The sequence below is a fragment of the Vigna unguiculata genome, chromosome 5, assembly GCF_004118075.2.
Source record: "Vigna unguiculata cultivar IT97K-499-35 chromosome 5, ASM411807v1, whole genome shotgun sequence".
In the NCBI taxonomy this organism is placed as follows: domain Eukaryota; kingdom Viridiplantae; phylum Streptophyta; class Magnoliopsida; order Fabales; family Fabaceae; genus Vigna; species Vigna unguiculata.
This window is the reverse complement of record NC_040283.1, coordinates 42002032-42057195: the sequence shown is the minus strand read 5'-3', so window position 1 is coordinate 42057195 and position 55164 is coordinate 42002032. Positions and strand designations below refer to the sequence as shown.

The 55164-nt window shown below is 30.3% G+C and overlaps 5 protein-coding genes, 1 long non-coding RNA gene and 1 other non-coding gene across 7 annotated transcripts; 3 read left to right on the top strand and 4 right to left on the bottom strand.

Annotated features, from left to right (window-relative positions):
* Positions 1–4641: 4641 nt before the first annotated feature.
* On the bottom strand, positions 4642–11690 carry LOC114183036 (arogenate dehydratase/prephenate dehydratase 1, chloroplastic-like). The gene is made up of 11 exons (XM_028069870.1): positions 11228–11690; positions 10108–10175; positions 9929–10021; positions 9493–9693; positions 8889–8969; positions 8686–8781; positions 7622–7699; positions 7450–7539; positions 7292–7359; positions 6920–7001; positions 4642–5256 (listed from the first exon to the last, which is right to left on the bottom strand). The coding sequence occupies exons 1-11, from the start codon at positions 11508–11510 to the stop codon at positions 5197–5199; spliced, it is 1200 nt and encodes a 399-aa protein (XP_027925671.1). The 5' UTR covers positions 11511–11690; the 3' UTR covers positions 4642–5196.
* Positions 11691–26167: 14477 nt separating this feature from the next.
* Positions 26168–27744, top strand: LOC114184731. The gene is made up of 3 exons (XM_028072043.1): positions 26168–26593; positions 26705–26814; positions 26895–27744. The coding sequence occupies exons 1-3, from the start codon at positions 26168–26170 to the stop codon at positions 27742–27744; spliced, it is 1386 nt and encodes a 461-aa protein (XP_027927844.1).
* Positions 27745–27759: 15 nt separating this feature from the next.
* On the top strand, positions 27760–28938 carry LOC114184730. The gene has a single exon (XM_028072041.1). It carries the CDS (start codon positions 27760–27762, stop codon positions 28936–28938), a length of 1179 nt encoding a protein of 392 aa, XP_027927842.1.
* A 7346-nt stretch (positions 28939–36284) lies between these two features.
* On the top strand, positions 36285–39182 carry LOC114186345 (transcription factor MYB101-like). Its single transcript, XM_028074414.1, has 3 exons — positions 36285–36972; positions 37770–38580; positions 38657–39182. The coding sequence occupies exons 1-3, from the start codon at positions 36625–36627 to the stop codon at positions 38890–38892; spliced, it is 1395 nt and encodes a 464-aa protein (XP_027930215.1). The 5' UTR covers positions 36285–36624; the 3' UTR covers positions 38893–39182.
* Positions 39183–41758: 2576 nt separating this feature from the next.
* On the bottom strand, positions 41759–43612 carry LOC114183749. The gene is made up of 3 exons (XR_003604512.1): positions 43520–43612; positions 43352–43423; positions 41759–41963 (listed from the first exon to the last, which is right to left on the bottom strand). It is a non-coding gene; the product is annotated as an uncharacterized LOC114183749 (long non-coding RNA).
* Positions 43613–48681: 5069 nt separating this feature from the next.
* LOC114183437 (2-alkenal reductase (NADP(+)-dependent)-like) lies at positions 48682–53520 on the bottom strand. Its single transcript, XM_028070458.1, has 5 exons — positions 52951–53520; positions 52695–52861; positions 50471–50553; positions 49783–49909; positions 48682–49106 (listed from the first exon to the last, which is right to left on the bottom strand). The coding sequence occupies exons 1-5, from the start codon at positions 53366–53368 to the stop codon at positions 48852–48854; spliced, it is 1050 nt and encodes a 349-aa protein (XP_027926259.1). The 5' UTR covers positions 53369–53520; the 3' UTR covers positions 48682–48851.
* Positions 53518–53591, bottom strand: TRNAN-GUU. Its single transcript has one exon. It is a non-coding gene; the product is annotated as a tRNA-Asn (tRNA).
* Positions 53592–55164: the final 1573 nt, after the last annotated feature.

Sequence of the window (55164 nt, the reverse complement as noted above, 5' to 3'; positions counted from 1 at the left end):
TGCATCAGAATAATGGATGCGTAAAATTGGGAGTTACTGTGAGAGAGGTCACAGATTCAAAATTTTTTTTTTAATAGTTGAAAATTATAAAATTGGTTTAATAGATTTGGAAGAGATGACGAAATAAGATATAAGTTCAACTTCTTTACCTATAAAATTTGGATACAGAAAGATAATTTAAATCGAAAAAACATAAGAGATGATACACGAAATATATATATATATATATATATATATATATATATATATATATTATAGTTTCATATTTTTAAGTAACATTATTATCTAACATAAAAATAAATATATTATTAACTAACAAAAAAATAAATATAATATATTCATGTAATATCTAGAAAAGTGAGAAGCACCGATCATATAATATTTTTTTTTATAATTATAATAAAAATTTATATGATAAATTTACAAGTTGATGAATTTTTTAAAAAATTATTAAATTTGTATTATTAACAATGTATCGGAATCATGTTAAAGTTATAAAGACAAAAAAGTGTCTTTTAAATTGAATACTTTTTATATATATATATATATATATATATATATATATATATTACGAATATCATATGTATATTGGTGTCTAATACATATCGGATACAGAAAACGTTATTAATGAGACATGTTTGAGCTTCATACTAGTAATAAAATACATTTTCTAATAAAACAAACTAACAAAATACTAATATTTGTAATAAAAAAAATTGATAATGCATCAAGTTTTTTCTTCTGTCAGCAAAAAAGAACACGATGCTTCTTAATCTTTGGTTGACACCAAGGGTTCAAGTCATAAAGTGTGTTCATACGTATGTATAGGCTCCATAAAGATGTGGGAATATTTATAAAATATGGAGAGAATATTTTAAGGGAGAATCAATTTTACAACACGATTGATGGTTTTATTATTTTTAAAAACATGTTTATATATTTATATTATACTAGAAACTAAATTTTCATAAAATTAAAACTATTTTTACAAATTCTTTTCAGCAAATAAAGATCTGCTCCAAAATTAGTTTTGTTGATTGAATATTGGGAGAATCCATCTCGAGATAAGCCAGAGAAATAGACCATTTCTCTGAGAGGTGAATTGTCAATATAAAAGATCTCAGATTTGTTGACAATACTTTAAGTTTGAATCAAAAGTTTCACATAGAATATAATAGATAAAGTTAAAAATTATATAATAATAAAGATCCATAGCACCATTACCTTAAGATTTTGAGATAAAACTAATGTCAAATTACTTATATATGTAAGACCAATGTCATATATACATAAATCTATAATCTCTCAATGACCCTAACCCGTATAATAAAATATAAATTCAGCAGTGTATCAAAATCGATGATTCAGAGTGATTAACCGTATAACCACAACACAAAAAAGGAAAAATATACCTAAAATTATAATCTCGATGACTATAACATATCATATATGAAAAAAATATATATAACCCATCAAGATTACATCCAACATAAAAGCTGAAAACTTAATATCTTTCCAACACAAACTATAATTCCTAACAGGTATTCCCTATATTCGCCATTAAAGATGTCACTCTTGACATTTTCTGTGAAGCAAGCCACAGAATATTCTTCCTTTACCTACTCTTTTCCCCCTTATAAAATTATGTACTTTAGGACAAAATAATAGATAAATAAGAGGAGTGGTGTGAAGACAGTGATGAATGTTAAATGTTGATGCATCTAGACATGTCTATAGTGCATATACATTAGTATTTATTTTTTTTTTCATACGAGGTGCATGCGACCAATTTTTAGGTTTGTTTACAGAAAACAATGTGGGTGGAGGTTGGGGTAAATGTGATAAACCACTCAAGCAAATAAATGAACAACTATGTGTCTGCTTCTGACTCACCCTCCTCTGAGGTAAAAAATAACTATATGAGAATCATCACCATTTCTGGTTTGGTGAGTCTTAATCTTTACCCGTTTTTTTTCTCAAATGATTGTGAAACTCAAGTTAATGGAATGTGTATTAGGAAATTGGCTTTAAGCTAGTTTATAAAGAGAGATTTTTTAATTTAATTTTATCTTAAGTGCATGTGAGATTTTTAACACATTTTCTTAAAAAAATTTGAATATTTTAAACGTGTGATTAGATATTAGTATATGATAATGAATTATAAAGTCCAATAAGATTCTTATATTATATTAAAAAGCAAAGTTTAAACTTAATAATTAAATCTCGTATAATATTAATTTATAAGATTATAAATTGTAATTTGATTTTATCAAGGAAAAAGAATGGTAGAAAAGAAAGTTAGTGCTTGCTTACCCTTATGTTTTACGTATAGCTATACTAATGATGTACTTTTTGATTAAAATTAAAATTTGCAATTGTCATAAATTTGGGTATGCTAACGTGACACATTTAATAAATGAGAAATTATTTGGCAGGAATCAATTTGTCTATAGCATATATTTAAATTATTTACTTTTTAAAATAGTACTTAATTGCATGACATGTAAATAATGATTTGAATAATGTAGTTACTAAATAATTTTCGTAGTAAGCACTCAAATGAAGGAAGACATCAATTACGACACTCAGCCAACCATGTTTGAAATTGAAGTTAGATTTGACAAAGAGGTCAACACTAACACAATATTTGAGCTTTGAAACTTTTAATATCAAATAATTGCTTTCATTTTAGATACAGAAATTCTCTTATAAATTTTGTTGGGAATTATGCTAGTTTAATTCATTTGCAAAATAAAAAGACATCGAAAGGCTAATAAATTGAGAAAACATCTTAATATCCCCAAGTTAATAAAATACAATAAAAATTCGTGCATTGTACCATAAGATGTATCATATCAAAATAAGGTTGGTTAAAATATTCCATTGGTCCTCGTTTTTGTACAAAAATTTCAATTTGGTCCTTGTATTTTTATTAGTCTCAATTAAGTCCTCAACTTTGTAAATTAATATCAATTAGGTCATTTCCGTTAGTGTAGAACTAATACCGTTAAGTAAGTGCCACATGTCAGCTCCTCTTTTTTTTAATTTTTTTTTTAAAAATATTTATGCCACATGTCACGTTTGTAGTGTGCCACGTGTCAATCTAATATGATGACACGTGTCAAATTATTATATGAATCTTAATTTGGTTCTCATATTTTTTAATTTGATTTGATTCCAGTCCCAAATTTTTTTAAAAATTTTTAATTTCATGTGCTCCAAATTTAGACCAAATTAAAAATTATATAAAAGTAAATTTTGGTCTAAATTTGGAGTGCCTAAAATTGAAATTTTTTAAAAAAATTTGGGACTGAAATCAAATCAAATTAACAAATATGAGGACCAAATTGAGATTTATACAATAATTTGACACGTGTCACCATATTAGATTGACATGTGACACACTACAAACGTGACACGTGACATAAATATTTTTTTATAAAAAATTCAAAAATATTAAAAGAATTCAAAAAAAATGAGAAGTTGACACGTGGCACCTACTTAACAGTGTTAGTTCTACACTAACGAAAAGGACCTAATTTATACTAATTTACAAAATTGAGGACCTAATTGAGACTAATAAAAATACGAGGGCCAAATTGAGATTTTGGTACAAAATTGAGGACCAACGGAGTATTTTAACCAATAAAGTTTTTAACAATAAGGATTAGACTTTAGGTCCAATTTCAACCTAAATGTTGAATAAATTTATATTAATACTTACAAGTAATATTTCACCGTTAAATTATCAACAAATAATTCATTGATACAAAGTAAAGTTACTTTGTTAATATAATAAGAAAAAAATATTGTTTTTAAAAATATTTAGTTCTCATACCAATTTTGTTAGAATTTTTCTATAAATTTTTGTGTAAAAAATTATGAGAAAATGATTTAGGCTCTCATGTGTTATGATAAGTTACAACCTTTTGTAAATGATATTGTCAATTTTAAAATTGGGTGACTTTGTCATGATTTTTTTTCTTAAAAAATATTTTAATGGTTTCAGGAAAGATATCTATAAACTACCATTCATATACTTTTTTAAAGAATGTAAAAAAACATACTAAAACACTAATTAAACAATCTTAGAGACTTACTTCAATTTCAACTTGGATTCGGTTTCATACTTACTTTTATTCATACTGTTTCTTGCCGTTGGAAAGTTATTTAAAAGAGATCGATTGGTCATTGTTTTCGGTAAGAACATGTTCAAATAAAAGTTAACACGTAGATCTCCACTTTACAAGGACGTGACACAAAATTGAGCAAGTTGTTTTTTGATGTCAGATTTTGTTGTGGGAAAAGAATGGTGGGTTGATGTCAGAAAAAAAAAAAAGCAATGAAAAAAAAGTTAAACTTTTCCTAACAAATATTAAAATATACATTTTTTTAATGATAAGTGAAGTAAAATGTGTTTTCTTTTATTCAGTTTATGCGATGAAATGTCACGACATGGTAATATGTTATACTAATCTGGTGGTGCACATGAACACACAACAAAGTAACATTTTTTTTAGTACTTGTTCCACTTTTCCGTCACAGTCACAACCCCTTCTTCTGATCTTGGCAAAATTCTGGATTTAAAATAAAATTAATCGAACATAGCAAGTAAACGTGCCAAGTTGGTGGCATGGAAGATTTTACAACAAAAATTGAAGACATGACATTACTTGAGAACAGATGCTGAACCAATTATGTTCTCATTCGTTATGGTGACAACTGAGTTCATAGTGCCACAATGCATCAGCAGCATTTTTTTTTGTTGTTTCTTCTGTTGGGTTTGACCGAAAGCTACACATTTGGCTAGAGGCACTTTCAACAAGAATATTTTGAATATATGCAGAAAATATAACCTCAACACAAACTTGGTGGGTGGAAGATGTTAACTTGTGCAGAAATTCAAGAGATGAACCAAACATGATCTTATTACATTAGAGAGAAAACTACATATTTGGCCAAAACCTAATTTACCTCTTTATTCTTTATGAAGATCTCTTCATTGAGTAGATGAACTAATGGCACTGTCTAAGGTAAGGAGGATAAAAAATTGCTATCATAGATTACACTTTTTACCATCTGAGAGCTCTTATTTTACTGTGACAAGAAAGTATCTCTATCTCCAAATCCTCTTCCAAGTTTCAGGCTTGGATATGATTGAATTCAATGAAAACTCACCAATAGAAAAGCAGATAACTATAATGTGGTTGTGTCTATGGGATAGCAACCCAGTACCCGAAGAAATGTGGCAAATTCCTGTAGGGACAAAATGGTTTTGATATGTGGTTAGATACACATGATATGAAAAAGGGAAAAATTTTGACATTTCTCGTAGTGAAAAAAACATGGAAATGCAAGAATCAATTGCCTAAACACAAAAACTAAGAAGTTTTGGAAATTCTTTAAGACCCACATGGCAGATCAAAACATAGGCCAGAGCCCCAAAAGCAATATGGTTAAGGTGATCAAAGGGTTCAAATTGAGTTGTGAGATAAGATACTCAAGCATCCACAAGTCAAGGATCAAACTCAAGAAAGAATACCCTAAAAGCACATTAGAAGTCCAAACCAATGCTTGCACTCCTTGATAATCAATTAGGATTTCATAAGTTTTTTTCTTTTATAAAGGAAGTCTTTTGATAATCAATTGACATATTTAAACATTAATTCTTTTTATATTCAATTGAGATTATTAGGAATTAGAAAACACCAAAATCGGATAATGTTCTATTAAGGTTTTAAAAGATTAAAAAAAGAATCATCTAATATTTAAAATCATAAAATTTCAATAGATTATTTTTTTAAATAGATTTTTGTGAATTTTGTTTGACTTTTTATTTGTCTGTAAAATATACTCTCACAAAAAAATCTTCCCCAAATTTGAGATTTTTCTACTCTAATTCAAACTTTTCTCAATCTTCAGTGACTGTAGTAAAGTTTTCTTAGTTTTTCTACATTGTTTTCTGCAATGATTACCACCAGTGTTATTTTTTTTGTTATTGACATTATTATTACATATGATTGTTCAATAAATGAAAATATAGTTTTTTCCTTCTAATTTGACTTCTATGTGATGCCTTTCTCTGGCTTACTGGTTTTTGAACATTTTATTTTAACCATGATTGTTTTTGAATATGTTCTAGACGCATGGACAACAATTTGAAAATGCATAGATATGTATTGAAACACAGTTTTAAATTTCACAAAAACGATATGGATTACAAAATCTAAATTACATATTTCATATTTTATAAGACCTTCAATATCTAAATTACAAAATCTTAATCATAAAAGTCTTTCAAAAACCTTTAAAATCTATTATTTACAAGCAGTAAACTTTAAGCCTAACTCAACTTTACGGAATCAATTTGTAAGATAAGGTTTGTACCTATTGGTCTTATAATTGATATGGGACTTCTAACAATTATACTCTTACAAAAGTATTTTAAAATTTAAAGAATTTCTTTTTTTACTTTTATGTAAAATGTCTTCTGAAATCTGAATTGTTATACCCCTTAAAATACCGGACTCTGAACAGGCTTGTTGGACTCCTGCTACAAGACTATCAAGTATTCTTCCTTTAATTCTTTCAAAGGAAAAGTCTAAAAAGATAGTAAATCCCACACTAACTAGTGATGTCAATGAACTAATCCCAAATTATAAGATGAAATCAGAGTTTATCTCAATGATGGTTGTTATTGTGCTTATCAGGACACTCGTTATTGGACTGTCATCAGTGTCCAATCTTGCAAACCACAATTTTAGATGTGTATTTCTAGGAGCAAGGAAGTGTTTTAGAAATCAATATTAATTAGCAATATAGCCAAAGTAGTCCCAAATTCTAAGAAAGAGGAAATAAAAAAAAGAAAAGAATCAAAAGACATAATTCAAATCATAAAATAAGAAGTCAAAGAACATACCTGCAAATGTGCTAAAGCAGTTTGTGCTCGAGGCTCAGTCATAGATGCCTCAAAATCAATATAGAAAAGGTAATCGAAATACCTAAATAAAAAAAAAATATAAGTCACAGGTTATACTAATGTTTGCATCAGCATCTAAGAAAATACCGTAGTTCAGATATCTAAGATTCATTTTACCCTAAATTATTTAGCACATGAATAGAGGAGAAAAGTAATTGCACATATACAACAGAAAACAATTTAGGAGAAGAGAGAAAATTAGACAACGTTTCAACACTTCATAAAGAGAAACTAGGATGAACCAGATATTGCATGAAGCAATATGATGAAAAAGAATGGCCAATTGCAGTAATGTGAAAAGGCAAAACTCACTTGGCAGTTCCCGTGTTGGAGTCATCAACAACTCTTAGTGGTCGATTTCTTTGTGGGCGGCTTTCAATCTGTTTTCAAATATACACAATGTTAAGTGTCCTGTAATAATCATGCATGGAGATAGACTTGCAAGAAGAAAACTTTTTCACATAGATAACCTTGGATAAATTTATGTCCCTCAAGGCAAATACTGCCAAAGCTTTAAACAGTACTCCAGGACCTTCATTCAGCGTAAACACAATACTTGTCTGAAAATAATGAACAATTGGTCGTAGAGAATCTTATATCATGATTATAAGACAACAGTCATACATCAAAACGGGCTTTCACCTTGAAGGGCTTATCAGCTTTTGGGATTATTGGATCCCTTGCAAGCACAAGATACCGACTGATGATTTCATAATCGTCCTGTACAAGACAATCAAACCAACACAAGAATTTCTTATTTGCAGAAATATAGAGGAATAAAATATATAGGCTCTATTGCAGAAGTTTGTGCACTAATGAATGACAAAGAACATGTCTCATGCACTTCTTTTATGTAAATCAATAAACACAGCACTTTGTACTGACTAATTACTATAGCATATCCTTGTCATTGAATATTGGAAGGAATACGCTTAGCAAATGCTTTGCAAGTTGACTTAAGAATGTATTGATTTAGCTTAGCAGTAAAATTTGTTCAAGGGTGTAAAGAGCATATTTGAAAGGGGATTGGTTCCCAGATATTCTACAATGAATTTTAGCATCTCACCGTCCACATTATTCCTGGGATAGGAGCCAAGCAATTGAGAAAGAGAATAAAAAATGGTTCAAATAGTTAGATAGCCTCAAAAAGAAAGAACGTTCCGAATTCTACTGAACAAAGCTGACATCATGGAAATTTCACATATTTTTGTCTTGCATCTATTACTCTTAGAGATATAAAACACCGTTCTTGGGGTTCAAGCTAACAACAGCATAACCTTTTCGGGGAACTGTCCTTCAACACATTGAAATAATTAGAGAAAATAAAGTGTCTGGTTTATTTGGAGGAAACGTAGAGATGGAGACAATCTAAAAAGGCCATAGATCGAATTGCCCGTATAAGTTGAAGTACACATTGCTTAGTCAACAACTATATTTCCTCTAGAATATGCAATTCATCTCTTCTGGTTTCAGGGTCAGTGCTTTCTTATTTCACAAAGTTTCCCTAATACTTTGTGAGAAATTCAAAGCTTTTTACCAAAGCTAAACTTCTTATTTGCAAATCTCAGGTTCTTTCTTGCCTTCAAACCAGTATAACATTGGAGACACCAAGTTCCCAAATGAATACTTGAAAATCAAATCAAAGGTAAATCAGCCACAAGATAATTGTTGATTTCTAGCAAATGATGATTGGTTAGAGATTTTACTTGGATTCGTTCTGCAAGTACATTAAGTCCATAGATCTCTGCAGCTCGAATGCTTGCAATTGCACCAGCATCATGTAGGCCATTTGAAGCTATTATCTAATCTCACAGGCATATTAAGGAAAACAGAAAACAGAAAACAGAAAACAAAAATTATTCTCTACTTAGAGAAATCTAAAGTCACATAAGATATATAGATATATTACCTGAGCAGCACCAGCTGTATCGTCAACATTTTCTCTGGCAACCCCTAATTTAGTTAAGAAATCATCACTCAATTCAAGTGCCTGCAAGCAAAAATCTTCTTCACAGCTCTTACGTGACTAGTACAAATTGAATTATTCTACTACATTCAGTATATTATTTATAGAAAACTACTATTTGATTCAGTTATATTAACGGAAAGTGCTCAGGCTTCTATCTTAAACAAACAAAATCCAAATGCGGGTTGAAAACCAAATGATCTATAATCTACTGTCTACTTCCTCCAAATTAATCAATATCAAACAAACTACTCAATGCAGAATACTTCTTACATGACCCTTGTTTAACTAACAGGTAAAACAACTAATACACAGCTTTTGAGAGATCATTTCAACCAGTTTAAAACATTAAAATTCAGTATTACTTAGAAAATTAATTGATTAAATCCCAGTTTCATTCATGGGTGGACCAATGCTATATAAATCTTAAGCAATCTATATTTCTTAAGTTGCATAGGATTAGATGCAACAACAGTAGGTTTTCCATTATAGTGTAGCAAGTCTATACTACCACATCTGAAAAAGGGCCAGCAACATGCAACCTCACCTGAGAATGACTTAGAACCCGTTTTAGGTACTCTGTTCTGACACCAGGCAGAGCTAGAAGGGAGAGATTAGTACTCATCTGCACCTCACCAACAATGTGAAGCCTATGGCGCAGAAGTAAATCATAGTTCCGATGAAGGCTCCCCCCAGATGTATTTTCTATTGGAAGAATAACCTTGTCAGCCAACCATAACTCAACAGCCTGTCAGACATTATTTTTAAATAGGAAAATGAGCAAGGATAAACACATATGAGAAGGTCGTTACAAAGACATTGAAACCATTACTCTTACCTTTGCGTAAAGTTAAAAGTGGAAACACATATAATGTAGAAACAGAAAATGAAAATCAATTGTGATAAATCTGAAAATATAAGGATTAAGACTTTTTTATCCAAATATTAGCATCAAGAATATTACAGATTATGTCAAATCAAACCTTAAAAGCTTCTTCAAAGTCATTGCATGAAACCGTTTCGCAGTTGGGGTAAGCTTTGAGTGCAGCATCCTCACTGTATGATCCTGGCATCCCCTAATTCAGTAATCCAAACAAATGAGACATGGATAACAGATCACAAATTTGCAACCATTGCATACATCATGATCATACATTCATACCTTATACGATATTCGTACTTTAGCATCAGCATCAGAAGCAGCCACAATATCCGATATGGTTAATGGCTCTACAGTCAGTGACAAGAACAGAAGTTTCAAAATCTGAAATCTTCCGGTAAAACTATGAACAAAATGCAAACTGGGAATGTATAAAGTCAAATGATAATGAAATAAGATTGGAAAGTAATGAAAATAGGATCCACAGCTTTCAAAATGATAACAACTAGTCTAATAATGAAACTATAGCTCTTCACATGAGTTGATAACATTTTTTTCAGGATGCATGTTAAATTCTAAAGAATATTCCCCCGCACTAGAAAAAAAAACATGAAAATAATGAGAATTATAATAGTAGTTTAATGAAAGACCAGAAAACTAACATCAGAATGGCCGAGTCAAAAACTAATTTTCATAAACAAATGGGATTCTTAATTTATATTTGATTATAAGTTAATAACATTATCCCATCATAAAAGTTCCTTCTTCTAGTTTGAAAGCAAAACAGATAGTTCCAGCATAATTATCTAATTCTCCAGGGGCAAACTAATATCCAAAATTCCAATTTTTTCATGACATTTTACCAACAGCAGCCTGCCCCTTCACCCCATAACCACATAATTTTCCCTGCATTTCATCAGCTTACTCTGGCTATGACAACAAATTCTAAAAGCAACAAAGGGGATTTCTCCCCTTTATCCACTCTTCAGTTAAGCAATGTTAACAATGTTCCTATTTGAAATCAGAAGTTCACTTGCATAAAAGCTAAACCCCCAAATCAAAACAAATGTGAATATACTCTTAGTGCTTATATTTTCTCACTCTGGCCTAGCACTCCCCTAGCAATGACCGAAAACAAAATGGTGTAAGCCACAATTACTTCAAGTTCAAAAACTAGCATGTGCCCAACCATGGTCTTGCAAGCTGTCACAAAAAGTGTGCAAACCCAATTAATCATTCGAAATCAAACCCCCAAAAGTAGGCAAAAAGCAAGCAACGACGGAATATATTAAATCCAACATGGATATTCAATGCTCACAAAACATTTAATAAGGTTCCTTAAATACTACTACTACAATCAATCATCTTGAAGAAAGTACAGTGCAGAAAAGCCAACACCCACTTGGAAGGGCGACCAAATCTTTATGCACTCCACGAGAAACATCACCGTCCATTGGATGGTGATCAACGACCTGCATCACTACCTTCATCGGCTTCCATGGATTCTCAACCCCCCAAATCCTCGTGGTTCGACCAACACACATCCCACCCCATTTGTGTGCACACTTCAGATGTTTTTCCCAACTCAGTGTAAGAGAATGCTGTCTGTTCCTCAAATTGTGACACCCAAGTTGAGAACCTGGGAGCCCAGCAACCACAAGAGATGTTGTATTTGTAACAGCCATGGAGGTCAACGGTTATCAACAGTTGAAGTGTGCTTCCTCACACCCAAAACCATCACAAAAATGTGATGTGCAAGAATTACCAGAAGGAATGGCTTGAACCAAACAATGAACCTGAGGTTCCTCAGAGACTCAACAATATTCTAATTCATAAAATCTGGTGCAAGTTTTTCAAACTATGAAATTTCTGATTAAAATTTTTAAATATTTCAATCTTTGAAATCCTTTTTCAAGTTAATATTTAAACATGCATAATTATAATTGAATCTTCGCATTAATAATAAAAAAATTAGAAACTTAAATGAATTCTAAAATATTTTTACATATTTCTTAATTATAGAAACAATGTAATAACAAAATGCAATTTTAAAACTAAATTGATTGTTTAAATCAAAATAAAAATATAAACATTCTGTGGAAATATCTTCTCAACTATAATATAAGTAAAATTAAATAAAGGTAGAGTTAGATTTACATCAATGTCATAAGAATCTTTTCTTAGAAAACCATGCTCGTGTTCAAAATAGTACTAAAATAATAATAATTTTTTATTCGTAATCAAATTCAATCCCATTTTTTACGTCGTACTGACCCACTTTTTTTGAGTGGTTAGGTGTAGTATTCAACTCATTTATTTATATTTTTATTATACTTATAACAATTTAAATTATTTGGGAGCAGATTATTTTACATTAAAAATAAGATATTTAAAATTAACTAATTTTTGTTTTGCTAGATAAAATTGGGCCTGGCCCAAAATTAGCAAATGAAAACTAAACACCTGTAGTACGACAGGAGTGAAGAAAGAGACCATTGAAAAACGAAAGACCAACGGACCAACAAAAGCATCGACCTATTCATCAATCAAATAAATGATCGGTGTCTTTGGATTGGACGGAGATTTGGAAAAGAGTGAATGAATGAATTTGAGATGATGAAAAAAATATTGTAATGTTGTTTGGATTAAGAAATTTTAAAAAATGAATAAAATGAAAATTTGTGTAAAATTTGATATATCTTTGGATTTGACAGAGGATTTAGGTATGAGTGAATAAATGAATGAATTTGAGACGATGAAAAAAATATTGTAGTGTTGTTTGGATTAAGAAATTTTAAGAAATGAATAAAATGAAAATTTGTGAGAGTTTGTGACAAATTGAAAATATGTTTAAATCGATAAAATAATATAATTACTATTTTATCTTTAACGATAAAAGTATTATAAATTTAAATATAAGTAATAAAATTAGATAAAATGAATTAAAATAATTAATTAATTATTATTATTATTACTATTATTTCTTCTTCCTATTTATATATTATTATATGTATAAAATAAAAAATAAAAATCAATTATTCAAATGAACAAAGGTATTTTGGTCAAATATCAAAAGAGAAATAGTGCATCCATCCAAATCTCATCTATTTGCAAGGATCGTTAAATCTCCCCCCCTCCAAAATTTAATTTAACCGTCTTCGCATTTCCTCATCAATGGTACGATACCTAAAACAAACGCCGCCTTAAGGTTTATTTACTTTTTTTTCTTGTTTTCATTTAAAAAGATAAGTTGGTCTTTCGGTATATTTTAGTCTTATCACAATGTTTAAAAAATTGATACAATTTAATTATTAATTTTTAAATTTTTTAAAAAATATTAAGGATTTTTTTGTCACAAATGATACTAGGATGATATTAATTATATCAATAAAACAAATAGTCTATATTAACAATTACAATTTTGATAAAAAATTATTGATTCATGTTAAGAACTCTAACGAAAAAAATTACATTTTATCAATTTTTCAAAAATCAACATTAAATTAAAATTAAAAAAACTTAATAATTAACTTGACATTTTAAAACAAAAATTAAAATTAAAAGAGTAATTAAACTAAGGTTAATTAATTAATTAATATTATGATTCTTTTTATTTTGTTACACATCAGAGCTGTCAAAATGAGTCACCTGATCCAAACCGGCTCAGCCCGCGACGGGTTGACCACTTAATGGGTCAACCCAACCCGACTCACTTATTAGCGAGCCAACAAAATTAGAACCCGACCCGACCCACCACGGGTTGGCGGATTAAACCGGTTGGCTCACTGTCTCACTTAATTAAAAAAACACACAATTTTTTTTCTTTAATCTCAAGAAAACTAAATTATAATTTCGATTAAAATCTAAATAAACTTCAATACAATCCAAATAAAATCTCAAATTATGTTAAACTCCAAATACAAACCAAAATCACAAAATATAAATTACTACCTAACATCAAATCATTTTTGTCACTTATCAAACTATAGTATTACAATCTTAAATGGATAAATCCACAACATTTTCATCTCTTGAAGCATCTTCTTTATCCCCATCTACAATAAAACAAGACAAAAATAATGTTAACTAATAATATTAAAATATTAAATATTAAATTAATTTTACAGTACTAACTATAATGTTACCTGTTAGTTCAAAACCATGCAACCAATTTTGTATTAAAATGAGTGCCTCAACATTCTCTAGAAGAATAGAAAAATGATATTTGGTTAGCACATGAGAACCAAAACTAAAAACAGACTCACTAACAACATATATATATATATATATATATATATATATAATATAATATATATATATATATAATATATAATATATATATATATAATATATATATATATATATATATATATATATATATTATATATTATATTATATATATATATATATATTATATATTATATAATATATATATATATATATATTAATTTAATATTTAAAATTTATCGTCGTGAGCCAACCCGACTTATCACGGATTTAACCTGAGTGAACTAGGTTCTTAATGGATTGAATTCGTTTTTAACTCATACTGAAATTTGTAATTTTTTTTCAACCCAACCCGACCTGAACCCGTGATGCATCAGATTAGCTCGCGGGTTATTATACATACGAATACTTTACAACTTTAAGTTTTAGCATGCACAAAAGACAAGATTATTGAACTATTTAATTAAAAAAATAGATATAAGTAGTCACACAGAATAGTGATTTGTGTATCGTGGTTTTTTGTTTGGTATTCTAACATGGTCACTTGATGTGCATGATAGAACCAACTTCATTTTTTAGTTTTGGACCGATTTACAATGCTAAAAGCACTTAAAGCTATTTAGTAGTAATAATAATTACTTAATAAAATGCTAAAAGAAATTTTAGTTTTAATACAAATTTACTTAATAACTCATACCTACCAATAATAATAACTACTACCAAAAAAAAAATCTAATATAGAATTAAGTTATAAAATGTTGTAGATAACATTAGTCATATATAGCGTAATCAAATTTTACTTTGAATTATTACGTTTGCAAGTACATTATTATAAATTTTTTAACAAGAAATAATTATATTCCAAGTATATGACTTTTGACTTAATAATTGATATAATATTAAAATTTTTAAAATAAAAAATTATACACGACTATTTTAGTTAAATATAAAATAAAAACTAGTATATATTAAGTTATTGGTTGAATATACAAAATATTATTAATTTTTGAAATTTTGATCTCAATAGTATTTGCAATTTTATTTTTTAAGATATCATATTGTTCTTTATATTTATTATAATGACATAGTTTTGAATTTGATTATTCAAAAACTAAATTATGAATTAATTTTCGTACTTTTGCATTCTTTTTTAATTTTAATTAATTATGCATTATTTAATTAATTAGATAACTACAAAATTAGATAATTATTTTTAAATATATATATATATATATATACATATATACATATATATATATATATATATATATAATAGATAAAATAAAAAATTTATATTTTAAAGAAATTCAGATTATGAAATTTTTTAAAGAAATATTTTGTGAAAAAAAAATTGTAAGAAAGTAATAAATGATTATGATATAATTGAATTTATTTAATAATGATAAGGATGTTATTTAAAAAAAGATGTGTGTATATACGAAGTTAGAGAAATAAAGATATGAATAGATAAATATTTTAATGAAAAGTAAATTTTTATTTTTTTATGGCAAAAAGGTGATCTTTTATTTTTATTTCTAGTTGATTAAATATAGTTTGTCTTTTCTTAATTTTTTCTTAATTTTCTCATATTTCTGTTAGATTTATAGAGGGAGTTTCACTAGGGAGATATAATACGAATGAGACCAGAGACCAACCACATAAGACATTGACATCACTTTCAATCCAAAACCTTAAGACAATGAGTGTATAAATCTTTATTCCGATATAGTGCTCTACTTTCTTATTTATAGTCAATGTGAGACTTAGATTCACACTTGGATTCTTAATAATTTCTTTATTGTAATTTATAAACAAAAATTGTAATTAATTTACTTAAGTCAAATACTTAATTTATTAAAATAAAAAAAAATATACAAGACAATGTAATTTAGAGTGATGAATATGGTTTTAAGATGTTTTATAATTTTATTATGTTGTTTAAGAGCACTAGATGATGTACTTGGAAGAATGTGAAAAGAAAAATTGTACAAATTTGATGCCACGAAATTATATTATCTATTATTATTTTCTTCTACATGTTGATGAATATACTAGCTTAATTTGAATATAATATAGGACACGTCCATATTCACATGATTTAGAAAAAACATGAATAAATTTATGTAGCTCGACTAAATAATTGCTAAAGTACATTTTCTTCATTATTAATGTAGTTTTTATATTTATTTTTATTTAAATATTTCATATGTATTTTAATATAGTTTATGGGAGTCTTTTAGTATTTTTGAGCTTCTTAAATCATAATAATTTGTAAGGTGGTAGTAGTGAATTATAAAGAAAAACAAGTGTTCATGGAAATTTATTTGAGTGAAGTCTGAATGATCATTTATTTCTCTTTGTCCTATAAATCCACTTATGAAATGATCATTTTTTTAGAAGTTGAAAAAATATATGAATACTAAAAGAAATTTGATTTTCATTATGACAAGTTTTTTAAATTCTAAATTATCAGAACTCAATTTGAACTTATCAATATAATTTCTGGTGATCAATATACATAAGTTTCATTTACTTTTTCTCAGATCGAATATAAGAACGAATAAAAATTTAATTTAATCTCAACATTCTAACTATGTTAGTTTAATAAAGGGATTAATGATTAGATAAAATATTAAACAGAGTTATTGTTTAGTGTTTCAAATTTAATATATACTATAGGAATTGATTTAATAATGTTTCAAATGCAAGGATTAAATTCAGAAAATACTACTGTTAAATTAACAATATATTATTAAACAAATATTTACATTACACTTATACTACTGATGGATTTAAAACCTAATTCAAAATTTACTTTACCATTTCAACCAATTAATTTAAAGTTCTAATTTTTATAATACCAAAGACAATTTTTGTTTGAAAAAATAATATATAATTTGCATAGATTCCAAAAACATCTCTTTATTTTTATAATACTCTAATATTTGTATAATACTCTATATAAAACTTATTTATTGTTTTTTTCTTCAAATTACTCAATATAAAACTCTAATAAATACTTATTTAATATATATATATATATATATATATATATATATATATATATATATATATTGTATTAATGTCATGGCAAAAAGTCAAATGTTTATCACCATAATTATCTCTATAATTGCAATTGCAATGTGTTCACTCGAAAGTTTCATCTCTTTTCTACTGTTTCTAAAACCTAATAAGATTACGGCATGTTTGGACTACTCTCTCATAACAAACTTTAAAAAAGAATAAAATCAACATATTTTATAAATTAAAATTAGTTTACGTAGAAATTCGAGACAAAAATTTTAAGAAATCATAAAAAAGAACATTTTATATATTAATTTTAAAGATGAAGAAGTGAAAATTCTTCACGGAAAAAACTCATTGAAACTACGTATACGTATTTTCTTTTATTTCTTGGGATTCATAATATGGTATTGACTAATAAATAGTTGGACGACGAGTTAGAAGAAAAAAAAGTCAAAAACAATGTGACATCTACTCTAAAAATGTTGTGGAAACTTAATTGTGAGTCTAAGTTTTATATTAAATAAAAGTGAGAAAATTGAACGTTATATAAAGATCAAGATCCATAAATTTACCGTTTTAAGGTGTTGGATTGAGACTGATGTCAATACCTTATGTAGTTGGATTCAAATTTCATTAATGTTATATCTTTCCGGTGATAGGTTGAAGGGTAATACAAAATGAAGGTAAAGAAACAGTAAACTCCATTGATATTAGTGATTAAGAGAATTAGAATCCTTAACTGGGACGAAACCATTTGGCATGATGAGTAATTAATGTTAGGAAGAAAGTTGAGGTTTGTGAAAGAAAAATAAAAGAGATAGATTTTGACCTCTGCGGAGAAAGATTCACACATCAAAACAAAGAAGAACAACTTAATACGTAATGGATAATTAGCAGAGTTGAGTGGGTAGGTGCCACCCCAAATATTTGTGACTCTCTTTAAAACATTTCTCAGCAAATTGCGCTTCTCCACAATTTCAACCACAATCTCATAATGACACAATTCTTTTCAATTTAATATACATAATATATATTCTGTTTATATCGGCGTAATGAAAGAGAAATATAAAGATACGAATAAGAGATTAATTAATATGACTTAAATTTCCAACACTTCTTAATATAGTATTAAATTGTATTTTAATAAAATTTGTTGAGTTTATTGTCTGATTCGATATGTACACATCTGATCTTGAGGATAATATATATGTTTCAAAACGTTCTTAAAAGACCAATTTAGTTTTGAGAATAAAAAATATTAAATAAAATAAATCTGAACCATTCGTTTAAAAATGGAATGATCTAATAGATGTAAAGAGGTTTCTCACATTGGGAGACATGTAATGCTTGGATCTTGAATTAATTGGGAATAGGGCATTCAAATTAATTAATAGTATTGGACCCAGCCAACGAACAAGTAGGCATGTATATACTATGAAAACAATAAATTCATATTATTATTTTTTTTTAATTTTCTTGGTAAAAATAATAAATGCTTTACTTGTTTTGTAAGTTCTCCAGAGTTTGAAATAAAATTAAAAAAAAAACATGTTCTTCACTTCAATAAAATATATCACAAGATAATGACTGCGTGTGGTTGCATTACACAAAGTTATAAGTAATTTTTTTTTTAAAAAAAAAAACAAGGTATGATACAAATATTATTTTCATAACACGACCGCGTTTTATGTTTTATATTAGCGTTGTCCTGCCGTCAGTGGTCCAGAGTGGTTGGTGTGATTCTTAACGACTCAATAAATAGAGAAATTATATATTTATATATTTATGATGTTCAAAATTTGTAAAATATGTTATTATTTTTTAAAAATTTGTAGTATTATGAAATTATGTTTGTTTAATATAGATGAGGTATAGTTTTGAAAAGTGATGGAAATTCCAGAAAGGCCCTGGTGGTGTGAATAGATTCGAGGCAATATTTTGTTGCGACTTGCAAGGTAGTTTGGAAATTTTGATAAACGAGTACGTGGACACGAAGCCACTAGAGGTTAGGTAGTGTACACTATACACATGAAGGAAACCCTTGGGGACTATTTTTTTAATTATATAATATAATATAATATATAATAATATTTTGAAATTGAGGAGGAGGAAAAATAGTTAATTGGTATTTGCAATGGTGGAAGATGGAAAAGTGGTCTTTAGTCAAACCAAGAAACAGTGCAGTTCCATACATAATTACCACTACCTATGCTGTTTGGTTTTCATATGTTGTTGTTGATGTTGTTTTCCACTTTACTTGCTTTCCCACTGCCCGCAAATTATGTGTCTCTATTCACTTCCACGATACAAGAGATCGATGTAATAACTTTGAAGGAGAAACAAGTTACGAGCTCCAAACTCTGCACTCTGAAGATCGAGATGAAGGGTTCCAGAATAATTGGGTCACGCGTCGATGGATGGAGGTGCTGTAAACCAAGCACAACACAAATCAAGGTATTGGCGTGCCTCAATTTGAATACATGGCTTCTAAGAAACACAAGCCATGTACTTTGATTGAGCCGCGTCAATATCTTATTTTGCACTTCTTTCCATCTCTTATACACATGCATCTCGCAATCTCCAACCCAGGTATATATCTATTTTCTCTTCTTCTTCCTCTCTTAATCGTTAACAAACCCATGCTTTCAGAACATTAATTACAGTTAGAATCTATTAATTAAGCAGAATTCATTGCAGAAACTGTTTCTCTGGTATAATAGGATTCATGTATATATATACATATATAGAATCCCTAGTTTGGTTGTTTGATATTAACCTTTTTTCTTTCTTTCTTTTTCTCGTTTTCCAAAGAAATATACTTGAATAATACACATATATAATATATGGCTAGTATATAATTACATGATTATAGGACAGACACATATACATAATTTAGCTATATTATGTATATAAAACGTCAGCAGTAGGTAAAATAGACGTATCAGAAGTTGGCCACCAACTGTAAATTTTTATTGTTATGTAATTATATCCATAAAATGATGTAGCTGAGGAAGCATCGAGATGAGTTTGTATTTGTATGTACTATAAGTTTTGAATTTGGATATACGTTATTTTTAGCTCATAGCTGCAGAAATAAATGTGAAGCTAAACATGAACTGTGACATGTATCAGCCATATCATATGTCATGTTGCCATTACTTGTCTTAGATGCTAATATATATATATATATATATATATATATATATATATATATATATATAAAAGTTATATTATGACTTTCATTTTTTTATTCTCATCTTTTACTTCTTGATATAATTTAGTGTGAACCATTAATTAATGTATTATTGTCTTCTTTTTTTAAATAATTAATGACTCACACTAAATCAAGTCAAAAAATAAAAATAAAAATAAAAAAAAAAGAAATCATAGTATATTTTTCATATATATATATATATATATATATATATATATGGGTTAGAATGACCAAATTAAAAAGAAAAACAAAGTAAAAAAGTTTTGATAGCATATTTTATACACGTGTTTTAAATAGTTATGAAAATAAAAATAAAAGGTTATATATGAGAATTAATGTTTATTATTTAGATCTGATTAATAATTGAATTTGATGAATATGGTGGAAGGAAGGGGAAAAATTTGTTGCTCCCCTGAAGGTGAATGGTAGAAAGAGACCCATAATAAATTGTGGATGGAGGCTAGGGTGTACCGTCCAACCAAATGGTCCATGTTGGATATCTTTATTTATTTATTAATTTATTTACTAAATGGATAATGATATCCTTCAAAAGAAAAAAAACTAAAGTTATAAATTTAGATTTCTGGTACCAATCGTTGGTGTCTCTGATCTACCTGTTAGCTGTTACAGATTGTATATAATGAATCCATTGATGTCGGTTTTTGACAACCACCCATGTTCCTCCCATCTGGGATTTTCCAAACCCATCACCACCCTTTCAAACATGCTTTTCCCATTACGGCAACACCCACAAAAACAAAGAGTGGTGAACATCACACACCTAGAAATTCTAGATGGAGGAAAATGGTTTTTCTTTTTCACGATTGTGATGTAATATCATAAAGAAATTACTAGAATTGTCATATTTAAGAAAAAAAAAAGGTTGCAACAATTAATATATAGGTTCAAGTGGTATACTAAAAAAAAAATCTCAGTTATATCCTTTAAATTAACAATAAATGAAATGGTTATTAGAGGTTGGGGAGATGGTCCTGTAGAGTGATATAAATGAAAATTGAAATTGAATTGTGTTAGAGGAGATGATAGAGACTAGTTGGAGAGAGGGGACACAGAAGAGTTAATGAAGGTAAGCTAAGTCATTGAAGATGCAAACTCAAGTGGGGTCTCACCCTTTTCTTTTCCCTTTCTATTCCTTCATGTACCTAGATAGCTCCATGGCCTCATCTTCCTTTCCCCAATTCTCATGTCCTTTTAATAATTGTGGTTACCAAAAATAAATAAAACCAAGGTTCAAAAAATCACCTCCCATTTTTTTATGTAATTATGGATTTTATTTTATTAAGTTGACTTAACGATAAAGTTGAAAGAAAATTTAAAACAAGTTGAGTTCAACTTTTTCTACTAATATTTAGGTATGAAGGTTAGTTTTATGAGATGAGCTTGGAAGAGAGAAGAGAGAGTAAGAAAGGTTGTAAGTTCAACTTCTTCTACTAACAAATACTAATAATTAACATTGTTGTCGATAAAAAAAAATCTTGTGAACTTTATTCATTCTTTTCAAAGGATGTAGAGTAACTTGATTAGTGTTCACTTTCTTATTCCTTGTCGTTAGTAAACGGTTTCTTCTCTTGCTGCCAATATACTACGTGCCTCTCCACAATAGGATATATAATAGGTTCCCTATTTCCAACCAAAGGAGACTATTATGTACTTGTTAAACTAAACTTTATAAATACTTTCAAAAATCGAAAGAAAAATGTTAATACATTTTTTATGATAGCAATTACAATATGAAAATAAACTAATTTTAGTTTGGAGCGAAGTGAAATGCGAAGAAGGTTTGAGAATAAGATAGTCGTGGACCTAATTAAAACCATGGTGAGTTGTTTTGGTATGTTTTTGACTTTTTTGTTCTCTCCAAAATAAGATAGTTGATTCACATTAAACTTTATGAAAAAACTTTTTGTATGTTTGAATGTATGTAGTGACGTATGAGAAGCATGATAAAAGAAAAACCAAAATTGTTATTGTTTTTGAATTCACCACAGAAATTAAACGGTGGCGTAAGTGATGATTTGAACATAATGGTAGTGTCTTCTTAGGTTTTGTCTTGACTCGAAACAAAATCATAATCAAAGAGCCCACAAGAAAGGATACGATTGGGTTTGGACAAAATGATAGGCATCTACATTATCCAACTAGCTCTTTGCTTTCCCATTTAAAGCTCCTTTTCCTTTTGTTTTATTCATCAAGAAATTTCCTAATCACTATTATCACTACCAAACTTCTATATGTTAACGACAAGAAGAAAAAAAAAAATGCTAGAAGAGTTGTTAGGTTAACAACACACATTGTTGGAACTATTCGATAATTTTGAAAAATGATATCCTAAATATTTCATACAAAGACTTACTTTATCTAGAAAAAATCTATGTATTAATACAAACACTATATATATATATATGGACCAACAATATGATACACTAATGATAAGAGATAAATTTACCAAAAATATGCATGCTAATTATCTATAACAATAGAGATGAGTATACAATTGTTAATATACATTTTTGTAGATTGAAATATATTTTTTAATACATATCCTTTTACCGCTAAAAGCCAACATCTTTTAATTGATTATTTGAAAAACTTAGTTAGAACTTTTCTGAAATAAATAAAAACACTAAAAGGCAGTTTGTTATGAATATATATTTTATGTATTTATTATTTTATTTTCATTTTAATTATGAAGATGTTACATTCTTTTTTTTTTTTCAAAAATATCTGCCTAGAAAAAGTAAAAACAACTTTTTTGACCAAAAATAAAATATTGAAAACATAACTTGACATTTTCGCTATTAGAAATAAAAATAAAAGTATATTTTGTTTTAAAGTTTAAGTTTGATGATTGAAAGTGTGTAAAATGGTTTCTAATAAAAATATATATTTTTAAGTAATCAAATTGTTTTATTTCTTGTATTAACGTTCTAATTTTTTATGATACATGAAGGTTTTTATTTTGTTAACCGATAAAAAAATTACCCTATGGACATATTGTAAATACAAATATCTTTCCGCATGTACCAAATAAAAATTTACTTTAATATTACATTTTTTTAGTAAAATGTTATATATAAATCTTTTTTTCTTTTCACTATGTTAACTGACACATTATTTAAATGACTGAATCAATGTCACCAATACTCATATTAAGTATAAAATAATTTGCATATAATTAATCTAGTGGATAATTCCTTGCAATTTTAACTTTGAATTTTGCATTGATACATACAAGGTCTAATTATAAAATCTCATAATTAATAATAACATAGTTGAAAAAATTAAAAACTTAAAAACTATTATTATTATTATTTTCTAAATATCTTTTAATATAATATACATTTAAATATATTTAATATATATATATATATATATATTTTAATATATTATGTATTTATTAACATAAAAAATATAGAGAGAGACATCAAGCCGTGTGTATACGGTTTAAAACTAATTTTGTTAAAAATTTAGACCAGCGTATATTTGCACTGTAAATGCGTGTAACTATTTTAAAACTACTCTTTAACGTTACAGAAAAACTAGTGAGACTATGGTTTTAACAGATTCCAAATATATTATAACGTGTTTGTTTGCTAGCTCCCAAAAGATTTCCTATTTTATTTTTTATATATATTTTTTAAAAATTATATTTGTACATTATTATATTATTCATATTAAGATTACAAAATTCGAAAAATATTGAAAATTCCGTGCGCCTCTTTCATCCTTTTTTTTTTGTCTTTCGTACCTTCGGATTTTTTTGGTGTAATTAAAAAATTAGAAATATTTTGGATCGATCGATCTTTTAAAAATTAGTATATTTTATATTTTTTTTAATTTTCTCTTGCATGATAACTTCAATTTTTACATATTTTTATATTTTTGTGTTTATTATCATTAAAAAATTAATTATTTCCTAGTTTAATCATCGAGTTTAGTGTGTTTTTGTATTATTTTGTATTTTAATTATATTATGCTTGATTTACCTATGATATATTTTTTGAATATGTGAAATAAGTGAATAAGAAACATTTGTGGTGAAAGAAAACAAACTAAAACGCAAGGAAACATGTTTAGGACAATAAAAGATCAATTTGAAACAACTACCTGCGTCAAGCCCACTAGAATCGCGTCAGCGGATGACGATGACCTTGATGTGTCAAAACTAGGTATTTAAGCACATTCTCTTGGAGGTTTTAGGGGGATTTCCTCACTTTGCAAGACAGAAAAACACTTTTGGGTGCAATGAAAAGTTTCTTGGAGGTTGTTAAGGGTTTTGGGAAGTTCCCCCGCTCCTCATTGGATCCACTCTCTTTGGGTCTTCTCCTTCGTTCATGGTGATTTTTCCTCTTTTGAAATTAGAAATGAAGATGAATTGCGATTTGAAGATGGAAAAGCCACTAATAGGAGGCGCAATTGGAACATGAAGATTTGGAGAAAATATTTACATGTGTATTTTTTTATTTTTTTATTGTAACTAAGTAATTTAGTTTGAAATAAAAATAATCCAATTTAAATAAATAATAATTTAAAAATTAAAATAGTAAAATAAATTGTTTAAACCTAAAAAATAATTAAATAAAATTAACGGTCATTTAAAAGATAAAGATAAAAATATAATTATTTTAGTTTAGTTTAGTTAAAATAAAAATTATTTAAAGAATTAAATTTTAAAAAATATATGCCAAAAAAAAATCATTAATATGTAATATAAACAATTACGTATATAATTTATACAACGGTCAAAAACATAACTATCATGAATGATGAACCTGAACAATTTCATTTCAGCCAATTTCAATTTCAATTTTCGAATTATTCGAATATTTCTAAATCTAAAAGAAATTCGGGAATATAATGCTCAATTCACTTTAGATTATCAACCATTATCTGAATATTTTTGTATATATTTTCCTGGATTAGAGTTTAAAAATTATCAATGGTTTTTATTGCTACTGTACTATATGTCCCATCGGTCAATCGGCCAAATCCAATCCTCAGGCCCATCAGTCTAACGGCCTGGTAAATATCATTGCGTAGGTCCATCGGTCCATCGGTTCTACAAACAAACCTATCGAATTGAGCATCGGTCGAACGGCCTAGTGAACAAACTGCAGGACCATCGGTCAAACGGTTAAACAAATAAGTCAGAAGCCACGTTCAGGCTCATCGGTCCATCGGTGACACCTAAACGAGTGACTCTGATCCTTAATGACACATCGGTCGATCGGACAAACACGAGCAACACCTAAAACAACAACGGACAATTGGTAAATTAACCATTGGTTGATCAATCCCTTTAGACTCGCGTGGTCCCTTCCTCAGGCCCATCGGTCGATCAGCCATACACGAATCGTTCTCGTTTAAAACAAGGCACAACTAATCCAGTCAAGTGGCCATCGGCCACACGGTCGAACAGTCAGTCAATCGGGTTAATTAACGTTAAACGGGTTAGTAATCTTGATTAAATGATCATTGGGCCATAATTAAGGAACCCTAATCACAGGCCCACACCGAAAACTATAAATAGGGCCCAAAGGTAGGTTGGTGAGGATCTTAAATTCGCATTTATTATAGCAGTTACACTGATACACCGATCGGCTCATTACTGACTTAAGCATCGGAGTCCTTTAGACAGGTACCCCGATCGCCATCCCAGCCGATCGAGCGAAGGAGTAGATTTTCTTGGAGAAGAAGTTATCGCTGTGGTGAGAAGTGGAGTAAGCTTGAAAAGGTTCTTCAGTAGGCTCTTGGCCCCTACCCCCGAAACATTTTGGCGCCCACCGTGGGGCCGAGCAGTCTTCTTTAAGACAGTATACCCTTATGGTGACCACGAGAAACCGAAATAGCAACATGGACGGAGGAAGAATGGCAGATGATCAAGCGGACACTAGGGAGATGATAAGGGCGATGCAGCAGAGGATGGATGAGATGCAAAGAAACTATGAAGTGCAGGTGCAGCAGCATCGAGATGTTGAACGGGTGGAGAGTCGCCCTCCACCAACAGGACAGGAGCAATCACAGCCTGCTCAGGTCGAGAAGACACAGGCGTTGAGGGGAAATCTGTCGCACACGATGGCTGAAAGCTCGGGAGCAAATGATGGGGGCCGCCCATCACGTCAACCGATCCCCGCGTCGGGATTCTCCCCCTTCACCCCGTACATTCTGGAGACGCCGCTACCGGAGAAGTGGAAAATGCCGACATTCGACAAGTACGACGGCACGACCAATCCCGACAATCACATGCGGGTCTTCATGCATCAGATGATGTTCCACGCAGTTAGTGACCCCATCTAGTGCCGTGTTTTCTCGACTTCTCTGACGGGAGAGGCGTTGGAGTGGTTTTCCGAGCTGCCGGCCGACAATATTGATTCTTTTGCCACTCTGAAGGCAAGGTTTAGCACGCAGTTCGCGCCCCTGAAGCCGACCATTCTGACGGTCGACAACCTAGTGAATATCCGGCAGGAAGATGGGGAATCACTGAGGAGTTATCTTGATCGGTACAATCGGATGTCGGTCAAGATAAAGGATCTCAACGACGAAATCGCTCGGCATCACTTCTCGTATGGGCTCCAACCAGGAGTTTTCGCGGACAAGATAAGCCGCAAGAAGCCGAAGACGATGGAGGAGATGAGGGAACGAGCGGCCAAGTTCATACAGATGGAAGATATGCAGGAGTTCCGGCTGAAGAAGAGGGAGAAGGAGGATGCCGCAGTCCCGAAGCCGACTGCACCTCGGCCCGGCCCAGCGAGAAGAAGCCACCGAAGTTCACGATGTACACTCCCCTGATCGTTCCTCGGGCTAGGATTCTGCAAGAAGCTTTCAGCGCCGACTCACTCCCCGCGGCCAGAAAGAAGCCCCCACCACCCGATGCCGATGGTAGTAAGCACTGCCAGTACCATCGGACGATCGGCCACACCACCGAAGAGTGCCACACGCTCCGCGACAAAATCGAAGAGCTCATTCGGCAGGGGCATCTGAAGAAGTATATTCGACAATATCGCCCTCCGCGAAGCCCGGTGAGGAACAGAAGCCCCGTAAGAAGAGTCCCCCCGGCCCGGTGGGAGAAGCGGAGAGAGCCCGAACCCGAGAGGCGAAAAAGAGGATCGTCTCGGACACATAAGAGCCCAAGGAGGAGCCGCAGTCGGAGCCACGATAAACCCCTGAGGGGTTATATCAATACCATCTCCAGAGGCTTCGTCGGAGGATCGAGCTCAGCTGCTCGAAAGAGGCATGTTCGGGCGCTAAAATCGGTTCATCTAGTAGAAAAGAAGATCCGGTCGATGCCCCCCATCACGTTTACGAACGAGGACTTCAAGGCGCCCGACCCTGATCATGATGACCCGATGGTCATCTCGATCGAGGTAGCCGAGTACGGGATCGGGAAGGTGCTAGTCGATCAGGGAAGCTCCGTCAACATCTTGTACTAGAAGACTTTCCGGAAGATGAACCTCTCTGAGGACCTGATCGTCCCCTATAATGAGCAGATCGTCGGTTTCTCTGGCGAACGAGTCGACACAAGGGGCTACCTGGATCTTCGTACCAGGATCGGCTCGCGGAAGGACGGCCGGGAGGTAAGGGTTAGATTTCTTTTAGTTGAAGCTAACACCTCCTACAATGTATTGCTAGGAACACCTTGCCTGAACGCCTTCGGAGCGATCGTCTCCACTCTGCACCTGGCCATGAAATTCCCGTCGGATAAGGGGACAATATGCACGGTGCATGCAGATCAGCAAATCGCCAGGCAGTGCTATGCCGCAGGATTGAGGATCACTTCTTATAGTCATCCGCGGAAGCAACACCGTTCAGAGGTAGCCATGACAGACTTGGACCCCCGAACGAACACAAAGGATCAGTTACAACCAGAAGGAGAAACCAAGGAGATCCCGATCGGGAAACACCCGGGACAAGTCACAAAGATTGGGGGAGCCCTGAAACCGGAAGAAGAAGAACTCCTAAGGGCGGTGATCTTAGAGAACAAAGATCTGTTCGCATGGTCGAGCGCCGACATGCCAGGCGTCCACCCTGACGTCATGTCTCATAAGTTGGCCATCTTCCGGGAAGCCCGCCCGGTTGCTCAGAAGAAGAGGAAAATGGGAGAGAAGCCTAGGAGAGCGGTCGAGGAGGAGGTCAGGAAGTTAGAGGAAGCTGGTTTCATCAAAGAGATCAAGTATACTACGTGGCTGGCTAACGTAGTGATGGTGAAGAAGACGAGCAGAAAATGGAGGATGTGCACAGACTTCACCGATCTCAACAAGGCCTGCCCGAAGGACGCATACCCACTACCCAGCATAGATCGGCTGGTGGATGGAGCTTCGGGGCACAACTTCTTGAGTTTCCTGGATGCATACTCAGGGTACAACCAAATCCCTATGTATGGTCCAGACAGATCCAAAACGGCGTTCATCATAGATCGAGCAAATTTCTGCTACGAGGTCATGCCGTTCGGTCTGAAGAACGCGGGGGCCACCTATCAGAGGCTGATGGACCAGGTCTTCAGGGGGCAGTTCGGTCGGTCCATGGAGGTGTACGTGGACGACACCTCCATGGACATGTGGCAACTTCAGAACCATACGATCACGCGCAGATCAACAGCCCATACTTCGCGACGCTTCAAATCATGACTGTCAGGCACGATCTACGATGCAAGATAACTGTTGAGACACGCGGGTGGTCAATCGGCATTACGGTACTGGTAAACCTCTTCGCTTCACCTCCATCGCTTGAGGCTCGGGGGGGGCTTGTGTACTATATGTCCCATCGGTCAATCGGCCAAATCCAATCCTCAAGTCCATCGGTCTAACGGCCAGGTAAATATCATTGCGTAGGTCCATCGGTCCATCGGTTCTACAAACAAACGTATCGAATTGAGTATCGGTCGAACGACCTAGTGAACAAACTACAGGACCATCGGTCAAACGGTTAAACAAATAAGTCAGAAGCCACGTTCAGGCTCATCGGTCCATCGGTGACACCTAAACGAGTGACTCTGATCCCTAATGACACATCGGTCGATCGGACAAACACGAGCAGCACCTAAAACAACAACGAACAATTGGTAAATTAACCATCGGTTGATCAATCCCTTTAGACTCGCGTGGTCCCTTCCTCAAGCCCATCGGTCGATCAGCCATACACGAATCGTTCTCGTTTAAAACAAGGCACAACTAATCCAGTCAAGCGGCCATCGGCCACACGATCGAACAGTCAGTCAATCGGGTTAATTAAAGTTAAACAGGTTAGTAATCTTGATTAAAGGTTCATTGGGCCGTAATTAAGGAACCCTAATCACAGGCCCACACCGAAAACTATAAATAGGGTCCAAAGGTAGGTTGGTGAGGATCTTAAATTCGCATTTATTACAGCAGTTACACTGATACACCGATCGGCTCATTACTGACTTAAGCATCGGAGTCCTTTAGATAGGTACCCCGATCGCCATCCCAGCCGATCGAGCGAAGGAGTAGATTTTCTTGGAGAAGAAGTTATCGCTGTGGTGAGAAGTGGAGTAAACTTGAAGAGGTTCTTCAGTAGACTCTTGACCCCTACCCCCGAAACAGTTATAAAACAAGTTAAAAGTTCATTTTAGTAAAAATGTAATCCCTTAAATTGCGGAGATTTTATTTTCACGAATAATATTAATTTTATTTAAAAAAATAAGTAAAATGTAGTATAATATAGCATTTTATATAATAACAATATGTTAAAGTAAAAGAAACTAATGACATTCAATAACAATGGATTATGTCGCAGTATAACATTTATGCGAGTTGTATTTATTATTATTATTATTATTATTATTATTATTATTATTATTATTATTCACTTATTCTTTTACGATATAAAAAGATTGAGATCACAATCTTTCTTTCGTTTATTTATAAGGGTAAACAAAATTAAACTAAAAAAATTTAAAAATAAGTTTTCTCCATAAAATGGGCTTACCAGAACTTAAATTAAATCCAATACGAATAACTTGTCCAGACTAGAACACCAAAAAGTGATTTTTATTGAAGGCACTTTCTTATTGCTCCCTTCAAATATTTTTCTGCACTCTATCTTTTCGGATTTTATTATTTGGAATGCATTAAATCAGTTTTGGAAATATTTTTCTGAAGACACCATTTCGAAAAAATATTTTCGGAATTGATTTAGTAAGTTCTGAAAAAATAAAATCAAGGAGAAATCTGATAGAATGCAGGAAGAAACTGTCTTTATTAAATTCAGTTTGGGCTAAATTTGGATGGGCCCATATTTGGGCTAATACATGCTCTCTTACATCTTTCCCTTTCTTTTCATTTTGCCCCGTCTTCTCCTCCCTCTCTACTTGTGCTATCAACTCCACTATAATTTCTTCTCTTTTAGGTTTAATGTTTCGAAAATGTAAACACATTAAATTGATTTTTTTTCCAAAAAAATCAAGGAAAATTCCACCCTAATTGATGTAAAATTAAATGAGTAATACTTTTTTTTATTTCCTATTTTCTCCTCTTTTCCTCTGTGTTTCTATCATATGATTTTGTTGAAATCTTTGTTGTTGTGAGTGTGGTTATTTTTATTTATTTTTTATTGTGGGTTTATTTGTTCTATAATCATTCTGTGTATGAAACCTTTAACTCTTTTAAAATAGTTTACGTTTTTTTAAACAGTTAAAAATAGTTTATTCTTTTTAACTTTTTAAAAAGGAAATTAACTTGTTGCGCATAGTCATCTAAATAACAATATGATCGATACCAATATTTGAAAATTAATTTGATTTTTTCTTATCATGATTATTGTAAATCTAGTTGAATTTTTTTTAATATTAGGATGCCTAAACATTTTTTAATAAAAAATATTTAAAAAGTTTGTAAATTTTTTCTTACAAGTTTTGTTCATCTACAAATGTAAAAATTTATTAGATGACAAATTTTATTTTGAATAGAATTATAACTTTTATTGTTCTTACTATAAATTTATCGAAGTGGAGAGGTAGAATCCTTAAGAAAGTCAAACTTCAGTTACAACGTTGATCGTCGAGTTGCAAGTAAATGCTAAGAAGACATATACAAGTAAAAGATTCTATAATAATCAAATGAGAGAATAAAAAAGAGTATAGAGTGAGAATGAAAAATGAGTGAGTACTCAAAAAAATGTGTATTTATAGATTTTTGACCCCTGAATAAATATTAAAAAATAATCAAAGAAAGAAAGTAAGTATGAGATATAATTAATTATTGAGTAGTTGAAAAATATATTATCAAGTTATAACCAATATATATATATATATATATATATATATATATATATATATATATATATATATATTCAATATAGTCGATTATAGTGGGTGCTACTTTCGTTTTACGCTTTATAAATATATTTTTGATTATTTTCTAATTTTAATTATTTTAATTAGTCTTACCACTAAGAAAATTAAGTATTTCTAACGAACATCATTTGCCAGTAATAGGAAAAATCAGTTGGTAATTCAAGTTTACTTATAAATTATTGACAAAAAAACATCACTCGATTAAGTGCTCATCGATAAATTTTGAAAACAAATTTCATGATCTATTAGTAATTATTGACGTATTCAAGCCATTAGTAAAATTTGTTTTTAGACTCGTAACTAGGTCTTTTCTTCCTCCTTTTATTCCTCTGTTTTTTTGTTCTTTTTCTTCCTCCTCTCCTCCTTGACACACCTCTATCGTCGTAGTCACATCTGTTGTCACTTCCGACTTATCCTCCTCCTCCTCTTCCTTCTCTTTCTCTTCTTCTTCTTCCTCATCTCCTACTATGACTTCCTCCTCCTCATTCTCTTCTTCTCACCCATCTCCACTAAATTTATAAAAAAAATTCATTATACTGGGTGGAAAATTTGTCGCTTAATTTATCGATGGAGTTACTGTGGAAAATCCATAAACAATCAGAGTTATAATTTATCAACGAAATTTACTAACATAATGGATCGTTGAATTAGAACTGTCAAAACGGGTTATCCGGCCCAACCTACCACAGGTTGATCACTTAGTGAATCAACCCAACTCAACTTACTTAGTAGCGAGCCAAAAAAATTCAAACATAGATCGCCCCACTATGGGTTGGTGGATAAAACGGATTGACTCACTGATTCACTTAATTAAAAAGTACAATTTTTTTTTGTCCAAAAAAAACTAAATTTTAATTGTGATTAAAATCTAAATAAACTTCAATACAATCCAAAATAATGTTCAATCCCAAATACAAACCACAATCATAAAATTATTATGTTTGTATTTGCCAACCCAATATGTTGGCTAAAAAAAACAACGCAAACTCAATTCAAATACAAAAAGATTGTATAACCCTTTATCTGCAACTGCAGGTGGGTTGATGAGCCAACCCGACTTACCACGGGTTCAACTCGAGTGAGTCGGGTTCTTGGTAAGCCAGGTCAAAAATTAACTCGTACTGAAATTTGTAAAAATATTCTAATCCAACTCGATCCGAATCTGGAGTGGACTCGGTTGACCCACGAGTTCTTACTTACTTTGATAGTTCTACGTTGAATACAATAATTTAAACTCTAATTTACAAATAGATCTTTCCGAAGGATTCTTTCCAATAGAAATTTTCATCAATAATTTAAATTATAAAATCCATCAATAAAATTCGTTTATAAATTTGAGTTTACCTCCATGTTTATTTTTTTGATAAAATTCATCGATAATTATAAAACTTATTGTAGTGTACAAATATTTATGTTTTTTTTTATAAAAGAAATTGAGCCATGTAAATAGAAATGAATGTGCAAACTAGTTTGTTATTCCGGAAATGTGAACATTTTCTATCTTATGAAGATAGATGGGTTTGATCAAAGACATTAGGTGATAAAGATAGGAGAAATCCCCAACTTGTCATTGAATTGTTTTTAATGAAAAATTAAACTTATCTCTTAATAATTATTGTTATCATACATAGATGTTCATTAATTTTGCATCCCTATATAACACACACTAAGAAGTTCCAAAGTAATCTTATGCATACATAAGTTTTGGTATCTAAATTTTTTACATTATTTTAACTGGTATAAACGTTTACATCAGCCAGATTTAACGTCGTAGAAACTTTGTCTTAAGGTTATCCAATCCAGTAGTGAAATAACTAAACGTGAAAAAAGAGATAAAAACAGGAAAAGGATAAGAGATTCGAAATTGATTTCAAACCCTAATTAGAAATTTACAGAAAACAAAGACTGAAAATAACTAAACAAGCGAATAAAGGATGAAGAACGACTCAAAGTGACTAGAACAATGCTTAATCAATTTTCGTAAGTGTTGCAAGAAATTTAAGCAAAGTAAATAGTGTTTTTCATAAAAAATGGTACCTGAATAAAAAATAATATAGTTTATACAAACAAAGAAACGTATAACACTTTTTTAAAAGAATGGTACCTATATTGATGTAACTTTGAAAAAGGCATAACACTTTTTCTAGAAAGTTTAATGTAACAGTTAAAGTCTCTTTTTTTAAGAAACGTCACCGAAAGCTCTGCATGTTTTCCAAATGTTGTTGTATCTATTGCCCTATTGAAATTAGTTGAATGGATTTGCATGCATTGGATTTTCACCCTTTGAACAATTAAATTTACAATTTTAATGATAAACTTTAATGATTTAACATAAAAATTAATTTAGTTTAAAAATATTATTTTAACCTCTAAAAATTATTAGTCAAAATTGATAACTCGTATATCATCATATAACATCTATCTGCTCTCTTATTTTAAATTTTTGACCAATTTTATTTTTACAACTTTTCTTTTAATCTTGAGCATTAAATATAAAGGTACTAAATATAAATTAAATGTTGAAATATGCCTATAGTGTAAAATGTATAGTAGTAAATTCATTCAAACTTTCACAAGTAAATGAATAATTGGTAGTCTTCACTTCTTAAATGAATATCTACATAATTTAATATTTTCATTTAAATTCTTTAAAAATTATTTAAAAAGTAAAATTAATGTTTTCAATTATTTTAACGTGTTATAATAAATTTTTTATGACACAAAAATCATAAGTTTCATTAGTGCCTTTTACCTTTCATAATTTAAAAATAGTTTTAAATATTCAAACTTAATTAATTTTTATGATTTAAATGAATTTATAACATATGTGAAACACTTCTTGTACTCACAAATATTTAAACAGGGGTTAGATTATTTTTGAAAAATTCTTGATAAAATTTCCTTCTCCAATAACGTTTTTTATAACTTATATTTTATTAATTCATCCATTATATATTTTGATAGTTCAATTATATTGCATATATCAAAGTTTAGATAAATTGATTTTTTTCTCATACAATGCTATAGTCAACACTTATTAATTTTATCCTTATATATACACATGTTAATTAAATTTAGTCAATAATCAAATTTATTATATAGTTTTGAATAAATTTTTTATAAATAATGTTATTTAATCAATAATAATGTCATTAAATGTTTTTCACACTTATTATCTATTTTTTATTTTGATATATTTTCAACCACATATATGACTTTAAAGTAATTATAGAACAACTAAAAATTTCAAGATATGGTAATTAACTATTGATTGACATATTATATTTTGTTTAGAAGAACTAATTGAGAATTTTTTGATGGAGGGTAGTGACCCACAATATTTGACTGCTCTTTAATTAGAATATTTTTTTCCTAAATATTTTGGGATTGAACTCTAGGAACATTTCACTACTATTTTAGTGATATATTATTTGTGACTGAATTTCACAGTATTGATTTAGGTCTTTCCCTTTAGATATATTTTAGTGATATAATATTTGTGACTGAATTTCAAATTAGTTTTTTTTCTTTCTAATATTTATTATTTTTAAAAATCTTAGTCAAGTGCGCTCCATTCATTTCAAATTGACTAATTACTTTTTGTTGATTCAATTTAATTTACAGTTCAGAAATATAACATGAATAAATCAATCCAACCTTACTTTCACATTTCCATATAAACTAAAACATACGTAACTTGATATGTACACACATTATTATAATATATATTTTAAGTATATTGAATATTAATTATAAAGAGATATAAATTTTTGTTTTGATGAATTATTAACAGTCAAAATGTATATTACAGAATGGAAAATGCATTAATTATTGAAATAATCCAAAATGTTATTATTAATAAGAGTCAAAAGTGAGACAACCAAGATAAATCTGTTTTATATTTTCTAATGAAGAAATAATTATTTAAAACACTGATAATACATAATCATTATGATTGGAATTCGAAACTGGGTATATAAGCATAATTAGGATAGCTAACTTATCTATTTTTATTAAAAATGAATATATTGAAATTTAAAAATAATATGATCAGTAAAAACCCAAAATTTATTAACGAACTGAAAATGAAGAAAATATTTCCATAAATGGTTTAATAATTTTCATTACTGAAATTTTGGGCCATAAAAGAAAACACTTAGAAGTCTATGACAAGACAAACTCAGACAATTCGAGGAAAATGTGAAGCCATCACCTTTTTCTCCCAGACTTCTTATACACTCTTTTCTTTCTCTACTTTCCTCATATTTTCAACTAAATTCTCCTTTATTATATATCTCTTATTTATAGGAAAAAAATATAAAGACGTTATTAAAATAATTATTTATTAAAATAATAAAAATTACTTAACATTTATATATAATTGTAGTGGAGTAAAAAAAAGGGTGAAAATAATAAACACGAAAAAGAACGTAGCACAGAGCATGCAAATCGGAGCGAAATTATAGCTCACACCTCTAATGACATATTTCACCCTTTGTCTCTCTTTCTTTGTTTTTTCTTTGTTTCGAAACACCAAATTAACCTTAGCAACGCTACCTTTGCATTTGGCCTGGGCCCCACACGCTCTTCTTTCTTTCTCTTTTCTCTCTCTCTGTATCTCCCAGTTTCTTCTTCTCCATAAAATCCAATTCTCAACATCAAATCAAACCAAAACAGAAAACGAAGCAAAGAGAAGACAAAGGGCAGAAGGGTTTCTTCCCTTTACATCTCTCTGTCTCTTCTTCATTCTTCACCACCATTTCATCTCTCCTCTCTCTCTCTCTCTCTCTTTCTCTCTCTTTCATTTATTCTGCTGAGAGGAGAGAGACAACAACTACAACTACAGCAACATCACCATCACCATCACCATCACCATCACCAGAAACAACCAACAACCGTGTCTCATTCCCATATATCTCTCTCTCTATAATCAAACATTCTCGTATACACCACCTTCTCCTGTAACGCACGACCTCGCATTCTGTGAATTGTAGCTGTTATGGCGCGAACGGTCTCCAACAACGACAGCACCAACGATGAAACAGGCGACGACAGCAATGCGACAACGAAGGAGGACGGCGAGGTCAAAGGTCGCGTGAGGAAGGGGCCCTGGACCCCAGCAGAAGACGCCATTCTCGTAGAGTACGTGAAGAAGCACGGTGAAGGGAACTGGAACTCCGTGCACAAGAATTCTGGGTTGTTCAGGTGCGGCAAAAGTTGCAGACTTCGCTGGGCAAACCATCTCAGGCCTAATCTCAAGAAAGGTGCATTCTCTCCCGAGGAAGAACAGATCATCATCGACCTTCATTCCAAGCTTGGAAACAAATGGGCCCGAATGGCCGCACAGGTATATCTATATCTATATCTATATCTTTACATCAAAATGCTTACTTAAACTTTTTGGGCTTGTTTCTCTTTTTTTTTTTGGCTTATTTTCATGTCATCATCGTTTCTCTTCTCTTATGCGTTTAATTCATTTGTTCACACAGCCTTTTTCCTTTTCCGGTTTCGGAAGTGAATACCCATTGGTTTGTAATTTGTTCCATTTTGATTTTATCATTTGATCGTGCTGTCTGATGGCGTGGATCTTTTCTACCATCCTCGTTGTTGACATGATTTGCATGTTTTTTTCTTCTAGCCTCTTTTTTCTTTTTTACTTTTCTGATTCGTATCTGGTTGAGATCTGCTAAATTTGATTTAAAATCTATATATCCATCGATGGCAAAGAACCAGAGACAAAGAAGGGGTTACCTTCCTGCTCTATGTGCTTATCTGTTTTTGTTGGGTGACATTTTTACTGGGTTTTGTTTCCGCCAATGATTATCAGTAAACCATTAAATGTTGAAGCTTTTGTCATAAAAAAAAAGATAAACTCGCTTTCTTACCTTTTGAACTTCAATGGAGTTTCTTTTTTGGCTCTCCCTTTTCGTTTTAATTAATTACAGTTTCATGCAGACCTCAGTCTTTTGTCTGAATATATGGAATTGGCATCTTTGTTTATTTCTTTGAACAATGCATTTTCATGAGGACCCACTCGAGTTTTCTTTTGCCGAGGCTAAACACCAAACTTCATCACACCTTTACGTGATTTGTTTGACGTACAACTTGTTTCTCTCACCGTCCTTATCATGTTTCTGGTTTCAGTTACCTGGCAGAACAGACAATGAAATAAAAAACTTTTGGAACACCAGAATGAAAAGGCGTCAGAGAGCAGGGTTACCTATTTATCCTCCCGAGGTGCATGCAGAAGCCACTGCATACCATCTACAACACCGCTACATGGAACACCACCAACCTCATTCATCTGCATCATTCGCTTTACTTCTATCTTCTTGTTACCCCAAGAAGCTCAATGACCCTAGCCAAAGTTCCAATGCGAATCCGCTGCAAAACCAACCTGATTCTGCCAACTGTTACATCAATCAAAGCCAGAAGCACTTCAAGTTTTCCAATGAAAATGCTTTGCCACTGTCTCCTCTTTCTCCATATGGATCATCATCATCCACCCTTCTTAACCACAGTTTCGGTGATCATGGCTTTATAGCAGGATCCCCATATGAATCCTTTCCTTTGGTGTCAGTCTCCACCCCTGACATCTCTTCCAACCAAACACCAACCCCTGCTTCATCCTATGCCAGTGGTGTTGATGGCTTGATGGGATCTTCAACCATGGCTAATAATAACAACAATGACTACTATGAAGTTGCACCATTGTCTCCTCCAGGAAACAGTGGACTGCTGGATGCTCTAGTGATGGAGGCTCAAGGACTTTCTCACAATGACAAGTCCAAGAATGAGGAGGATCCAACCCTTGCTGGAAAACTATCTTGTAAGAGAAAGAACATGGAATATGAAGAGGAGGCCATGATGTCAGCGATGAAGAAGAACAGTGGCAACAGTACTACTACTGAAAACCAGAGGGATGATGATAATAGCTCCTCTCAATTTTCAAAAGGTGAAACTTTTTCACTCTTCTGGTTCTTTCATATACTTGTTTTTCTTTATCTTATTAATAAAGTTGTAACATGCAGGGAAGAAAGTGATGAGAGAGGATCCGATGGAAGAGATGAACTCGATGGACGATGACTTGTTTAGTCTGCTGAATCAGTTTCCCTTAGAAATGCCAATGCCTGAGTGGTACCGTAGAGGGGAGAATCAGTCATTGGGACTTGAAAATCAGCCGAATGCTTCAGCACCTGACCCCGCTGATCAAGAGTATGCTTGGACTCTAGGAACTTGCTGGAACAACATGCCCAGCATATGCTAAATGTATCTTCTCGACAAAAACCTATGTCTTCTGTAATCATTACAGAACCAATTTAAAACCTCATTGTGAAGTATGTGTTAGAATTTAGAGATATTGAGTTAGCTAGCTAGGCTCATTAACTATTTCAAACTGCACATGCACCATGCCACCACCCATATTTCCATCTTCCTTATTTTCATATTCCATATCTTTCCCAAATGGCTTGGTGTGAGAGTTAGAATTCAACTGTTTGTTTGTTTTGTTTCCATTTGTAGTTAATTTTAGTGGTTCCTTGTGCAATTAGAAAAACAGTGCTGCAAAGGTTGCATCTCGATCGTTTAGCATCTATACAATTGATGTTTGTGTACATGTGTGTTATCATATGCTTTATCAGACTTTCCGAAACCAAGTTTCATGGAACTGTAGCAGATTCACAGTAGCGTTAAGTTGGTTCGTAACAGTATCTCCTTGCCCTAACGTAAATAACACTGTACTAATTAAAATGTTCCTAGGTTGATAATGATCTGATGAATTATGATGACTAATAATTTAGTCATCATTTATGAGGTATATACGTTATTTCAAAATGTACTGCATAGGAATACTAGAATATGATTCCTTTCGTTTATGCAGCTAAACTTATATGGCTCTTAATTATAGGTGAAATTAATAATTGAGGTTAACTAAGACTAGTCTCAAAAAAAAGAAAAATAGTTTAAAGCATGTTCAATCACAGTTTCTTAATTAGTATATAATTTGGTATATATAAATGTGAATATACCTAGATGAATAACGTTTTTAGTATTACTATTGTTTTATATATATATATATATATATATATATATATATAATGTATTTACTAAACCGATCAAATTTACTTAATTTTATCACAATTAACTTGAAAAAAGTAGCTCTTAATTAGTGAAAATATATTTTAGAAAAATTGTTATAACGATATTTTCACAACTAAATTTTAACAATTTTCATTTTTTACATGATTTTGAAATATAAATAAATAAAAAAATAAAAAATCACTTAAAAAATGCACCTCAAATTATAAGAAAAATTATCAAAATTTAGTGGTTAAAAATCATTTTCCTTATTTCTGACATGGATTAATATGCTAATTGAAATGGAAGGTACACAATTAATTTTGTTTTAAAAAATAAGGGATTAAATTTAATCACTTTTAGTAATGACACAACAATTAAATATAATAAATAAACAACCAGAAAAAGATATTTAATATATAAAGCTTTATTAGCTACAGGTGTGTTTACATTTTTCATAATAAAGAATGAAAAATTATTATTATTATAATCATTAAATTAAAATAATTTTTGTAATTTTATTGTAAATAGTATTTTTTTTAATAAAATGGTTAAATTTCTAAAAGTAGTTCAAATTGAAATTGAAAAAACAAACTGTTAAATTAAAAGAAAAATAATTTCGAAAGTAAAATTGATAAAATAATTATTTTAATTTAAAAAAAATAAATGATAAAATTGAAAAATAAATATGAACATCAAAATAACAAAATAAGAAATCTTTTTATATATAGATCATCATAGTTAATTTTCAACAATTTTTATTATATTTACTTTGGGGTGAAGGAATTTAATGTGATTCTTTGAATAATATTATTATCATTATTATTAATGTGTATGTATTTTCTAAATATACTTGATATTATATTAGTAGTTAATTATATTGTAGTGTTATTAAGTTAATATATAAAATAAAATTATATTTTTTAAAAATAAAGTGAAATATAAAAAAAAATTGAGAGAATAACATTAAAGAACAACATAAAGTCTCACGGTATATTCATCTCGTGCGTGGTAGCGATCCCTGATACCATGTTAAGAGTGAGTTTTAAGCTTAAGTCAATCCCTCAAAGCCAACTTGTAATAAGATGAGGATTGCATCACTTATATATTGTGAATTGGTCTTATTACGAATGGATGTGAAACTTTCAAAATTTTGTAATTAATATCTCATTTAGTGACTAAACATAAATGCAAAAGGGACAAAATGTTGAATCTAAATTGTGGGTTTTTATGTATTTGCTAAACTAAAATTGAAAGCGTTAAATTATTGATTATTATTAATGATGAAAATATTTATATAATATATTTAATGAGATAATATATAAAATTAGTTTAAAAATATTCAAAATTAACCATTAATAAAATATGTGCAGCTAATTAAAAAAAATATTTATAGTTTAAAAGTTAAAAGGTATAAATGACACATTCAACAATTTTCAATAAATGAAATCTAATTAAATATATTGGAATTTATTTCAAAATTTAAATATTTAGTGGAAACAAAAACGATATCCTTAATTTAATATAAGAAAAATCTTAATTTGGTAAAAGAAAAATAAAGATTTGAAAACACAAATATTTTTTCATAGTTAATTAAATATTTGGTTAAATATGTTTGGAGTACCTAAACTTCTAACACAAAATTATAATTTGTCTATATTTTGAACTTTGATAGATTTTAATTTTCAAACTTAAAAATTTAGTGAATATAGTCATTACAATACAACTATGTTATTTTTTCTTTTACATATTAAACGGCGTTTCATATTGACACTTGAGTTAGAATGTGTTAAACAGCGTAAACAGGCCAAGCCTCGTAGGACTATATTTATTCATATTTCTAAGTTTTAAAATTAAACTGTATCAAAATTTGAAATAATCACAAATTTTAATTTTGTGTCAAAGTTTAAAGATTAATTTTTTTTAATCCTTTAAATATTGATAAAGGTGAGTTTGTGTAAACATAATTGTGTTATTTGTAACGTCCCATTTAATTATTAATCGGAATTAAAAGAAACGTCACACACGGATAAATCAATAGTGCAGTACTGGGGTCTCATACACAGCCCCTACAAGTTCTAGGCACACCACGATGCCAAGGGAACAAAATAAAAGTCTAACAGGAGAATAGAGTAGTAAAGCATAAGGCAATACATGGGTCATTGCCCTAAATAACCATGACGGGAAAAAAATTAAACTTCAGCCCAGATGGCTAAGCAGCGGAATCGCCATTTCCTTGCGGACCACGAGAACCTCGTCCATCTGCTCCCATCAATCACATTGATGATCATCGCGAGAAAGAGTAGCCACATACAATACAACCATACAACAAAACGGGTAAGCTAGAGCCGACAACATATTCATCATACAGTCAAATATATTTTCACCATCACATACTCATACAACATCCAAGCATGTTATGACTCTTCATTCAATACACTACGACTCGACTCGACTCATCCGGATACGTATAACCTGGTCGGATTCAGCGGATGCTTGCACCTGTGGTGGATACCTCTACTCACCCCCGAGCTATGTGTTACAAGTGTTACAACGAATCAATTTTCCCTCACCACAAGGTTAGCCCTTGATGAATTTCAGGCCTCCTACTACTCTCACCACAGGAGTCAGTCCGCTCTATGTGAGACTAACTGACTCCTTAGAGTGTCAGAATGCAACCTTACCTTGAATTCTTACCTAGTCATACAAATGGGGCACCACCATGGACACCCACTAACAGGGGCTATGGAATTACGTCCCGACCACTGAAGCGCAACCCTGAAAGTCTCACCTAGAGACCCCAAGGAATTATGCACTGACACGGACCAGCATACATAAACAACCAAGAATTTATACATACGTTGCACGTAAGATTTCAAACCAAAACCCATAACAAATCTCCATTTCTCATATGTTGAATCATTACCAACTTGTTATTCCCGATCATGAGTGAAGTGTTTCTCCTCATACCAACCATACCAAAGGTTTACCAACCACCAAGATTCATTATTGCTCATGCCAAGTTTGTGACCACACGCACATACATATGTAACCAACTTATCATATACGATTCATGTAAAGATCATGCCAAGCTCATAATCCCCCCACATATAATCTCCTCCCAACATGCATACCCATTCCCCCCATACCATCACATAATAGTACAATAGAACACAGTTCAACCACCAAAAGACATGAAAACCTCAAACTGAACGCATTCTCGCTCAAACCGTCGCTTAGGCTGAGGAGCCTCGCCCAGGCGAGAGTCTCTCGCTCAGGCGAGTCCTCTCCGCCTAGGCGAGAGTTCGCGAATCTGGAACAGGGGCCTCCGCACGTTCTCGCTTAGGCAAGACTTGCCTCGCCTGGGCAAGACGCTCGCTTGCTCAAAATTGAGCGAGTCGCCTAGGCGACCATTTGCGCGAAAAGGTCTGGGCGAGCCTCTGCTCACCTCGCCTGGGCGAGACGTGCTCGCCTAGGCGAGCTTAACAGTCACCGCCACTGCCATGCTTGTAACAGTCGTATTTTGCACATACCAACAACAACACCAACCACCGCAAGCAATCTCAACAACATACAAGTCCAAGAATCATAAAAATGTACCACAAAACAGTTTACAAACACATTAACAGTGAGGTTCTAGCTTCCCGTACCTGGACAAGCTAGCTGAAAACCTCGACACCCAAACTGTGGAGGACGAACAACTTCTAGGAACGGACTCGAAGCTGGAAAACAGTGTCAGAATGGGTCATCTCAGAACCCTAACAACAACTTACGAAAAACAGGCCAAGAAAGGAAACTACGAGTCTGAGAGCACTTACGTGAGCTAAGAACGGCCAAACGGGAGGCGGACTGTCAACACAGCGGAACCCTAACGGAGAGAGTGCGACTGCGGCTCTAAGCACCAAGGTAGGAGAAATCTGAAAAGTGTGGAATTAGGTCAGACTCATGTGGCTTTATCTTTTGGGCCAGCCCTAAGGCCCAATAGCTCAAGGGCAGCCCTTAAAGCTTTAGGACAGGAAATCTGGGCCTTACATTATTATATTATTCTACAAAGAGAATTCATGTTTTGTGTGTACATATTTGTTTATTAAGTTTACCTTTTAATAAAATAACACTATATCAATTTTATCTTTTAAGTGAACGTTTTTTAAATTTAACTTCTTCTTTCTTTTAAATTCAACCATTTTTTAAATTTAACTATTTTTTAAAACTAAAATAACTATTTATAATAAAATATTAATGAACAAAAGCTATTTAAATAAGATTATAAAAAATATTTATATTTACTTCTATAATTATAGCTTTATTATTTTTTGTTATTATCGAAAAGGTGAACAAACATATGCATAATTAAGATGTCTTTTCTTATTCTAGATAAGATCACAATAAACTTTAAATCTTAAATTCTAAACTCTAAATCTTATGTACAGTGACATCTCAAAAGTCATTAATTATTCATCATCATATGAAAATTTATTAAAAAAAAAGAAAAAATAAAATAAAAGAATGCAAAAGTTTAGACGATCACCTCAAATTCATGATAAAAATTACTTCCTAATCATAGACAAAATAAACATATTATAAAAAAATTAAATAAATACATAAAAATAAAACACTAAATCACCTATAATATTATATATCTATAAGTTAAAGTTAAATTAGTTAATTTATGGGTACAATAATCTTTCTTTAAACAAAATGAGTAACTTTGTTTTTACTTCACGAAAAATAATATGTTTTTACGGATTAAAATAAATAAAAGTTTGTTTATTTTTCAAATAAACATAAAGAGACACATATAATAAAAAAATCAAAATTATCTTAGCTTATTCAATAAACACTTTTGTTAAAAAAATACAAACAAACTCATCTAAGTCTGCTTAATTGTTATCGAATAACTTTTTTTTATGTTAAGTATTTGTGCGTGATTTTTTCTATAAGATCAAACGACTGTGTAAAACTTATAGGTATTTCTCTATAAATTATTCTCAATATGAATATTAAAATAAATTACAAAATATATATATATATATTATAATAATTATTATCAGAAATTTTCTTAACTGATGTGATAAAATAAAATAAATAAATTGCACACGTCTTTTCTACTCAACACCAAGAAAACAATTCTTGTGTTCACATAACACCGCCTAAAATTAAGAAAAGAAACGTTTATAATACATTCTTTGTTATTAACTAAAATTTATATTTTTTATATGTAACTTATGACTTAACTAATACTTTTTTATCTTTTAATAAATTTAAACATAATAAAAAGACTATTATAAAGATGCATTAAAAGTGTCAAGGTTTCACATGATAAATAAATAAATAAAGCTTGTATCATTTCAGAATTTATTAGCCAGGACCACCCGTTCCATATAATTTCAATATATATATATATATATATATATATATATATTAATTTTAATAAAAGTATTATTAGAAAAGTAATATATATATAAAAAAACATGATTATAATTTGAAGTGATAATCTGTAATTACTTGAAATGGATAGTTTATTTAAACTACTTTTTTATGTAACAGTATATAATTTTAATGTTCAAAATATAATAATAATAATAATAATAATAATAATAATAATAATAAGTATAATTAAGCTTTAAAGGAGTGTGACAACCAAATTATTTATGAATCGAGGCATGTAATTACATGTCTCCATTTTTTCGGGCTTCTTCTATGTTTTCTAAAGAAAAGATATTCTCTTTTTGTTTTTTAATTAGTTTGAGAGTTTCATATTATATTTTAAGAATACATGACAACTGATGTAAAAGAGATATTTATTTCCTAAAAAGAATATATATTGAATAAGAATAAAAGAGTTATTCCAACCGTTATATATAAGAAATAAAAAAACATGAAAATATTGTAATTTTTATAGTATTTATACCTAGAAAACGATTTATACTTAATAACAATCACAGTATTTACTAATTCAACAGAGATATTTTCGATTAGAAAAAACATAAATTTATTTTATTCCAATATATATATATATATATAACATATTAAAATAATATATAAAAAATGTAATTTTAAATAAAACTATAACAAGAATTCAAATTTGTCGTAAATTAGTTATAATGAAAATGAACTTTTGTATTCATAAAAAAAAAATATTCAAAATATCATTACCTTAAAAAACAAAATTAAAATTAGAATGACATTACCATCCACTGTTTCTACTTTCTGTGCCACTATTCCTTCATGCCAAATTTAGGGACATAAAGTATTCCAAATCACAATAACTTCAGCCCCATAAACTCCTAAATAAAGTGATTCATCTTGTTATGACAAAGTTACTAGTTTCTATGCAGTTTGTGCCTCAATCAATAATTGTGAAATCACTTTTCATTTTCTTTGCTTTTCTTCTTCTTGCGGCATCACTGGACTCTAAAACATGAGTCATGTTTTTTTTTTTTTTTAATTTTATATTTACAAACTTTCTAAAGTAAAGTTTGCATATTTGATATACATAAATTTATTTTATTTTTAATTATCGTAGGATTTTTAGCATCTTTATCTTCTTTTTTTATGTTGAAGTATATATACATATAAAATATAAAATTAATATATATATATATATATATATATATATATTGGTTCGATAATAAGTAAATAATTAATAAATTAAATAATTTCTTTAGAATAAACTTTTGATGCTATTTAATGTGAATTTAATCTAATTATTTTTATAAAATTGATTAATGAAATAAAATTTGATTTTGTAATTATTATATATAGTCTAATCCCTTGTGAAATGTAATATCTTCTATTAGCATAGATGGATGTAAAATTTTATGGGTTTGCATAGAACAGTAGTAATTGCGATATAAAATCACATAGATTGCATGAGTGAAAGTTTTTTCCGCCGAAGTATCCACTTTTTAAGCCAAATGAGCTCTCCAAATGTAAACCTTGTGCTCCAAAGAAATAACATTTTCTTTGTTTCTCCTGTGAACTCCCTTTAAGAATTCACGGTGCTAGATTGAAAAACTACTTGCTGTAACGTCTCAGTTCAATAGCTTAATACTAATAAGATAGAAAATTTTATTATAGTGTTCAAAACAAATAATTTAGTATATAAAGAATATTAATATAATCTTACGTATAACAGGACTATAAAAATATTTATACAAATCAATTAAAACCAACTCTAGCTCGATACATAGACTAAACTGTAAAACATAAATTACTTTCATTGAATAGGTGATCATTGCAAAAGAAATACAAACAACACAAAACAAGAATACAGAAGAAGAGTAAGCTAATATGCAAAAGAGTTTTTTATATAATAGAAATAAAATTTACATCACATACTTTATTAATCATACAAATTATTGGTAAAACCAAAGATACCACATACAATAACTCAAACAAAACTTCATTATCCAGATACATGTCTTTGACATAGGAGATCATTAGAAGCGTGCAATTATAATAATATTACGCTCTACAGAGCCATAAACAAAGGGGTTGTCACCCTATTACTCACAAGGTAAGTCTCCTTCGTGTCAAGATCAAAATAATTCAGGGACTACAATCTTTTGTCACTCTCACCACATAACACATTCTACTCTATTTGAGTGTGAATGACTACTAGAGTATCATGACATCTCCTTATTATCTTCCCTAGGTGAATGCATACACTAACAAAAATCAAAGACTAATAATCCTCTTTGGATCAACACCAACCATCATCATACAAATCTCTTACATAGACACTTCTTACAACAAATCATAAGATCCAATAAAACATTCAGAGTGAACATGGACATGTCTGAAACTCTGGTAGCTTCACTCAACGGAGATATCCACTCGCTCAGCAAATATAACAAGGGTTAAATATGTTTTTGGTCCTTTAAGTTTCAGCGAAATTTGGAATTAGTCCCTCATCAAAACTTTATACCAATTTAGTCCTTCATCTTTCAAAATGTGTAAATTTAGTCCTTTTAACCAAATTTTGTTAAGTGTATCTGATGTTTCAAGCGCATTTCATGATAGTATTTAAGTTAACATTGAAACAAAAATGTGTCAAACAATGTAAATAATTTAAATACTATCATGAAATGCGTTTGAAACATCGTAAACAAAGATGACATGACATTATTGATACCATAAACAAAGAAGATAATAAATGACATTATTGATACCTGTTTGCTGGAATATATATGCCCTGAAGTAAATGACATAAATCTCTCACAATCATCGGTCAGAGCTTTCATTTCAGATGCAAACCATGTTGATCTTGCAAATAAACCAGTCCTTCCATAATAACATATTTAATGTTCATGTGATTAAAAAATGAAAAGAACAATCATGCCAAGTTACAACAAATACGACATGTATATCCAAGTAAATAAGCCAATATAAATTTTCTATCAAAAATTTATTATAGCTAAGAATAAAAGAAGATGAGTATGTGCCAGAAAGAAAAAAGACAATTCTTTAACTCGCCTTTGAAAAACTGTAATATGTTCTAAAATGTAAGATTTTGAAATTCGAATAAGTGCTAATTTTTTTTATTGGATTTTGAAATTCAATTAAATGTTAATTTTTTTTCACCAAATTTTGAAATTTGATTAAGTTCATTTTTTTCTTTATCGGATTTCAAATCTGATTACGTGAATTTCCATTAACGGGATTTCGTAATTCTATGGAGTCCTGAAGTGTGTCTCCCATTACATTCACCCCATATCACACATATAATAATAATATATTTATTTAATATGTATTTTGTAGAGGTAAAATGGAAACTGCAGCAAAAGTTAGGGGTACAAGAAGGAAGCAACGGGGTGCAGGAAGAAACCCTTTTAAATTTTGAAATATTCTTTTCAGAAAGTAAAAGATCTGTTGGGCGATTTTTTTTAAGATGCATATTTTTTAAATATTGAAGACGAAAAACTATTTTCAATCACCAGTACTGTAAAATTAAAAAAAGACTAAAATAATACGATAATAGAAACTTAAAACATAGAGATAATTTATTTTCAACTTAATCGAAACCAAACCAACCCTAATGCAAATAAATCATTAGGTACATATTCGGTCTTACACCAGTGAAATATGGCACACATAAACATCAAGTGTATGGAGATTATTATAAGTACATGTTTTAGATAAACTTCCTTAATTATTAACTTGAACAACAACTTTTCCAATATTAGAGCTGGTAAAGAGGGAACCTAAGCTATCCAAAAAGCTCTCAATTCCAACATTTATTTTATTCTTGGACGTAACTTTCCCCTCTTTTATGTATCCTTCCATATCTTTAGCAAAATCTCCAAAACGATTCCCATACGATTCAAGCATAAACCCCTCCATCCTCACCTGCTTCCCCACCATATTCAACAGGTTCCTCACCCCTTCTCTTTCAGTCCAAACCTGCTCCAACATCAACTATTAGTAATTCAAAAACCAAAACTTGCATATGAGATTCATTCCGAGTTAATCAAAGAGTTATAAGGTTGGTTTTATCAGTAAAATTTGGGATAAAAGCTGTTAGAGAAAGAAGTGACAATTAGAAGAGAGAACTCAAATTTCCTTGATTAAAAATGCCAAATACAACGAGATATTTAAAGGAGCTAATGGAGAGATTTAGACTCATTTCTAGGAGCTTCTCTAATTAATGCTCCACTATAGAATTTTCTACAACTAATTAAGACATTCTAGAAATTTTAGACCTTACTTAGGAAAACTTTTAGATAATTCTTTATTTTAAATTACAATAACAAAAGCGAGAAAGATGGTGGATTCAACTACACTCATTAACATTTGGAAGATATAAAATTAATTTAAAAGGTTTGAAATATTTGGAAGGAAGAGCGTGAGATATTGTAGGTTTTATTTTCTCCTAACAAAATACTAACAACTAACATCTAATGATCGAAAAGAAAAATTCCTGAGTTAAACAATTATGACTCTTATGTCATTTTTATAATGATTAGAATTTTTTAAGTGAGTTAAACAATTATAAAGTCTCATGTATGAAGATCTTATTTAATTGTACTTAGTTGAATTATTTATCCAAATACATATAATTCATAATGGCCCAACTCACCTTATTATATTGAGATATCATCCCGCAAAGTGGTATCCTTGCATGTTTGTTGACATGGTTAAGTACAGATTCAAGCATTTTACCGCCAACATTATCAAGGTAGACATCAATGCCATCAGGAAAGTATCTGCACAATTACGCACCAAATCTTATTGCAGAACTTCATTCAAAAAACTAAACTGTTATAATATATCAGAAGAATGCAACCTAATGTCAATCATTTCAGGGGTAAATTTTCTCAATAGGAATGAGGAATTCAGGTGTTATTAAACGAAAATTAAAAAAAAAGTTTAATTAGTCGGATGGTGTGTCAGTTTGGTATCCGTTTTTAAAAATGTATCAATCTAATCCCAACTTTTGAAAATGTGTCTTAATCAGGTCTCTTTTAGACTAAAATTACTAAAGCCGTTAACTTGATTCATGACTTTTACCACTAAATTTTAATATAAATATCAACACTTAATTTTTTAAGTTATTTTAAATATCAATACCGTTAACGGTGTTAATTTTTTGCTAAAAAGGACCTAATTGAGGTATCTTTTCAAAAGTTGGGACTCAATTGACACCTTTTTAACAGTAGGTACCAAACTGATACATCTAAATGAAAGTGAATACCATTCAACTAATTAAACCTTACAAAATTAGTGACACATAATTTTGAAGAATCAAATTCAGAGCACTGGATTACTTGCTTAAAGCGGCATCATAATCTGATTCCTTATTGTAATTGAACCCATCGTCATAACCAAATTCTTCTTTGAGGAGCTTCACCTGAGAAACCAACCATTGAGCTATGAGTTGAACATCATTTTGATAAACCAATCAAACCCAATGTAAGTCGAGCTAAATAGGTTAACTTAGCCACCAATTTTGGTTTTAATTTAATAAATACAAAGGCGACTGAATAAATATGAACAATTTGATTTTAAGACACTCAAGGGGTGTGATCATTTTTAGGCTTTTATATTTCAATATGAAATAAACTATCTTTTTGGATAAATAGACCGCCTATAAATGGATCCGACGATAGTATCGTTATGTCAATAAGTATATATAAATATATATATATATATATATATATATATATATATATATATATATATATATATATATATGAGATATTATCTATTTTGAAACATTGTGATTTTATCTTTACAAAAAATATCTGAAAGAATAGAAAAAAAAAATATTTAAACTGTCTTAGATCTTCATTCTAAACAATCTATGAAATTTTGTAAACTGATAACGGTGTAAAAATTCTTTACTGATGCATACATATATTTCCTTTTTTACAAAACTTTTAAATATAAATTCAAAGTAATATAAATCTTTTATAATATCACTTTTTTAAAATTATTTTTTAATTTTTTTCAAATTAAGTTTTAAATTTTATTAATTAAGTCTATATTAAAAAATTTAGTCTATTACTCCAAATTTTTATATTTTGCAATTGAATCCTATAATTTAATTTTTTTCATTAACTATCTTACCTGATTGTTACCTTGTCTCTGTCTTTCTTATTTGTATATACTAAGAAAGATGAGGTTTTTTAGTTAATATAAATCTATATTAACTGGAAAATGTAAAAATTTAATGTACACAAAAATATTTAATAAAAATTATACTTAATTTTAATTCTAAAATTAATTATTATCAGAATATAGCCCAACAGTTTTAATTGAAAGTGAGTTCAAACACCAAACTAGCCCGATTTGGCGACACTACTATAATAGGCCCAGAAAACTGGCCTGTCCGGGAAAGTAGGGCTTGTATCAATAAGTTTCAAAGAAAATGACTAAAATCCCTTAAAAATCGAATCATGAATGATTAATGATGGCCATAATATATGAAACAAAAAAAAAAAGGTATAAGATTGTAACATTTTATTTTGATTTTTCTTTTTAATGCGGAAATTGACCAGATCACGAGATAAAAAAATTCCAAGTCGACCAAACGAAAGAATGTTTATAACGTTTAATGTTAGGGATTATCTATGCAATTTTTTTATATATAATTTTTGCCTTTTTTATTTTTTATTTATATATTTACTAACAATTTTTAATTTCTATAATTTACAATAAATTATTCTTAATAAGTAATCGTGATATAAGATGGAAAGTGTTTTCATTACATAATTATAACAATTAATACAAAATAAATTATTACACAGTTTAATTAAAGTTGAAGAGGGTAACTTGATATGTGGAAATTACCGATTTTAAAGCATTGCCAATAAATTATTATTATTATTATTATTATTATTCATTTAGAATTGAAATTCCTCTAAAATCAGAAAAAGTGAACTGAGACCGTTAATTTAAACTTATTTAGGTTCATAGAGTATTCTAATTATAGTTATTAGAGATCTTTCTCCGACTGAAAGGATCGTAAAAATGGAAGTAAATCGTTTTTCATAATTTTTTTTTTAAAACAAAATAATTTTCAATAAATAAAAGGTCACGTTTTGTATTATAAATCTCCTTAATGGTTCGAATGTGAAAAAGTTTGGAAGCGTGCATCACCACAGCCAGACATTCTCAGGTGGTGGGACATTGACGATGACACGCTGGGAACAACAACAGTTTTTTAGTTTTTAAATAATATTATCCAACGGAACTCGATTAAAAAATATCTCAAAAGCGTTTGCATCATTAATTTTTCCCATTTGTTTGCTAAAAATTTCACAAAGAAAAATATTAAATAAAGATGTCTTTCGAAAACCCTTGTAGATTCTCTCCATTTTATTTTTAAAATATATACAATAAAAAATTAGCTGAATGTTTAAATAAAAAGAAAATTAAGAAAAATGTTTCTAAAAGCCCTGTTGTGAGATAGTGTACGTTATGCACGTGGATTGTGATGTAAAATAAAAAATGTGAAGAAGTAAAAGAAGATTTGGGAAATCAAATTACCTTTTCATCTGAACCAGTGCTTCCGATGACTCTACAACCGCGGATCTTAGCTAACTGTCCGGCGCTCATACCAACGGCACCGGAGGCAGCAGATATGAACACATTGGAACCGGGTTTCGGGTCTCCCAGAACCACTATTCCCACCCATGCCGCAAACCCTGGTACCCCTGCGCGCATAATCACATACAATAAATTGTAATAATAATTCCTAGATTCTTGCTTAATTGCGTCTGAGATTTTTGCTAAGGATAAATACCTAAGGCACTTAGATAATCCGGCAACGAAATTCCAGTAGCAGAGTCAATTTTGCGAAGTATACTCGAGGAAGGAACGATACAGTACTGAGCTACCGGAGCAGAAGGGGCTAAAACTAGATCGCCCTCGCTGTACTTGCTGTCTTTAGATCCAACTACCTTCGCAACTGCATACGCTGTAATGACTTGGTTGAGTTGGTATTGCTGAATGAAGAGGCCGTCGTCGGTGCCGGTGAGTCTGGTGCGGAGGTATGGGTCGACGGAGATGAAGAGAATCTGGAGGGAGACGTGGTGGTCGGGGATTGAATGAGAGGCTAGTGAGAGAGTAACGGTGCGGAGTTTGAGATGATCGGAGGTTGGAACACCCTCCGGAGAATATGCAGCTAAGTACCATTCTCTGCTTTCTACAACGCCTCCCATCTTTTTCCTCACTCCTTATCGTCAACTTGCACACTTATACTACAAAATCATTCATCAACCACCACCAATTGTACAAATGTACTAGAAATTAAGAAAGTAAAGAAAAAACAAAACTAGAAATTAAGAAAGTAAAGAAAAAACAAAACCATCGCTAGAAGGAGGGTTTGAACCTCCGACCTTGTGGTTAACAGCCACACGCTCTAACCAACTGAGCTATTCCAGCTTTTGAGGTTTTAATGATATTAGAGGTTTAAAGTTATATATCACTTCTAACCCCATTTTTGTTCCTCTGCAATTTAAGCATTCATGGAAAACAGTAAATTAATTAAGTAAATGTGAAGAATGTATATTATTATAAAACGAATATATACGACTTATAGAGGATGACTATAAATTGAATTATCGACTAAACATATATGATTCTATTTCAACAAAAAGTAGTATGGGCATTTGTGATATTTGGCCACAATTCTCTCTTTTTCTTTGTATACTTTTCAAAAAATTTAGGTTATTCATTTTGGAATGGATTTTCCGAAATATAAAATTTATTCTTGAAAATTAAATCTAAAATAAAATCAAGGCGCTATTGAAATTTATGAAATGCATAAAAATAATCTTTTTATTTTTAAATCAATCTTTCTTTTTAAACTTTGGAATAGTTTATCTTCTTCATTGGATCTATTTTTATTTTCATTGACAAGAAAAAAAAGAGAATAGGTATGTTCATTGAAAATGTTTTGTAATCTTAACAATTCAACTTACATGCTAAAATTGACTTAAAATTGCATATTCAGATATTTTATATGTAATTTTTATTTTTAAACAAAATGTCTTTTTGAACGAGTATCATTTTGTATATATTGTAAACCTTAATAGTGGTTAAGTTACGATTTATAAGCAAAACTTAAAGAAAAAAAATCGCGAGTTAAATAATATTTCTATTTTTTTCTTACTTTTAAGAAAATCTTACAATTGTATGTTATTAATTCTAATGTTTTAATTAGCTCCCAAATTTCGTAACTATGACATTTGGGTCGTTTAAACTACAAATATATATGAAATTGTCACATAAATTATAGTTAAGTTATAGAATTACTAATGAAAACAACATATAAACTACGCCTATTTGTATTCAGTTTTTGCTAATGATAACAAAAAAAAGTATAAAAATAAATATGAATAATTTTAAAATATTTATTATAGATATTTTGTAGATAATGATTATATACATTTATTTTAGCATAAATAAATAAGGCTTAATTATTCGTATGGTTCTCACTTTGGTGATAACGTATCAATTTAGTTTATTTTTACAAAATTTTTAATTGTTTCTTAACTTTTAAAAAAATATTTCAATAAGGTCATTTTAAAAAAATACTAACAACGTTAACAACAAGTCGCATGTCAATCTATAATTTATTTTTTGAAATTTTTTTAAATTTTCTTATCTTCTCATGTCAAATTCTATGTGTGAACAATTTTTAATATGTGGTTTTAATTTAATTTTTATTTTTATATGATTTTTGAATAATTTAGAATCCCCAACTAGATATTTCCCATTTAATTTTAAAAAATATTAAGGAAGGATTACTATCTTGGAGATGGGTAAATAGATTTAAAGTTTTGAATCCTTTTTATTATAATTTTTATATTTGAAATCATTTAACAAAATAAGGAGTGACAAAACAGGTCAATCTGACTTGTTTTGGCTTGGTCTACTTGAAGTCCGCCAAAAACGATCTGCCACTAGCAAACCGGTTAGATATTGTAACTCATCCCGTCTCAAGACAGACTGG

Bases quoted from the DNA above. Each gene is read 5' to 3' on its own strand.
- LOC114183036 (XM_028069870.1), bottom strand. From the start codon at position 11,510: ATGGCTGTTACAAATACAACATCTCTTGTGGTTGCTGGGCTCCCAGGT. The intron at 7,700-8,685 runs GTAAAATCTCTA...TGTCTTGTACAG, and splicing joins TACTTGCAGAACGAATCCAA to GACGATTATGAAATCATCAG. The intron at 7,360-7,449 runs GTTATCTATGTG...ATTTGAAAACAG, and splicing joins GGGACATAAATTTATCCAAG to ATTGAAAGCCGCCCACAAAG.
- LOC114184731 (XM_028072043.1), top strand. From the start codon at position 26,168: ATGGACGGAGGAAGAATGGCAGATGATCAAGCGGACACTAGGGAGATG. The intron at 26,594-26,704 runs GTTAGTGACCCC...GCCACTCTGAAG, and splicing joins ATCAGATGATGTTCCACGCA to GCAAGGTTTAGCACGCAGTT. The intron at 26,815-26,894 runs GTACAATCGGAT...GGCTCCAACCAG, and splicing joins CTGAGGAGTTATCTTGATCG to GAGTTTTCGCGGACAAGATA.
- LOC114184730 (XM_028072041.1), top strand. From the start codon at position 27,760: ATGAACCTCTCTGAGGACCTGATCGTCCCCTATAATGAGCAGATCGTC.
- LOC114186345 (XM_028074414.1), top strand. From the start codon at position 36,625: ATGGCGCGAACGGTCTCCAACAACGACAGCACCAACGATGAAACAGGC. The intron at 36,973-37,769 runs GTATATCTATAT...TTCTGGTTTCAG, and splicing joins GGGCCCGAATGGCCGCACAG to TTACCTGGCAGAACAGACAA. The intron at 38,581-38,656 runs GTGAAACTTTTT...TGTAACATGCAG, and splicing joins CTCCTCTCAATTTTCAAAAG to GGAAGAAAGTGATGAGAGAG.
- LOC114183437 (XM_028070458.1), bottom strand. From the start codon at position 53,368: ATGGGAGGCGTTGTAGAAAGCAGAGAATGGTACTTAGCTGCATATTCT. The intron at 50,554-52,694 runs GTAATTTGATTT...TTGGTTTCTCAG, and splicing joins GCACTGGTTCAGATGAAAAG to GTGAAGCTCCTCAAAGAAGA. The intron at 49,107-49,782 runs GTGAGTTGGGCC...ATGTTGGAGCAG, and splicing joins TGATATCTCAATATAATAAG to GTTTGGACTGAAAGAGAAGG.